This window comes from Antechinus flavipes, chromosome 5 (genome assembly GCF_016432865.1).
Source record: "Antechinus flavipes isolate AdamAnt ecotype Samford, QLD, Australia chromosome 5, AdamAnt_v2, whole genome shotgun sequence".
Classification (NCBI taxonomy): Eukaryota; Metazoa; Chordata; class Mammalia; order Dasyuromorphia; family Dasyuridae; genus Antechinus; species Antechinus flavipes.
This window is the reverse complement of record NC_067402.1, coordinates 5,053,803-5,124,691: the sequence shown is the minus strand read 5'-3', so window position 1 is coordinate 5,124,691 and position 70,889 is coordinate 5,053,803. Positions and strand designations below refer to the sequence as shown.

At 49.9% G+C, this 70,889-nt stretch overlaps 2 protein-coding genes across 2 annotated transcripts in view; one reads left to right on the top strand and one right to left on the bottom strand.

Moving 5' to 3' along the window:
* VWDE (von Willebrand factor D and EGF domains) overlaps positions 1 to 1,748 on the top strand; it is a 32,855-nt gene extending 31,107 nt beyond the window's left edge. The window contains exons 31-34 of the mRNA XM_052001706.1: positions 1 to 52; positions 131 to 263; positions 383 to 569; positions 1,291 to 1,748. The exon at positions 1 to 52 is cut by the window's left edge and continues 44 nt beyond it. Of these exons, the coding sequence (XP_051857666.1) occupies positions 1 to 52; positions 131 to 263; positions 383 to 569; positions 1,291 to 1,599 (681 nt within the window). The 3' untranslated portion in view covers positions 1,600 to 1,748. The remainder of the gene's footprint in view (positions 53 to 130; positions 264 to 382; positions 570 to 1,290) is intronic.
* Positions 1,749 to 24,495: 22,747 nt separating this feature from the next.
* Positions 24,496 to 54,543, bottom strand: TMEM106B (transmembrane protein 106B). The gene is made up of 8 exons (XM_051963237.1): positions 54,158 to 54,543; positions 49,857 to 50,085; positions 39,524 to 39,587; positions 37,239 to 37,398; positions 35,120 to 35,260; positions 34,766 to 34,815; positions 34,154 to 34,207; positions 24,496 to 30,492 (listed from the first exon to the last, which is right to left on the bottom strand). Exons 2-8 carry the CDS (start codon positions 50,074 to 50,076, stop codon positions 30,354 to 30,356), a joined length of 828 nt encoding a protein of 275 aa, XP_051819197.1. The 5' UTR covers positions 50,077 to 50,085; positions 54,158 to 54,543; the 3' UTR covers positions 24,496 to 30,353.
* Positions 54,544 to 70,889: the final 16,346 nt, after the last annotated feature.

The following is a 70,889-nucleotide window of genomic DNA, read 5'->3' as shown; positions in this document are numbered from 1 at the left end:
AAGAACGTGTGCTCCTGCCCCGAGGGGTACACTGGACAGAGATGCCAGAAAAGTAAGCCGGGGTGGGGGAGCCCCCGGGGGGAGGGGCCCGGGCCCTCGGGAGCCATCACGAGCCGCCTCTCGCCTTCAGGCATCTGTGACCCCGCGTGCGTGAATGGCGGCAGGTGCGTGGGGCCCAATGTCTGCTCCTGCGCCTCGGGGTGGCGAGGGAGGAGATGCGGCTCAGGTAAGAGCTTCTGGGGAAACTCCTGGACCAAAGGGGCGTTCCCGCCATCTTAGTGTAGCGGCTTTGCACCAAATCCTTCCGCTTCTTCCGAGGGGGGAGCGAAGCAGCCTGCAGCCTTCACTTCCCATTGCCAGTGAGCCACGCTTCCTCTCCCAGCAGTGAGGCAGCCTCTCCAGGGCGGTGGCTAAAATGGGGGCCGGCCCTGGCCTCCAGGGCTGCTCTTCCCCGGCGGCTGTCCCCCAGCAGCTGGAGGGCTGAGAGTGACCAGCACACTCCGCCCTCCACTCCGGCGTGTTGCCTCCGAGGGATCGCCCCCCTGCTGTACTCGGCCTTGGCGCAGCCGGCACTTTGTCTCCATTAGCGCAGAGATCTTTCTGTGTCTGGCTCCCCAAGCTCGGCCCAGCGGCTGCCATTAAATGCGGAGCTCCTTCAGAGGATTCCCTCCCCTTTCTCCCACGGGCTGGGAACCTTCGTATCTGAGGTCGGGCTCCGGCCGCCTGCCCAGGGGTCAGAATGCACAGGCCCAAGTATAGCTGGGGTCCCCTCGGGGACGAGTCCGTTGTCAGACAGGTGAGGCTCCTCTGTGAGAAGTCCGTGATCCATCGCCAGGTGGGAGTCTCCACCAAGTGCCCAGAGGGCTCCCCGGGGGCGTCATTGAGCCAGGGACCGGGAGTGTTATGGGGGGGGGGTTGTCACTGAGCCAGGGAGGTAACCCTGAGTGCGGAAGGTGCTGGGGATGAGGAGGCTCCAAAGGAGGCCCAAGGACAGACTGGGGCTGCTGTCCAGAGACTAAATCGAGAGAATGACCTCTCTAAGTCTAAAGTCAGAGCCGGAAATCCAGCAGAGGAAAGGGAACAATGGATGCTGACACAGCGAGCCTGGCAGGCCATCCACCCTCTCAGTGCCGCAGGGAGGACTCCAGGGAGGACCTCAGGGAGGACCCCAGGGAAGAATGGCAGGCATACGGGTGGAGCAGTAGAAGGGGTGCCGGATTCCAGGTTGGGGGGGAGCCTGGGTTCAGACCTAGCATTTGCCTCAGTTTCCCCATCTGCCCTCAGATGTAGCTTCCAGACCTAGAGCTAGGAACCATGATTCCCAAAGAGGATGAGGAGGGAGTCTCTATTGGGGCACCGGGTGGGGAGGGCCCGATGCTTCTGCTCCGTGTCCGAGGTCCTAGGTGGGAAGAGTTGGGAGCAGGAAGCCTCTCTGGGCGTCCCCCTCCCACAGGGATGACGCATGTACCCTGTTTTGCAGCCCTTTGTGATCCGGCGTGTCTGCACGGGGGCCGATGCGTCCTCCCCAACGCCTGTGCCTGTCGGCCTGGCTATGCTGGGGCCCTGTGCGAGAAGAGAGGCCCGGCTACCCGCGTGTGAGGCGGCCACGGAGCGGAGGCTCCACCTTAAGGCTACCTCTCGGATCCCCAGGATTTACCGCCCCCAGGAGTTCTCATTTGGAAATGGAGGAAACCCAAGCCCAGGGTCCCAAAGCAGCACAGGGCAGAACTGGGAGCCACACCCGTGCACTACCCACCGCACCACCTTTGGGCCCAGCTGGGACGCCTGCTGGGCCCCTTGGGGACATCCCACCTGGTCAGACACGGGGCGGAAATGGCCACACACATGGTCTACGTGGTCGGAGCAATCTTGTCTGACCTTCAAAGCGGAGGCTCCAGAACTGGGCAGCCCCGTGGGCCACGGGCAGCTGGGTGAGGCGCCAGGTCTGGAGTCACCAGGGCGAGATGGCCGTGTCAGCCTCAGTTTCCTCGTCTGTAAAATGAGGAGGAAATGGTGACGGCCTCCCTCATCTCTGCCAAGAAAACCCCCAGTGGGTCAAGTTGGGCACGGCTGAAATGACTGAAGAACAAGTCATGATCTTGCCGGGGGAACAGCGGGTCCCCCAAGCCGGCACCCTGCTCCCCAGCCTGGATTTCCAGGATCTCACGCTGCCCCAGTTACCCCAAACTGGCCGGCCCCGGCCCCCCAGAGACAGCCCGGGCTTCCTCCCTTGGAGAAAACAGGAGAAGGGGTGGGACTTGTTGGGGGAGGGGAGGAGGAAGATTGAAAGCTAAAACCCCTTTGTCCGGGAGCCCGCCCCCACCCCCGGGCACCAAGGAGGAAATCGGCATTTTTTACATCAAGCATTTTTCAGGCAAAAACCACCTTGAAGGATTCCTGCAGACCTTTACCCAGACACCCCAGCTCAGGAGCCCCGGCCTTTCCCAACCTCCAGTGGTATTCCAGTGGGACAACTCCAGGAGTTTCCCAGACGGTGTCCAGACAAAGCAAAGGGCTCTCCCCATGGCCCATTGGAGTAAAGTCCCCCCAACTCTCCGGGAATCACCGCCTGGCATTTTGCCCCTTTGCAGCTCCCAGGTTCGGAATCTGGAAAGCAAGGAGGGATGCCTACCGAGAGGGGAAGTGACCCAAGCAGAGGCAGGGAGTCCCAGGGAGGCAAGTTCCTAAATTTGAGCCTTGGGGACGTCACCCTGACATTTTACTCGGGCCTCAGTTTTCCCATTAGGACAATCCAGTGATTAGACTGGATGCCCTCTATGTTCTCAATGCCTTGCAGTCCACTTGGATCGGGACAAACCCAGCTCTTCTGAGCCCAAGGCCCAGCCTCCTCGCCCACTACCACAGGACAGGATTTCCAAGAAGGGTTTTGATGAACGTACAAGAACTCTAAATGGTTTCTAAATTCCCAAAGATCCTCCAATTTAATATCCCTTCTCATTCTGGAGAAAACAAGAGCCTTGATAAGCGCCCCCAAAGCAACCACAAAAACCCCTCTAAGAATAAACATTTTCTGTGAACGAAGGTCACGGCTCCGGAGATATTTCTCCGGCTTCCATCTGGGTCTTTGCAGCTTTGATTTCGGAAGCTTGCTTGTTGCCAAGCCCGCGATCTAGCCAGCTCCCTGGCAGGCTTTGGGAACTGCTCTGCGTGCAGCTGGCACTCTTTGCAGTTCAAATGGTCAGAAGTGCTGAAAGCGGGGGATGTATTTTGGGAGACTCGAGCAACTGGGGCAAACTTTCCATAACCTTTTCGAAGATCCACAGCGACCTCCCGATGGGGGCTGAGAAGGTGGCACTTGAGTGGAGCCACAGTACAAGTCAGAAGGTAGTTTGTGTCACAGGTTCTATGGAACTAATGGGGAAAAATAAAATAAAAATCCTTAGAAAAACCCGGGGGTGTGCGGGGGATTGGGGACAACTTTCCAACTGCAAGGAGTATAATTAGATGACTGGTTGACTCAGTGATGTCGTTGCACAGCTTCATCGAACATGAATTATTACCTTGTTAAAAAGAAATTTGTGAACTGTTTAAAGTAGTGATGGCTCATAACAAACACTCTGAGAACGCAAAGCATCAGGGTGAGCGTTTTTATGTCAATAGGATGTTACTGACAATCAACAAAGAAATAAAGGGATGGGGCACGTGGGTCCTTTGGAGAAAGCTCTCCCATGATCCTCCGCCATCCAAGAAGTGGAATAGGCGGCTTCTTCCCTGGAGGGGGAGGGTTCCAGTTCAGGTTCCTTTCAGACATTCTGTGGCTCTGGGCTGGTTGTTAAAAGAATTAAGGTCACGTGGTTGAAAATTGCTAATTCACCATTGGGTGGATTCTCCATATCTTTCTGAAGCCAGAATAATACGTCCCCCAGGGGCCGGAGAAATCTGGTTCTACCCCCTTGAAACTCAGAATGTTGAGTCTAAGTTGTGTATGAGCGAGAGGACTGGGGGTGGGGTGAGGGGGTGGACATCATCAGGGAAGCTCTGTCTCCAGCGTCCAGAACCGACTTCCCAAATTTCCTCCCGATGGGGAAAGCTCCCCGCTGGCACACAGCAGCATGTCATGGGAACACAAGCTGACTCTGTACATAAAAGGGCTCCTCGCCACTTGGACGGGAGCTGTGATGACTTCAGAGCTTTTCATCTGAGACTGTAGATCGGGCGCTTTCACAGTGAGCCCAATTTATCTGATGTTTTCATCTGTTTTAATGCTGTTCATGGTAACATCATAAATCTCCCAAGGGTGTCATGTCATTTTAAAAACCATGGATTTCAAGAATCAAGCTTTGAGGTTTAATCCAATTTTGTATTCTATATTTCCTCTCTTTTAACCAACGTGCTGGAGTTGGGAAGGCCCAAGTTCAAATGTGGCTTCGCTGACTAGCTGTGTGCCTCTTGTGTGATCAAGTCTCTTATTCTATGCCTCAGTATTTTCATCTGTAAAATGGAGATCATAGCAGCACCTCCTTGTGACATGCCATTCTGTGTCATTCCTCTGATGCTATGGCTTTGGGTTGCAGGGGGCCTTGGAGGCTTCCTATCATTTTACAGATGAGGTCACAGACACCAGAGTCACGATTCACATCCAGGACCTGTGAGTCCAAATCTAAATCTCTGTTCACCTTCCTACAGAGTGATGCTGAGTCAAGAAAGGTCAGAAGCATCTGCAAGACCTGATCTTAACTGAAAAGAAATGAGAGAGACTGGGCTTTTTGGGGGACAGCTCTGAGATTCATCCCAGTGTTTCTCCCTAAGCCGCGGCTGGTCTGCTATAATGCCTCCGGTTACCGTGGTTGTAATAGCATTTTATTCTTTCCCCAGATATATGATAATTCTTAGCATTCATTTTTACAAGATTTTGAATTCAAATTTTTCTCCCTCCCTCCCTCCCTCTCCTCTTCTGAAGATGTACGGAGTTTGATCTAGTTTATACACATTCAATCATGTAAAACTTATTTCCATATACATTATACTTGCGAAAGAAATGACAGATCAAAAGAAAAAAAACAAAACAAAAAAAGAATGAAGTGGAAAATTATGCTTCAATCTACATTAAGAGTCCATCAGTTCGAATGGATGCCCATCAGTTGGAGAATGGCTGAACAAATTGTGGTACATGAATGCTATGGAATATTATTGTTCTGTCAGAAATGACCAGCAAAGAAGCCTGGAGAGACTTACATGAACTGATGCTGAGGAAATGAGCAGAACCAGGAGATCATTGTGCGTGGCAACAACAAGATTATACAATGATCATTTCTGATGGACGTGGCTCTCCTCAACTAGGTGATTCAAACCAGTTCCAATTGTTCAATGATGAAGAGAACCATCTGCACCCAGAGAAAGAACCGTGGGAAATGAGTATGGACCACAACAGAGCATTTCCACTCTTTCTGTTACTGTTTGCTTGCATTTTTGTTTTCCCTCTCAGTTTTTTTTTAACTTCTTTCTAGATCTGATTTTTCTTGTGCAGCAAGATAACTATATAAATATGTATACATAGATTGTATTTAACAAATACTTTAACATGTATTGGGCTACCTGCCATCAAGGGGCGGGGGTGGGGGAAAGGAGGGGAAAAGTTGCAACAGAAGGTTTTGCAAGGGTCAATGTTGAAAAATTACCCATGCACATGTTTTATAAATAGCAATCTCTATATAAAAAGAGAGTCCATCAGTTCTTAATCTGGATGTGGATAGCATTTTCTTTTGTGAGTCCTTTGTACTTGTTTTGGATCGTTATGTTGCTGAGAAGAGCTGAGTCAGCCGATCATCACACAGTTTTGCCGATACTGTGTACAGTGTTTTCCTGGTCCTGCTCATTTCACTTTGCATCAGTTTCTACAAGTCTTTCCTGGTTATTCTGAAATCTTCCTGTTTATCATTTCTTATTGCACAATAGTATTCCGCTGCACTCATATCCTACAGCTTGTTCAGCCAGTTGATAGGCATCCCCTCCATATCCAATATTTTGCCACCACAAAAAGGGCTGCTAGAAGTATTTTTGCACATGTAGGTGCTTTCCCCCCTTTTATGATCCCTTTGGAATAAGACCTACTAGTGCTATTGTCCGGATAATTAGTCTGGGCATAGTTCCACATTGCTCTCCAGAATGGTGGGATCAGTTCACAACTCCACTAACAATGCATCAGTTTCTCAAGCCAGGATTTTAGAAAGACTTTAACTCGGATCACCCACATGCTGATCATTTAAGATCAGAAATATAAGCAAGTCACAAAGGACTCCCAAGCTCAGGCTTTGGCCCTTCCTATGTGAGGGCTACAGACCAACTATACCCTTTTCCAGAATATAGTGCCCTCTGCGGGGTCCAGCACATTCTTTGTTTAAAAACAGCTATTGGGTTAGAGTGGGCATCTGGAGAATCAGGCTTTTATCAACTTTTTACTCTCAGAAAATGCGAGTGATTGTCCACAGATGACACAATCTGTGCCCTTAGGCTTTTTCCAGCTAGTGACCCCTCGGGGAAGAAAGCTCATTAGAAATGTACCTAGAACACTCCTTCTCTTTTACAAACAAAACCTAAGTCACAAGGCAAAGGGGGTCCAGAAAGACTCCCTGGAAAGGGAGGTCTGAAAAAAGTCACAGTCACCTGTCCCTGTCATTATTCCCAAGGGCTGCGATCCTGATGGTTTGGGTGGGAGTCAAGGAAGAGCTCTGGGTTCCTCATGTCCCGCAGCCTCCATTCCCCAATCCCGGAGCTTGTCTTAGGAACCCTTCTTTGTCTCTGGGGGACTCTGTGTGCCAGGGAGGCAGCAAGAAAGGCGACTGATCCAGTCCAGTCCCGGAACCAAAGGGCATGGGCGGGGAGGGGTCGAGGAAGGGATTTGGAAAATATCCTAAGACATAAGCAGTTCTTGTATACCCCAAGATCCCCCGGGCACTTTCACAAAGGACATTTGCACCTTCCACCCCCAGGCACTGAGACTGAGCATTAGAGAAGGTGACTTGGAAAATGTGCCGGTGGACCAGACTTCCTGAGATGAAATTGAATGAGACCAGTGTTTGGTGGCCAACAGCTGGATTTTTAAAAAATCACTTCACAAGCACAGCTAGAGTTTAGTCCAATGTAGCCCAGCCATTATTATTTAAATAAATTAGCATTTATAATGATAGCACCTGCTGTGCACCAGGCACTTTGTGATAAGCACTTTACAATTATCTTATTTGATCCTCAAAACACCCTTGGAGGACAGTGCTATGATTATCCCCATTTTATAGTTGAGGAAACTGAGGCAAGCAGGCCCCCGCTTCTGTGCTACGCGGTGTCCTCTGGTTGCCCCAGAGGGCTCTGACCTCTTCCAGGCTCACAGCAGAGGAAGGGAACCCTGAGAAGTTGAGCCAAAAGGCCATTGGCTATGGTGACTCTGCAGATGGTGACAGACCCCCAAGGTCCCATCCCATTTCTATCTCTTGGCAGCCTGGGGGCACATCTCTAGCCTAAGAAACAAATATTGTCTGCTGCCCTTTAATCACAAGGTTATCACAGAAACACTCCTGAGGGCTGGGGATAGGGATGGTATCAGATTGTTCTCCAAAATGGTGGGATCTGTTCATAGTTCCATGAAGAGTGTTTTAGTCAAATTTCCCCTACCCCCTCTGACCTTTCTCATTTCACTTTTCTATCATTTCAGCTACTCTGATAGGTGTGAGATAATGTCTCATGGTTGTTTTAATTTCTCAAATAATGAATTAGAGCATCTTTATTTATATGACTACAGGTAGCTTTCATTTTCTAAAAATTATCTGTTCATATCCTTTTGCCATTTATCAATTGGGAAAATATCTCATATTCTCATAAATTTGACTCTTTTTTGAGTTATTTATCTGAAAATTAAAAATTGTTTTCAATTTTTTAAGTTTTCCGATTCCTCCTAATCTTGGCTACATTGGTTTTATTTGTATCAAACTTTTAAATTTAATGTGATCAAAGCGCCCCTTGTTTAAAGACAGTTTAAAATTAGGCATCAAGTCTGAAAATTAAGAATAGAATTACTCTGTGAAATCGATGAAAACACAAAACCGTGTCTTCCTGCTTGTCCCGTGGCTCATTACAGAGGGAAATGTGTTGTCATCTCCTCCCTGTCCTGTTTAGTAGTCAAGGACTCTGGGATTGAAAGCGGGGACGGGGTGTGGAGGGGCGGCTTTCTGTGCTCCCAAGGGTGTAATCAGGGCATTAACATTCATTCCTCAAAGTCGCCCCTATTCAGCCAAACTGGACAGGTAATCAGTCATGGCTAATGTCATTAACTTGTTCCTCATTAGCGGATAATAGGCTTTTCATGTTACTGGGAGAAAATTCCACCGCTCGGGGAAATGACCCCGCGTCTTGGCCCTCGGCCACACATCCAGAGGTCAGCTCTCCAAAGGGTTGGAAGCATCATCTGAATATTTCCCACAGAAAGCTTTTATTGGCCCCGACTCAAGTGCGCTATTACTTGTGTAACCAGATGTGGTGCGTGCCCGTGTCTCTCAGAAGGACTTTATGGAACGAGCTTTAGGGGACTGAATTAATAGCACCATGCAATGAATTAATGAACCCTTCACCTTGGTGCAAGAGGCAGGCGGGAGGAGGCAAACTTCATTTTACACCTGTGAGCCCCGGTACAGATTCTGAGCAGGCAACTTTCAAGGACACAGAACCAGCGGGTGGCACCGCACCCCTTTCTGCCTCGGCAGAATCTGGTCCCGCAAAGCAGGGGCTGACGATGGAAAGGGACGAGGCTTACGGGAGCTCGGCAGCTGCAATCACTGAGCTACCAAGACATTTTTCTGCTGTATTTTATTGATCCGTCTATTTTTACTGAGGTTGAATTTAAAGTTCAGAATCATCACGGCCAAGTTGACGACCTTCTCTTTGGGACCAAGAGAAATCACAGAGTGAACCTCGTGAGACTGGTTCTGTTTTGTGTTCCCCGAGTGACCCGTAGTAAGTCCTTTCTCCTCATAAGGTCCCATGCTCTCCTTCATAAAAGGAGGGTCCCTTTCAGCTCCCTGTTTCTAGGTTCTGAGGGCACCCCCTTAGATCAGCTCTGACAAATCGGGGTAGTCATCGTACACAAATCCCATGAACGTTAACCCTCAGTACAATTATCCCAAGCTGATCCAGGACCACCTGGTCTGTGTGATTGCCTCCTGACCCCTATTGACAACCTCTTTACAATACATTATCATTATAGCCTTGGTCTAAACAAAGATGGCTTCTTACCTTTCCTCTAGCCTTCCATGCCATTTTCTCCTGTCTGCGAGCAAAATTGGAGCTACTTTGATTCATCCCTTGCCCTTTGCTCCTTTATATTACAATGTGTTAGCAGAGTCTGACATTTCTTCTTTCTTAAATGTCTCCGGCCCATCAGCTTCATCCCCTTGACATCTATTCCTGTCTTTTTCCTGATCTCAATCAGCCAGCGAGCCTTTGTGTAACACTTACTGCCGAGGGACAGCTCTACCGGAGTGCTGAGGATGCACATACAAGCACAACCAGTTCCTACTGTTTCAGGGGGGCAACAACGAGTGAATGACCAGGTCGCTACCGGATACAGTCAGGATAGGGCCAAGGTTAGCGGAGAGGGAGGCCCCAGCAGCAGGGAGGGCTGCTCCACACGATGGGGTTTGAAGGCAAGAGCCAAGGGTGAGGAAAAGGACGGGGAAGAGCGGGGCCAGGGACGCTTGTCTGACCCGGATTTTACTCGTGCCTGCTAGAACATCAGCAGCTCTCCTGCTAGAAGCTGACGTATCCTCCCTTCATCAGAACCTCCGCAGAACTGAATCTGTCCCCATTCCTCACTCTTCCCAGTGTTTGGGAGTGGGAAGGACCATCACCTAACGATGAGGAGTCCGAGGGTAAGGGGGCCACTTCATGGAGGATTATGGATTCTTCCCTCCTTCCCAATCGCATCACCCGATCTCACTCAAGCTGAACAAGAATGTCTTTTACCCAGTGAGCAGCCGCCCAATCTGCCGGATCCGATCCGGACTAGTTTTTACTTCCAAACTGGGAGATGGGACGGCCCGCCAGGCTGACGGCTTTCCCGAGGGATGTGATTTACCAGCACACGGTCATTGGCTGACGGACTCCTGAAGCGAAGGGACACGTGCACAAGCAGCCCTCGCTTCTGTCCCCTCTGGAGCCCCAATGGGAATGAAATGTCCCCTTTGCTGCTGACCCTGCCTCGTGCCGGGAGGGGAGAGGTTCAGCTGTAAATGCCCCAGGGAGCCCCAGGAAAGGGTGACTTAAGTGCCTGACCGCGAGGCTCCTGATCGTGGAGAGGTTTTTATTGTTGAGACTGAAAACATGGTGCACTTTGCCATGACTATTCAAGCACAATCTCTACCCCCTTTTTGGTGACTGAACTACATTGAGGTAAGAGAAGTTACAAGGTGAGTCCCTTAAAAAGAAACTACCCTGAGAGAGCACAGGACCAGGACGCCTTGAGCTCCGATGGGGCTGGGCTGGTCAGATGTTCTGGGAAAGGCTCCGAACTCTCTTTCCCTCTCTTCTGTTTTTCCTTTTCTGTCTCCTTCCCTCTCTTGGTCTCTTCTTTTCCCCATCTCCCTGATCGTTGTTTGTCCCTGTCCCAGCCTTCTGCTGGGCTCTGGCTCTCATTTTTTTTTAATTCTAGTTGTAAATCGATCATTTGAGATTCCATTTGACTTTTTATATTTCAGAATTATTCTGCCCAAATATTCCTGCTCTGAGATTTAAGCGAGGCTGCCTTTGTTCTCTGTCTGCAGCACTTCATTCTGATGAGTTTGTCTTTTTTTGGATGTTCCGTTTCTTTCCTATCAGATCTAACTCACGGAAGGCTGCAAAACCAAGCCTAATATTAGTTCCACGGGGAGACTTGTGCCTCTTAAAAACTGAGAAAGTCTGATCGTCCTGAGCCATCGGATTCAGAGCTAACAAGGACCTCTGAGATCATTTTAGTCCAACATAAGATGAAAATCAAAGATAAATTTTCTGAATGGTAATTTTAAGAAATCTTGTCTTTGATATTCTGTATGTGAAAATGGTGCTTTTTTTTTTTTTTGTAAATAGAATTTCTCCTTGGTGAAAGATTATTCTAATTTGCTCTTACTATTTCTGAAAACATCCAAAAATAAGAAAACCTTTTAGGAGAAGTACCTGTTTAACCTTGCACAGAGTACTTCTGAATCTGCTTTATATAAATTATAAGTAGAGGCTAGCTCCTCTGACAGATTTACTCCTCTGTACACTCCTCTTGAAATATAGCCTTGATTTATAATAAGGGTGGGAAAGAAGAAATAAAAATAGAGGCAGAAAAAGACAGAGACAAATACAGGGAGACAGAGGCAGGCAGACAGACAGACACATACACACACAAACACACACACAAGGAAAGGGCGTCTAAGGCTGACAGCCAAAAGAAACGCTTCAAACAAGTATGAAGTGAACTTTAGAGATTAGGAGAGGTGGGTTTTCTAAGAAAAAGTCAGTTTTCTCCAGTATGATGTTGACATCTGGTCAGATGTTACACCTGATATTTGCATCTTAAACAACCATTAATGACCTGTGGCCCCAAGCCCAGACAGGATCCTCAAACAATGACCTAGAAAAAGGTGAATGACCTAAAAAATGAGAAAAGAGAGGCTGGAGGAAAGCTCATGGGCGAACGGAGAGAATTCCCCCAAGAATTGCTTTTGCTGCAGAATTAAGTCAAGCGATTCCTAATGGACCCTAAAGAGCCATTCAAAGGAAATCTGCTATCTAGCACCTACTACACGCCCAGCACTGTGCTACGTATGTTACAAATATTACTCCTTGGATCCTCGTGACCATCATGAGAGGCAGAAACTCTTATTATACCCATTTAACAGCTGTGGAAACTGCAGCATACCAAGGTGGAATGATGGCCCAGAATCCCATAGTCACTAAGTATCTGAGGCTGGATTTGAACCGAGGTTTTCCTTATTCCAAGCCTGGCACTCTGTCCCCTGAACCACCTAGCTGCCCCTATATGTCCATGTGGATTATGTGGTTTACTAAAAATTATATCTTTGTGCAAATTTTATGCAAATTCTCCAATAAAGAGAAACAATTAAATGGAAAAACTTTTGCAACAAATTTGTCTGAATGTCTCATTTCTGAGATGTTTAAGGATTCAAATTGGTAAAATAAAACAATCAACAACAGCCAATGAACAGAGTCTAATAAAAGAAATGCAAATTGCAGTCATTCTGGGAATTTACATCACACTTAGAAGAGACCCAAAGGTGGTCAAAAAGGAAAATGATCAATGTTGGAGGGACGATGGGAAAATGGTTGCATCCATGTCCCGTTTGTACAGTCTTGGGAACTGGGTACAGCTATTTGGGAAAACAACATAAAAACTTCAGTTCAGGCCTTTCAAGCTGGTTGATACCCAGAATGGACCAAAGAAATAGGAAAGGTCCCATAGACACAAATATATTCATAGCAGCTCTTTTTACAGTGATCAGGGACTAGAAACCCAAGGGCTAAATGCCCGTCCACTGGGGAATGGCTCAACAAGCTGTAGTCCCTCAAGGAGTGGAATGCTACTTTGCTACAGAAGATGAAGAAGATACTTTCCAACATGGGAAGCCCTCTGGGATCTGAGAGAGAGAGTGAATGCACAGAACCCCTCAGCAGAGTCGGGCCAGAGGGCTTGTCCCCTGGGGAGCCGGGTGCTGGCCAGAGGTGGAGAAGGGCCCTGGCCAGAGGGCTTGCCCCTGAGATCGAGCCTCTCATTGCCAGGTCTGCCAAAGAGAACAACCTTCTTGACCAGAATGCATCAGGGAACACGGGCACTAAGCAGGCTCGTCCAGTATGGCCAGGCGTGCTCAGGTTAACCAAATTGAAGTTCTAATTTCTTTAGCTTAATTAACAGAGATGTTCTTCGTGGTCGGCTGGGCCAAAGAGATCCAGATGATAAATATGGCCGCACCCAGCTGTGTGTGAGGTCGGGGCAGGTCTCTCAAGAGCACAGCTGGGAGCAGCGGAGAGGCAAAGAGGAGGCGGGGGTAGGAGGTGGAGGGGCTCATGATCCAAGACCCTTAGAGGAGAGAGGAAACACTTTAAGCTGAGGGAATCAGGGCAGACTTCTCAGAAAAGGGTGGCAAGCGTGCCCATCTCCGAGGAAGCTGCAGTTTCTCTAAGCAGAAGCGAAGGGAGTGGCCAGTGGGGCACGTGGACAGTGAGTGCCAGGACAGGGGCAGCAAGAAGGCCCCAGGGGATGCAATGGCTGCTTGGAAAGCAAGGCTAAGGTGGGATTGCCAGGGGCTGTACATGCCCCACTGCAGGCCTGTGCTATCCACAGGGAACCACGGATGGTCCAGGGGCACCAAAGCGGTAGGAGGAACCTGGGCTTCCCTTGGATGGCTGTGTGGCTGAACACTGCTCCTGTCACAAGGGGAGGATTGAGAAGTTGCCCATCATTTTTCCTTCTTCAGCAAATTTAACTATCGGCAAAGCAGACAAAACAGAACCTTTTTGCTCACGTACTTATTGAAAGAAAAAGTGGAAAAAGAGTTTAACTAATGAAAAAAATGTTAATATTCCCAGAGAAGAGGGAATGAAGCGAACCTCCCCTTCTATGGCACAGAAATGTCAAACGGCTAAAGCAGACTATTTTATGTGCAGCCCCCTCTTCCCCTCCCTCCCCCCCGATTTTGTGTCAGAGGTTTCTGTTTAGTAATTTTAATTTGTCCCAGGGGATTATTCAGCATGGGTCAGTGTGGGTTGTGGGTGATTTAACATAAAAGGTATCAAAGCAACAAATACAAATACACTGGAAATGTGAGCTCCAGTTTGGAGAGAGGCCCGGTGAATGAGGATCAGGGGCAAGCTGGGAGTGAGGAAGTCAAGGCTTCCAGCCTCATTTCGGATGCCTCCTGACTTAGTTTCCCCTAACGGCCACAGCCCACACCGTTCTCCAAGGCCAGAGGCTGCGTTGCTGGGGTGGCTCTGTCGGTGGATCGCGTTTCCACACCAGGAGCCCTCTTCACTCAGGAAATGCCCATGTCCCGAACCTTCCAGGAATCCCCTGCTCCAGAGGCCCCTTCCCCACCTCTCCAAGCCCACTCTCAAGTCCCAGCATTCCATGGCCACAGGGAAGGGCGGCCGCCTGCGGGGCTTGTTGACGTGGGAAGATTTTTCCAAAATATTGAGCTCACCCCCTCAGGACCCCTCGCATCTGCTGCTCCTGCACACTCTGGCTTGAAATAAAACCCTCCCGTGATGAGGACCTTCGGCCTTCCTCCTCACAACTGTTCTCGTTGACAATGGATTCTATTTATGAAAAAGAAAGCACGTCCTGCTCCAGGGAGGCTGGTGACAAGCTGACCAACTCGGAGAACCCACCTTCTGGGGCGAGACACAGGCCCCCCAAGCAAGTTTGCTCCCTGCAGCCTGGCCCTTCCACTGGCTCCAATTAGGGTTCTCTCAGATTTAAGTACACACACACTCACACATACACACACACACTCACACATACTTATACTCACACACACACTCATATTCACACACTCACACTCACACACACTCACACACACACTTACACTCACACTCACACACACACTCTTACATTCACACACTCACACACACATACTCACACACTCACATACACTCACACTCACACACACATACACACACTCACACACATACACACAGTCACACACACAAACACACACTTACACTCACACTCACACTCACACACTCACACTCACTCACTCACATTCACACACACACAAAATCCCATTTCAGACATTTTCATGAAGAATAGAATTCATTGTGTGTGTGTGTTTTACAGGTGACACTACACTGAGCCACGGGTCTGGGAGCTTCATCACAAGAGGGAGAGGAGGAGGCCTGGGAGCGGCTCCCAGACACCACAGCCAGCCCTCCCTCGGATTTAGGGAAGCAGGGGGAGGGAGCCAGGCCGGGTCCTTGATCATTAGCGCTCATCTGTGAGCCCCCCCAAGCTTTGCTCAGGTACAGAGAGGTTCCGTGACATGCCTTGAACTCGAGTCCGGGCGCCTCTGAGAGCAGTCTACCATGCCAGTTTTTTTTTAAATCATTGAAATGCTTAATAAATTCATAAAGTGACTGGATTGAAATGTCCTGGTTCTAATAGGATTTCCATGAAACAAAAACTTGCACAAGACTATGGGCAAGAAGAGGTTAAATCGTCCCCTTTCTCCCCTTTCCGCGTGGGAAGGTGCCCCTGTGAAAGGCGTGTGCCCCCATACGCCGTGACCCGGCACCAGGATGAAGAGCGGAGCCGGATCACCCGGGCCTGCTTTTGGATGCCCCGGCACATCGCGTTTGGTGCATTTAGCACATTATCCAGCTTCTCACTTAGTACCAGAAAGATGACTTTATACACATTAGCCATTAATAATGAATATATTAATATAGGGTCACCAAATTGAAATATGGCTTGAAGCTTTTTCAAAGAGAGTTTAAAAAGTCATGGCGTCAGCACAATGTGATTGAATATCAAATTGGAGCTGTGTGAGCAGGCGGCTGCGGATCACCAAGGATGCCAGAGCAGAATGTGGGGGGCAGGTGAGTAGGCTCCCATGATGCTCTGCCTCAGCAGGTGGGCAGCCCCAGGGGACAAGCCGATGGGAGAAGACATAGAACCTCCGGCCTGGCCGATGTGGACGAGGTGGGACCTGCCCCGTGGGAGGAAGCCCCCAATTCAATGAGACCACAGGGTTATATATATATATACACTCATATGCATATATACAGAATTTAAAATTAAAAGGATTAGGCTTTATTTTCGAGGCATTATCATAATGAAACATGCTTCCTTGCTATTTGCAAAAAGAATTATAGGGAAAATACCATCAATGCAATGCTTGAGTCAGAAGATTTTCAGGGAAACAAACTCCCCCAGCCCCTAACTCTAGATCTGCAAACGCCGCTCCCTGAGGCTGAGGACGGGGCCTCGCAGAGTGTGCTGACTCCTGGCTCTGGTTTCCAAGGCCATAAATGGCACAACAGGATCAGTGGGGAGTCTCCAAGCTCCGCTTTCCTGCGGGCTCCCAGTGCCTACTTCATGTCTCCCCCCCCCCCCCTTCTACTTTTGTCTGGTCTTCCTCCTGCGTCCCCCACTCTGAGCGCCTGTTGAGCAGAATGGACGGAGAAAGAACAGGTGTGGCGGAGGGTCCCGAGAGCTGCGTGGGGGAGGAAGCCGCTGTGCTCGGGCCCACACCCTCTCCCAAGAGACCTAGAAAATCACCAGGGAGTTCGGATTGAGACAGAAGAAAAGCCTCCCAGGGAGTCACGTTTCCAACCGCAGAGCCACAGCGAAGCCTGGGAGCCTCGGACATGCCGTCTGCCCAAGAACGTGGGGGCGGAGGAAAGGCTAGGGCCGGTGGACCAGAGGGGGCCCCAGTCCAGCCCAGAGGGGCCTCCTACCAGCCCTGGGCTCACAGATCGGGGCAGACTGAGGAGGGTGGGTGGTCACGAGCCCCAGGCTGGGGCCTGAACCAATTCAGACATCACAAGGGCCCGGGGGCAGAGCTTCCAGGCCCTCCGGAGCCTGCAAGAACCTATCAAGGAGAGCCTCAATTTCGCCTCCTCAAAGCCAAGGAGGCTCTGGGGGAGCTGCCTGGACGGCAATCGGGCAAGCCCCCGGCCCAGAACGCAGAACCCGGGGAGGTTTCGTTCAGAGCCCGCGGGCCCCCTCTCCTCCTTGCTTCTCTCTCCGTGCAGTCGGGTCCCGCTGACTTTGGGGCAGGGGCTTCCCTCCCCCTCCCAAGCCAAGCTGCAAAAGCCTATCCCTTTGCCGCCCCACACGGCTGGCAGATGTCTCCTTCCCCCTCCTCCCGGGTCGCTGCCCAGCTCCAGTTCTCATCATCTCTCCCAGAGTGCACAACGAGAGGTTCCCCCCTGGAGTCTGGGCCCTCCTTCCCCCTCGTCTCAGGGGTGGCTCCTCTCACTCGGGGCTCAGCTCGGGAGCCCCAACCCCTGCCCCAGACCAATGGGTTCTGTTCATTTATAAAAACACTCTCCTCCCTTCAGTGGGTGGCAACCTCCTGGAGGGCAGGGACGTCTTGGGGCGATCGCTCTATTTCCAAAGAGCTCCAGAAACGCTCCCAAGCCCAGAGAGAGGGACAGGGAAGCCGGAGTCTGCTTCAGACCCCACCGCGCCACCTAATGTCCCGTGTCCTGCCGCCGGTGAGTTGGGGGGATCTCCCCGGCAGGCGGGGTCCGAGGCAGCCCCCGGAGAAGAAAGGGCCGGTGGTGACTCAGAGGAAAGACCGCCAGTCCCAGCAATCAGGGGACCTGGCTCTGAGACCCTTACTGTGTCTGCCTCAGTTTCCTCATCTGTAAAACAAGCTGGAGAAGGAAAGGTCTTTGCCCAGAAAAGCCCCGAGTGGGATGACGAGGAGATGGCTGTAGCTGAAAAAAGACTCCATAACAAAAATGGAGATGCAAAGGAAAGTGCCATCGAGCAAATCAGTCTTAACCGAGTCGGGTTCTTTCTTTCAAGTTTGATGCAGCATAAAGGGCCCATTCTCGGGGGGAGCCGCCCCACAACAGCATCCCAGAGCCCACGCCCGGACTTCCCTCGTCCGTTGTTCACCGGCAGCCTCGTAAGGAAGTGAATGCGGGAAGCCGCTAGGCAGTCACACGGTGGGGGGCTTGGTCCCCCCCCTCCTGGGAGTGCGCACGGGCTAGGGACGCTCGGCCAATGTATTATAAATACATTATATGTAAAATACATGCTTACATGATAGGGGAATATATACGAATGCCCTTTGTATAGATATGTCTTGTATCATAAATATTATGTAATAGGTTTTTTTGTGAAAAAAAATTAATACTGAGATAGTATAGAAATTACATTTTGCGAATTAAAAAGAAAAAAAATTTTCGAGATGCAGGAAGTAGTTTAAGGAGCCCTTCGATCTGTGGGTGTCCTCGCAGCCCTCAGAGCTGCTGCAGAAGCCAAGGACTTTAGACGCCTTTCCTCCACAGAAAGCTGCTCATCTTTAAGTGGGGGGGGAGGAGGGGGGGCCTTGAACTGGGGCTTCTGGCTTTGACATTCATTTCAGGAGCTGCGACCCAGTCCCCCAGAGTGGGTGGGCGCCCCCTGCGTGTAGCCAGCTCACTGGCCATTGTCTCCCCTCCCCCCCACTGAAACACAACGAGCACCACAACAGAGCGGCCCCACCAGGGTTTGGTTCCCAGTGCACAGAAAAGTTATGTTCATACTGGGCAGTGGCCCACTGTGTGCCATGGTATGGTGCCTAAAAGCCTGCTGGGCCCGCCCTCGCTAAACAGGCTTTATCGCTAAAAATGCTCCCCATGGCTGAGGCTTCAGGGAGCTATTTTATATATATATATATATATACAAATATATATATATATATATGTATATTTCTTTTTTTTGCTGAGGCAATGGGGGTTAAGTGACTTGCCCAGGTCACACAGCCAGGAAGTGTTAAGTGTCTGAGGCCAGATTTGAACCCAGGTCCTCCTGACTTCAGGGCTGATGCTCTATCCCCTGCACCCCCTAGCTGCTCCTAAACTATTATATTTTTGTGGTGGAGGGTCTCAGTGCCGGCGGCTGCTCAAGGTGGTGGCGACTGTGGCAACGTCTGAAAATAAGGCAACGCTGAAGTCTGGGGTATCTACTGACTTTTCCTTTTGCTTAGAAGCCATTATAAGGTTATTAAATGGGCCTAATATCAACATTGTTGTGTTTCAGGCAATAGGGAGGCCCTAGGAGAGAGAGAGACAGACAGACAGATAGAGACAGAGAGAGACAGAGAGACAGTGACAGAGAGACAGAGAGAGAGAAAGAGACAGAGACAGACAGAGAGAGAGAGACAGACAGAGAGAGAGACAGAGAAACAGATAGAGACAGAGACAGAGAGAGAGAGAGAAAGAGACAGAGAGAGACAGAGACAGAGAGACAGTGACAGAGAGACAGAGACAGAGATAGAGAGAGAGAGACAGAGAGAGAGAGACAGAGATGAGAGAAAGAGACAGAGAGAGACAGAGAGAGACAGAGAGACAGTGACAGAGAGACAGAGAGAGAGAAAGAGACAGAGACAGAGAGAGAGAGACAGAGAGAGAGACAGAGAGAGACAGAGATGAGAGAACCACCAGTAGGTGGAGCAGTCAGAACATACACGGCATTAATCTTTGTGCTTTGTGGCCCCCAAACAACTATAAGAGTAACATCAAAGATCACGAAACAACTACACTATGTAACATAAACAGTCACAAAACAACCCTAGTAATAACAAAGATCACCAAACAACTGCAACACCAGAGAGCTGGTCATAGTGGACCAGAACAGACACAACAATAAAAAAGCAAGAAACCCCCAGAACGCTCAGAGACACACTGTGAGGACACACGTTGGGGAAATGTGCCCAGAACTTTGCTCAATGCAGGGTGGCTAAAAATGAAGTCTGACAGATAAAGCAAGTTCTGCTTCCAGCTCCTTGGCGAAGAAAAATGAGCCCTGGGGTGCGATTTTGACACAGGAGAGGGAAGGAACATTGGGAAATACAGGTGATGTTGAAACAGACAGTTTTACAGTTTTCCTCTGATGAAGTCGGAGATAAAGAGCCCCTGGGCCCGCTGAGCAGGGGTTTAGTGAATGACACTTGTGTTGGGAAAGCGTTAATTCGAGATTAGGACCCGAAGGATTAAAGTTGGCCGCAGGGGCCATCTCAGAAGTTGGGGGTCACTCAGGCACTGCCAAGGACACGGCTGCAAGAAGGGGGAACCGACACGGTGGGGGGGGGCGGGAGGGGGCTGGATCTGTTAGGCTGCCGGGTCCCATTCCTGGCCCTCTCACTGTCCCCGAGCCTCACTTCTCCTCCCCGGGCCCGGGTTTCCTTGCTTGGCAAATGGGGGAGCAGCGAGGGGCTGACCCCTCTGGAAGGGACCCCGTCCCGGAACACGGCAAACCTGTGGGTCTCTGAGCGCGCCGGGCTGCCCCCGCCTTCCTGGCTCCTTCTGTCTCCTCGGGACGCCCTCTGGATCCTTCCTGGCCCTCCGCCTCCTCCCGGACCGGGCTCCTCGGGCTCCTTTGAGGCTCTTCCCCTTCCCATCGGGGTCCCCCAGGGCTTCCCTTTGCGCTCTCCCCGTGGCTGAGCACTGGCTTCATAAGCTGAGCTACCGGCATGCATTTCTGGCGTCCTCCGGGACGTCCATCCAGCACGAGGCAGCAGGAAGGGACCGGCCCAGAGCTCCGGGCTCCTCACCCTGCCCGAGCACAGCTTCTCCCCGGCTGCCCGGGGACTGTGAAGGGCACCCACGCGGCCTCCCGGGAGCCCAGAGCCACCGCCCGCCGCCGTCCTGGGCTCCCCACTCGCCCTCCTCCGCGACTTCCCCCTCGGACTCGGCCAGCCACGTGCAGCCCCAGCTCCCGCCCTTCCTCTCTGTGCTCGCCGTCAGCAGCCCTCTTGCCCAGATTATCGCGACAGCTTCTTTCTTTTTTGGAGGCAAGGGGGCTTAAGTGCCTCGCCAGGGTCTCCCAGCTCGGAGGTGCCGGAGGCTGGACTCGAACTGGACGCGCCTCCAGGACTGGCGCGCTCTCTCGGAGGTTTTCTGCACCGTCTCCGGGTCATCTTCCTGCACGCTCCCGGGATCAAACCCCAAGTCCCCTGCTCGGCTAGCCCACCCCTTGCAGCCCTGCCGGGCTCTGTCCGGCCTCAGCAACACCATCCCCCCCCCACACACACTCAGCGCCCCCCTTCTTCCTCTCCCCCGCCGCACTCAGCACCCCCATCGCACTCAGTATCCTCCCCACTCAGCGCCCCCCCAGCGCTCCCCTTCTTCCTCTCCCCCGCTGCACTCAGCACCCCCATCGCACTCAGTATCGCCCCCCCCCTCAGCGCCCCCCTTCTTCCTCTCCCCCGCCCCGCTCCGGGTTCCTCCCACACCAGCTCGGGCCCACTGTGCCCTCGGGCTGGCCGGCTCGGTTCCCGGGGATGCTCAGATCGAGCCTCCCTCCACGCTCTCCCAGGGACCCACACGCCGCCCCCCTCGGCTTCTGCATTTCCTGGGGCAGGGTCTCTTTCCCCCTTTATCCATTTCCAGGGCAGAAGCACCGGATCAATAGCTAATAGCCCCATGAAGGCCCTGGGTTAGACAGGTTGACTGGAAGCTCGCTGAGGAGAGCCCCGCCCTCCGCCTAGGGTTAGCTCTCTCGTGTGAGTTTTCAGCCGGGAGCCGGGGGCCGGGGCAGATGCGGTCTTGGGAGGCCAAAGTCCCGAAGTACTTGCTGGATCTACATGGCAAGGGACCGAGGACAATCGAGAAGGAGCGAGGGCGGCTCCTTCCTCAGCCAGGAGGTTTTCTAAAATGAAATGGGTGGAGTGGATGCGGCCCAGCAGGTGCTTTTCAGGCTGAATCCACTCTCCAGAGACCCTGAGGCGGTATCTGCACACAGTAGGCACTTACTGTATACTGATTAAAAAGCAGAGCATGACCCTTCCTCTTCACCAGTACCCTCCCCCATTCCCACCCCCAGTGTTGGGGAGAAGGCTTGGTCAGTTCTTGCTCAGTAAATACCCCTCTTAAAGGGCTGATTGACGTTATCCGGGAAACACTACTGAGCCATTAACCACAGGATGTAAGCGGTGAGTGACACTGAGGGAGGACACACTGGCCACAGCGCTAGAAAGTGACCTCAATACCCCGGGGAATAGCCCGAGAACGCTGAGCTGCGGGGGAGACGTGGGCATCTCTGGGGACTTTGCTCAGCAGGAGGAGTTAGAGAAGGGTCCCGCTTCTGGACAGCTCCAGCCCTGGCAGGTCCAGCCACAAGCCGGAAGGCTGGTCACCAGACAGATGATTTATTTGGGGCATCACGTGTTACTGAACTGTTGCAAGGAGCATGAATTCACAGATCCTTAAAGAAGACATTGACTAAATAATTCCTCTTTGGTCGTTTGCTTGGTTTTTATTTCTTTCCCCTGTTTTTCCCCCTTTGATCTGATTTTTCTTGCTCAGTAGGACAAATATGGAAACATATTTATAAGAATTGCAGGTTTAACCTCTCTCAGATGACTTGCTGATTTGGGGAAGAGGGAGGGAGGGAGAGAAGGAGAAAAATTCGGAAAACAAGGTTTTGCAAAAGTAAATGTTGAAAGCTATCTTTGCATGCATTTCTAAAAACATAAAATACCAGTAAAGAAAAAAATTGAGGAAAAAGATTTATTGGCTAAAAAATTGAGAACCATTGGAACGGCCAGTCTTGGAACAGTCACGAGAGGATGGGTGTTGTATTAGGAGAGACGTCCCATGAAGTGCCCCATACTCTGCCCTCTGTGAGGGGCTCTTTGAGATTTTTGTCAGTTAAGCTGGCAAGGGCAGAGGTAATGGGTTTATCAGATTTAAGGATGATGAAAAGCTGAGGGGCTGCTACTGTTAGGGAGGAGAGCAGACATGGTTGATGGCAGTCAGGGTCCAACTATATCTTAGGATACTAGACTGAGACTAAGATGAAATTAAAGACAGATTTACAGTCTCTTCCAGTCCCCAGAAGACTATTAGAAACCCCAAAAGACTATTAGGAAAAGCAGGGCCCTTGCCATCACAGCTCACCAGAAGGGGAATGGGCTGGAGACTTTTTCTGTTACGAATTGGACTAAATACTGAGATTTAGAACCACTGAGGGCTTTGGAGTTGACTGCTCTAAGTCATGCCAGATTTCTGATCGATTAGACCTAAGACTGGTACAGCCATCTTCCCTTCCCCTCCCCTCTTCTCCTTTCCCTTCCTCCCAATTCCCATGCCAGGAACCAACATGCCTCTTACAGAAATGCTTGATGGTGCCCCTTATTCTGGTGCTTTTTCTCTCCCCTATTCTTTCTCCTGCATTTTTAATTCTGATGACCCACAGATAAAATAAGCAGAGCCATTCAGCTCTCCGAATTCTATTGTCCCCTTACAAGGGAAGGCCATGTCTCTCCCCCTCAGTATTTAGGACCTGACGGGGCATTGTGGGGAGACTGGCTCAGAGCCAGGGAAGACCCAGGGGGATCATCTTGGCCAAGTCTACTGTGGTGGGTAATTCTCCAGGATGTTATACATGCGAGGTGAGGCTAGGTGTTGGGGTACAGAGGCAGCTACTAGACCGCCCCTGATTTCTAGGAGCTTGAAGCCCAACAAGGAAGACCTAAGACAAATACCTCTGGGGCATTTTGGCTCAGAGCCCCAAATTTTGGGAAGCTCTTTTCATCCACAGATGATCTCTCCTTTCTTGGCCTCAACTCAGCCCTGTTGACTTCTCCCTCCATTCTCTTGCTCACGCCTCCCGAGCTGCCAGTTTTTTCCTGCTGTTTGGGGGGCTACGGGCTAGGGTTGGGGAAGGTGATCCCCTAGTTAGTGCTCCTCCTTCCTCTCAGTCTGTGACTAAGAACTCCAGGAACTGACTTGACTCCATTTTCTGGATCAACCACCATAGCAAGAGCTGCTGCAGAAGCTAATTTTACCTTCTCTAAGGCATTCCAGGACTTGGAGATGACATAAATTCTCTTAATTTATAGGAATACTGGAAAATATAGGAAAACAGTCTGAATACAAGATGTTCAGGCTACCTGAGCACAGGGATCGCGCCTTGCCCATAAGTGATTAATAAGTAAAGTGAACTCCAATCAACAACCAATTTGTAAACCCAGAAGCTGCATGGAGTCAGAACGCATTTCTCCCAGAAGTCAACCCACTGATGAGATGCATGATGGCAATGAAAGGGATACAGAGAACTCGGAACACATGGATTCTTTGCCTGGATCCAGGGACTGGCCCTGGGACACAGGGAGGTCAAAGGAACCCTTGAACTAGAATCCCACCAGAGAAGGTGGATGGAGAAGGTAACCTGTTGGGAAGCAATATTTCTAATCAAGATGAAGCAGGACAATCACATCACACATGTGACCTCTGATATCATTTTGTAAGGACACACGTAAGGCAACAGAGAATTCATAACTGCGTACAGAACAATGAAAATTTATGGCTTCTATTTTTCCTTTTGGTAATCCAAAGTTTTATTTCATAATCATTCTAATCAATAATAATCTAATAATTATATAGAGCTATTTGATTGACAGAAGTGATTTTCAAACAATTAAAATTGGTAACGGAAGGTTAAATAGAAACACACAGCACGGGAAGTTATTAATGAACTTTAAGAAGGCTGTTTATAAACACAGATTGCCTGATACCATAGAATTTTGATCATTTCTATAGCCAATAGTGATGACTAATTCTAGGTTGCCAAAGACATAAAATATATTTTAAGTAAAAACCAGTAGTCTCCCCCAGCAGAATCCAGATATCTTTGAATATTATTATTGTTTTTATAATTCATTTTAGTGACTAAGGAACCACATAAAAATGTTTTCATGTAAAGTCCTGGCTAAGAATTTTAAGGCTGGGAGATCCACATAGCCGTAGGTTATTTGATTCTAATGAACTCAAAAGGCATATTCGAACACACTCTGACAGGAAGAAATTTTATTTTTCATGCTCAGTTAACAAATTTATTACAGATTTTAGTTCGACACACATGGTTACAAGAGCAACGGTTACAACTTTTAATTACAAAAATAGTTATACTTTTCTCATTTTTATTAAGTGCCATCTGCATATTTGATTAGATGAATTGCAACATTAGTTAAGCTCACACACAAATGCTCCTCTTGAAAAGCTTAGTGTGCCAATAATATTCTCTATGAATGTTAATAAAAACAAAAAGTGCCCAACACACACCCAAGTTCTAGAGTTTGTTTTTCACCCGCCATGAAAGACTAGAACCTGACTAGCATTGTTCTAACTAGAGAAGTTACTGAGCAGGTTGAGTCCAGCATAGAGGGTGCATTGTTTGTTAGTTGTATTAAATAAATAATAATTGTATTAAATAAATAATTAAAGAATCTTAAGTCTACCTCTGAAAAGTCGTACATAAGGTATAATTCCATAATTTATAAGATTTTATAATCCAAATGGGTCACAAAAAACCAAATTGCCATATCCAAAAAAAATCCATCATTTAGAATCCACTGTGTTCAACGACTTAAGCAATAACGAAAGTTTGATATCACCCTAAGGATCTCCCAGTGATAGGAGAGAGACAATTATCTCCCAGACTTGGAGATTTTTCACAGTTCTGGGAAAGAGTTTTGGACTCAGATCATCTACATGGTAGTAAATCGTATTGTCTCGAGGCCATTGGCCCAATTCGCATCCTTTTTTTGTTCTTTTACTAAAATATGCTGGAAATTTATTTCTTAAACACATTTCAATTAATGTAATATAAAGAAGGTCACAATTTCCCTTCTTAGAAGTTATATTTTACTATGAAAAACTTACCAGATACTTTCTGCATTCATTTATATACAGTCCTGAAACGAATGAGCTCTATCAAGGTCTCCTAGAGAAAGAGACCGAGTCATTGTCTTGAAGGCTTGAGTTAAACACAAAACACAGAAGTACAAAGCGGGATGCTGCCGGCCAACCTCCAGAAGTATAAATCACTTAGCAAAGGGCCCAGGAAGGGGCTTCTGCCTTTTCTACTAAAAAACTGTTATCACTAACACAAATGTCATCTAAGAGAAGAACGCTAAAGTTTCAATAATCAACCATGAGGGTAAAGGCTGAAAAAATCGTTTTGAGCTTTGTGCTCTTGGTGCACACACACAATGGGAACCGACTCAGTCTCTACAAAATGAATTTTATAACTTTATGAATTTTGACTAAAAGGAAAACAAGAAACTTATAAAGTCTAATGTTCGTCTGGGACGCAGAATGTCAATTTTTAAAATTTGCAAATATATTTGAAATGCTAAAAACACGGAAGGGTCTTGAAATAATTTTAAACAATCCTTCCGATAATTTAGAAACATTTTTCTTCAAATTCAAACTTGCTTCAAGAATAATAACATTTTAAATTCCGTAACAGTATTTAGGAAAAGGAAGTGAAAATAACAAATGATTTACTGAATTTCTCTAGATAAAAGAAATCTAAGTAAAGAACGTGTGGCCTCTGTGAAGCTAAGTATGCAATAGTACAAAGAAATATACGTTAACTTAATAGTCTGGGGATAACCTAGTTGCTCACAATCTAAAATCCTAATATTTAATTCATTTTACATATAAAAGACTAAATATTTTAATATTCAATAAATATTATAAAGATGACTACTACGAATATATTTTAAAGTTTTCCTTCCAAAAACACTTATTTTAAACAGGAAAAAGGCAAAACAAAAACATTTATTTGACATTGACAGATTTTGAATTTTTTTTTTTTTTTTAATCAAGTTACAATGTTTTCAAAATACGAAAAGCTCTACTGGATCATGAAACTTCCAAGGAACTTGAAATGCACATTTAAAGTACCTCAGACTTCCCCCAATCTATTTATTGAGACTATGTAAGGATGGACAAGTCCCTCTCAAAGCCAAACTTTCAGACTAGAAAAGTTTCACAAATGTTGCTCACCGTACTCTGAGATTTTAATGTAATTTCACAAACTAAAAGGGCCACTGTTTACCTGAGACTTAATCTCAGTGTGAAATTCATGTTGATTTCCAGAACTAAGTTTTCTGAAGAAGAAAAGAACCTGTAATTTTATCATTTCTCATCAAAATGACAAAATCTTTGCCCGTGGGGATCCCGCTGCTCTGAAATAGCGGGGTGTGCGTCTGGGAGGGGGGGAGGGAGGGAAGTTAGGTGAGAAACCCACTCTCGTGGGGGTGTGTCCTATGGGCAGCCAGCCGAAGCCCAACGTAAGTGGGTCCCGGCCTTTGTTACCCTCATTCCCTTCTGGTTAATCCTGCCGGCCTCCTCTAGCTACCTAAGCTCTTTGCCCAGCCTGCCTTGGTGAGGGGTCTGCGCCCTCTCTCTGCTCCTCGCTCTTCCGGCCCATCTGGCCCACGAAGCATCTTTCCTTGGCCTGAAGGGGCTGCTTAGGTAGCCAGCAGCCTCACTTACGGTCAGTAAAGGGAGCTTCACCTGCCATTTTCCACCGTAACGCCGCTGAGAAACTAACAAACACGGGGCCTTCTTTTACATCACTTCGTCTCCCCCTTTTAGGTCAGTTTTGAAGGTCCTTAGAGACGCTGGAAACCTCACTCAGGAGCGGGAATGATTAGAAAATGCCAAACGGTAAATAAGCACAAACTTGCACCAGACACCACTAATTTCAAGGAATCGCAGATTTCTAAGTCAGGTTACAGATCGATAATTCCCAACTTTTTTCCCACCAAAGGTTCTAAAAGCCATTATTAAGCACTGGATGTTTCAAGGTTCCCGTCAGCTGCCAGCCAGGAGGCCACCGCACTCACCCCTTTTGGAGGATGAGGAAACTGAGCTTGAGAGAGGCTCACAAATACCGAGGAGGACCCAGACCTCCCAGGCCTGTTGGGCCCCGCAAGGGCCCAGGAGCTTGACCAGAGCCTGGGCCCCGTCCTGACTTGGGTAGTTTCAACAAGGAGGGCCTCGGGTGGCTACTAGGGAGAGATGGTGGGGACAGCGTGAGGGGCCAGTCTGGGGGGGAGGGAGCGCCCACCGGCTACCCAAAGTTCCACCGGAGGATTTTCATCCCCAGGGCGGGACAGGGAATGTGATTGGCTCAGGTCTGACACGCCCCCCGGGCCGCGGCTCAACATCCCGGGAGCTTGGGGACTGTTCTAGAGGGATCAGCCTCAGACCTTTTGGGAATGACGCCTGTGCGCAAACTGCCCGATTACGGGAGCGCGAGGGCGGGCGTTAGCAACGGGCAAAGGTGAGGTCGCGGCGAGCTCAGGAGCCACGAGATCTCCGAGACCGCAGTGCCCACAGCATACGGGCGCACACCCACGGGCACCAACTACAACCACGCACCCCAAAGGTGGACTAGCAAGCGAGCAAACGAAACCTGGGCTCGGGGAGCCCCCCAGGCTGGGCCACGTGCGACCTCCAGGTGGGCCGAAGGGGAAGGGGTCAGAAGGGGCGGGGAAAATGCAAAGAAGGCCAACCGGGCTGGGCCGGGGTCGAGGTTCTGAAGCCCGAGGATCCGAGGCGCTCTGTGCGCGGGCCTCAGAGAATCCCGGCACGAGCCGAGAAAGGCCGAGGTCCCAAGGCCTCCAGGAGTCTAAATGGCGAGGACTCGCGGGGGAGAGACGCAAAGGGCTTCCAGGCTAAGGAGGGTGTTGTGGGAGGGGGAGACTGAGCCGAAGGTTTCCGAACAAGGGCGAGGGCCACGAAAGCAAGACTAGAGCTGGCCCAGCCGCAAGGAGCTGCCGAGGGGGGAGAGGAAACCCCGGACGTCCCCAGCAGGCGGGGGAAGTGGCGCGGGCGCTTCTGCTGCCATTTTTCACAAAGGGAACTAGCAAGAGGCACAGAAAGCAGGCAAAGGAAGGGACGAAAGCACCTTCACGCTTCCGGTCATTCGATCGGAGTCTCAAAGGCAAGACTCGACATGATGGCGGGGAAAGGGCACTGAATGCCGAGTCCCGTGGCCTCGATTCAAATTCTACTCCCTTCCTCTCTCTGAGCCCCTCTTAAGCTCAGTTTCCTCATCCTTCAAAGGGGGTGCAGTGCCCCAGGGAGTGCCCATTGTAGGGTTATCATGAGGTCCAACTATGGAAGTAAATGGCTTTGCAAAATGCAAAGTTATCAAAACATCAATGACTGTGACTCTCCATAACGAGGCCGGGAACCTCCCTGAATTCTTTGGGGGCTGAGAATCCTGAAAAATAAAAGCCAAAGAATCAATCAATTGAACAAAGCACGACAGTGTCTATTTATGGTACCTCCCCACCCCAAGGCTCGGCACGGCAGTCCGGAACCCCTGGTCAGTGCGAAGGAAGGGTCTCCTTTGGGGAGAAGTCTGAAAACGGGTGATAGGATTCCTATAAATCTATGTGTGCTTCTGGGAGCAAGAGAAGAGGGATGGAGATGGGTTCAGATTAGGAAGCAGAAAAGGAAAGAGATCCAACAGCCACATTAGCTAAAACACAATTTGATTTGTAATTATTTTTAAAACACAAAAGACTGATTCCAATTATTTAATAATACCCAGAATCCCTTAATGTGTCTTGGCCACAGTGAGCTTTTTTTCTAATACACAACAGATCCCAGGTGCCCTTGAGGTCAACACGTAAGGAGAAGTGAGGGTTTTTCTAAAGCCTTCCCATGAATCGGACTGATGTACATGGAAAAGAGCAGAGCGCCTCTCTTTCCCCCCATGTTATCCCCATTTCACAGGTGTCCAATGACAGCGTAACAATAGATGTCTTGGATTTGTATCACAAGTGACGACAGGATTAGCTAATTCAGTTCTTCACTGAGAATCAAATTGTACTTCCAATAAAACTATAGCTCCATTATTTACAGCCTAGATCAGGTAACTATTGATTATATCAATGGGTGAAGATCACACAAATCCTGCAAAATCTCAACTAAAAATGGGAAAAGACACTGATGAACCTGATTATTCATCCCAGGGACCACAGAGAACTTTAGATTAAGAATTTTGCAAAATTCATTTTGTTTTTTTTTTACAAATCTGTTAGAGCATCAACCAGCTTGACATAATATATATAATATATGAAAAGCTAAAAAATGAATGTTTTCACACTTCCCAGTTCAGGAGTGAAAAGAATGGGGGCCCGGGGGCCAGAGAATCTGGGTCCGGATCCTGTCTAGGTGAGGGGGTTGGGCTAGACTGTGTGCACTGTCCCTTTCTGACCCCCTTCCAGGGTCTTCGGACTTCCTTCCATGTGACAACAGAGGTAAAACCCCCAGTCCTCTGATGAGAATGTTTTAAATGGCAGACTTGTGTTTTTTCATTGATTTGGGATGAGATACTTGAATTTAAAATATTCAGAAACACCGGTCTCTGTGATACCGCTCCCAAGCTGCCAGCTTGACTGTCCTAGCGCCAAAGTCTCAAGCTTTACGACTGAGCCCTTCTGGGGAAGTTTCAGGTAGAGCCAAGCGGGGTCTCAGAGGAGCGTGACCCGGAATCAGCAGGGGCCCAGCCTAAACACCAACTCCCCTCCTTACGGCCACGACCGGGCCAAAGATGTCTCCGAGACTCAGCCGGCTCCTCTGCGAGATGGGGACGAAGACTCCTGCGCAATGACTGTGCAGGGCGGTCGGGACGACCAACGGACACAAACAATATCTATGGGAAGTGCCTGGTGAGCCCTAGAGCACTACGTTAATGTCGGCTATGAGTATAAATACACCACAATAGAGGAGAAGTTTCAGCAAGAGCGCTCCTACATGTTTTTAACTGTACCCCTAAGACAGGTCTGCCCGTGGCGGGTGACGCGGGCTGAGCGTGGCCGCGAGCGTCCCTCCCGCAGCGTCTACTGGGGCGGCTGCAGCACGTTCAGGTACTCCGACTGGCCCAGGTGATAGGTAGTGTTTCTTCCACAGTCGACATACTGGTAGCGCTCTTGGGAGATCTGCTCAGAGTGCCCGAAGTAGGTGGTTGTCACAGTCACCCTTTCAAAAGAAAAGCAAGTATGAGGCAGGAAAGCACACGGCCCACGTCGGGCACTTACCCAGAGAGGAAACCGGGAACCATCCCGCTCCAAGCCCTGGGGCTGGTGGCCAGCAAGGCATGCTTTCCACAAAAAGGGATCAGCGGAGCGGCCACTGAGCCAAAACGGCCTCCTGAACCAACATGGTCCACAGAACCAACATGGCCTGCTAAGCCAACATGGCCCCCGAACCAACACGGCCCCCTGCACCAACATGGCCCATTTAGCCAACATGGCCTGCTTAGCCAACATGGCCCCCGAACCAACACAGCCCCCGAACCAACACGGCCCCCTGCACCAACATGGCCCGCTTAGCCAACATGGCCCGCTTAGCCAACACAGCCCCCTGAACCAACACGGCCTGAAGAACCAACATGGTCCCCTGAATCAACATGGCCTGCTAAGCCAACATGGCCCGCTAAGCCAACATGGCCCGCTAAGCCAACATGGCCTGCTGAACCAACACAGCCCGCAGAACTAACATGGCCTCCTAAACCAATATGGCCCGCTGTTCCAACATGTGCCCGCAGAACCAATACAACCCGATGAGCCAACATGGCCCACAGAACCAACACAGCCCAATGAGCCAACACGGCCTGCTAAGCCAACATGGCCCCCGAACCAACACGGCCCCCTGCACCAACATGGCCCGCTTAGCCAACATGGTCTGCAGAACCAACATGGTCTCCTGAACTAATATGGCCTGCTGAACCAACATGGCCTGCTTAGCCAACATGGCCTGCTAAGCCAACATGGCCCCCGAACCAACACGGCCCCCTGCACCAACATGGCCCACTTAGCCAACATGGCCTGCTTAGCCAACACAGCCCCCTGAACCAACACGGCCTGAAGAACCAACATGGTCCCCTGAATCAACATGGCCTGCTAAGCCAACATGGCCCACTAAGCCAACATGGCCCGCTAAGCCAACATGGCCTGCTGAACCAACACAGCCCGCAGAACTAACATGGCCTCCTAAACCAATATGGCCCGCTGTTCCAACATGGCCCGCAGAACCAATACAACCCGATGAGCCAACATGGCCCACAGAACCAACACAGCCCAATGAGCCAACACGGCCTGCTAAGCCAACATGGCCCCCGAACCAACACGGCCCCCGAACCAACACGGCCCCCTGCACCAACATGGCCCGCTTAGCCAACATGGCCCGCTTAGCCAACATGGTCTGCAGAACCAACATGGTCTCCTGAACTAATATGGCCTGCTGAACCAACATGGCCTGCTTAGCCAACATGGCCTGCTAAGCCAACATGGCCCCCGAACCAACACGGCCCCCTGCACCAACACGGCCCACCTAGCCAACATGGTCTGCAGAACCAACATGGTCTCCTGAACCAAAATGGCCCGCTTAGCCAACATGGCCCCCTGAACCAACACGGCCTGAAGAACCAACATGGTCCCCTGAATCAACATGGCCCGCTAAGCCAACATGGCCCGCTAAGCCAACATGGCCTGCTGAACCAACACGGCCTGCAGAACTAATATGGCCTCCTAAATCAATATGGCCTGCTGTTCCAACATGGCCCGCAGAACCAATACAGCCTGATGAGCCAACATGGCCCACAGAACCAACATGGCCCGATGAGCCAACACGGCCTGCAGAACCAATACGGCCCTCTGAACCAACATGGCCTGATGAGCCAACACGCAGAACCAATACAGCCTGCTGAGCCAACATGGCCCCCTAAACCAACATGGCCCGCTGAACCCACATGGCCCACAGAACCAACATGGCATCCTAAACCAACCCGGCGCACAGAACCAACACGGCCTGATGAACCAACATGGCCCATAGAACCAACACGGCCCTCTGAGCCAACACGGCCCGCAGAACCAACATGGCCTGATGAAACAACATGGCCCACAGAATCAATATGGCCTGCAGAACCAACATGGCATCCTAAACCAACCCGGCGCACAGAACCAACACGGCCTGACGAACCAACATGGCCCACAGAACCAACATGGCCCTCAGAGCCAACACGGCCCGCAGAACCAACACGGCCTGATGAACCAACATGGCCCACAGAACCAACATGGCCCCCTGAACCAACATGGCCGATGAGCCATCAGGGTCCAATGAGCCAACACGCACCCCTGAGCCAATATGGTTTTAACCTCGCATATTGATGTGGATTTTTGGCAATTCTTCCCAAACCTATTTTTAAATGTATTTAATGACTAATACTTATTTATTTTGTAATTTAAGGTTCACTCCAATTTCAAAGACCAAAAGCCTGGGGGAAAAATCAGAAATATCAAATAAAGGTCAACATCCTGAATCCCAAAAAAGATGTTAAGGTCTACAGAGGTATTCCCCAGCTTACAAGTGGGATATCACAATAGAAGTGCAGAGTAGAGAGGTGGGAGGGACCCCAGTGGCTTCCAGTACAGCCTTCCTACAGCATCCCCAGCAAATGGTCAACAAGCCAAGGAGAGAAATCCTTACACTTTGGGGCAATTCTTAACTACTGGGAAGTTTTTGCCAGAGTCTGAAATTAGCAAATATATATAACAATTAGATAACAAATTCTATCTACAGACCAATTCCCAGAGAAACAAAGTTCTAAGTGGAGGGAAGGTCCCGAGGTTCAGGCACAGAAAGCTCACTTAACTACAGAATGGAGATAGAATGTTTCACATTTGCAACTCCCAAATCCCAGAACAAACCATCCTGTTACTACATTTCCTACATGAAAAAAAGGCAGGTTGTGCTCTCCCTGCCATTTGCTGCCTTGTGTCCTTGGCCTACAAAGCCCTCTCAGAAATCCCACCCCTCTATTACTGCTCACAGTTCAGCTATCTGGACTCTTGCTGCCTTCTGGCAATTCCATTTCCTGCTGCTTTAAGACTCCATAGACAGAGAACTCCACCACTCTCTTACCAGATTCCCAACACAGAAAATGATAAGCTTGTTTTTATCAATTCAATTCTTCTCTTACTTACTATTCCATCTCTTTGAGCTCCTGTCAAAAAAGGGAAGGGAGACAGTGAATTCAGCTCCCTAAAGCTGGGAGATTACTAACTTGTTTCTTTCCCTGCGCTTTGGCTGCAGCTTATTCTTCTTGTCCTTTTCTATGGTAAAGGCAGAAGCCTCAGAGACACAACAGCCATTCTGGCCACATCCCACACAATGCGGTGTGTCCTTATCCCCATCATTGACCTTGATGATATTCTACTGTCATTTCTCTGATCCCTTCTTTAACTCGATTTGGGCTCAGGAGATTATTTCCCGTTTCCACAGAATACAACTCTCTTTCACAAGCCCTCTCTGAGAGATCTGGGTCTCTCCTTGTGGCTCAGGAAGGGTTAATGAGCCGGATGGCCCCCAAAGCACAAGGCCTTGGGCCGCACGGGGGCCCGCATTGCTCCGTGTTATGGAAGTCCCACAACAAAGTGGGGCCCAGCCCCCAGGACCGTGGCCTGTCTGAGTCAAGCGAGGAGGGTCATCCTAGCTGCTCCCTGACCAGGTCAGGCTGCACAGGGAGGGTCCTAAAACCCTAAGGAAGACCCAGGGGAGGCATACAGGATCAAAAGGACTAGCCAGTGACGGAGGGAACAGGAAGGATCTGCAAGCCATCGCCTCCAGCCAAGATACTTACTGCATCATGACCACGATGTTGTGGACCTTGATGGAGGGCAGCGTGCAGAAGTCACTGTGGAAGAAGAGCACATGGAGGAAGAAGTGTCAGTGAAAGGAGCTCCTGTGGGCCTCTCCCTCTGAGGCCCTCCCACCCTAGGGGGGGTGCACGTGGCAGGGGCCGTCACCAAGTCGCCCTCCTACAGGGCCTTTGCCATCTGAACGCTTCGACGGGTCAGTCCTCCAAAGGAACTGGATACACACGGACATCTCAAACCGTCCCTGGGAATGGCTTTTATCTTCTTAAAAAAATCCGAGCTGGGAAGTCACCATCGGGGGACTTTCTGGTCTGGAAACCCCCACACCCATGGAGATGGGCTCGCCCAGCATGGAGGACTCTGGACTCCAAGCAGGGCCCCCTCTCTCGGATGGGCTAAACTACTCGGGGCTTTCCCACCACCCTGCGTCACCGAGCAATCTGGTGGGCAGTTAACAAAAAGCAAATTCAAGCTCATAATGCGACACATGAGAACTCTAAAATAAAATTCTGAAGGCAAAAATATCGTACAGGAATGAGATCAAGGTTAGTTTAAAGTATGTTCATATTATTGACTTTAAAAAAATCCACACTTACTACATATAGCTCATTTCGTCTACTATAATGGTAGGGACTGTGTAATCAATCTGAAAGATAAAAAAGAAATTTAAAAAAGTATTAAAATGAGGGTGAGTATAAAAAGGATAATCCCCCAAATTCTTAGAGCCAAAACACCCCATCTCTATGTGTTCAATTCCATGATACCCATTCCCCTTCTTTTTAAAATATATATGATACATATTTGTTTGTAATTAAGAATTATTAAAAGAAGCTATTAGAGAAATTTAAAACTAAGTCTTTTAAAGAGTCTGATACACTGTGATATAGCAAAAAACATCAAATTAGGAATTACTTATATTACATATAAATTTAACAAAGTTTCATTCTCACCTGTTTCATATCCAGTGGTCCAATATTGGTAATATTATTTAATCGTGCTTTTCCAATAACAGTTTTTGAAAACTGGACTTGTGCTGTGATGTTTGTAACTTCCACAGAATAATAGTTGTTGTTTGTTATATTTAGTGTGTTCTGCAAAGACAAGGAAGAAAATTTAATCATCTCAAACTAGCTTCTAAAATTCATTCATTAATGAGTAGAACCAAGAGAATATCGTACACAGTAATAGCAAGATTATGTGATGATCAAGTCTGATGGACGTGGCTCTTTTCAACAATGAGGTGATTCAGGCACATTCCCATAGACTTATGATGGAGAAAACCATCTGCACACAGAGAGAGGACTGTGGGGACTGAGTGTGAATCACAACAGAGTATTTTCACCTTTTTGCTATTGTTTGCTTGCTTGTTTTTTTCTTTCCCATTTGTTTTTCCTTTTTGATCTGATTTTTCTTGTGTAGCATGATAAATGTGGAAATATGTTTAGAAGGACTGTATGTGTTTGACATATATTGGATTAACTTGCTATCTAAGGGAAGGTGTGGAGGGCAGGAGGGAGAAAAGTTTGTAAGGATAAATGTTGAAAACTCTCTGTATATATTTTGAAAATAAAGAGCTAGTATTAAAAAAATTAAAAAATAAAATTCATTCACTGATCAAGTGCCTTTGTAAAATACTCTATTCCAGGAGAGGTCGGGAAAGATCACCCATGGATGCTGCCATCCAGAAGCTGATGATCTAGGTTTCCAGTTACAAGGAAAATGGAGAGCAAGAATCCCCAAGAGGCTAAATAAGATTATTCGTGATGGCACCATTTGTATGAAGCAACAAGATATATCTATAAATGGTGCCCAACAATATGCTCTGGCTCCATACATAGAGAGGAATCCACATAAAAGGTGATCATCAAGATGGCTGGCAGGCAGCATGGAGCAATAACACAAGAGGGAAATCTGGGAGTCACATGAACAAGAGCCCAGGCTCTTCAACTTAATACCTATGAGAGCTTGGGCAACTGGCAGCCTCTCCAGCCTGGTGAAACCCTCCTCCACAAAAGGGGCTGGCAGTCCTGAGTGGCTTTCCACAAGTCTCCTCTGATCCATTTCCCAAACAACCATCAAACCACCTGACCAGGTCATCCCACTCCTTATGAAGCTACCTTGGCTCCCAGTGGGTAAATGCAAAGTTCTGTGAAAGCCTTCACGTGCTGTCTGCAACTTATCTTTTCAGACTGATCAGTTGATCAGGGGAATGTGATGACAACTAGGAAGAATTTTATTGAGAATGGAAGGCGGACAGGGCCCAAAGGGTCAAAACCACATTCGTAAGGGCTAGACTTTTCTAGGTATAAATAGAGTTGTGGTAATCAGAAGGCGATGAGAACTACGATTGTTGCTAAAGCAGAACTGATTAGAAAGGTTAGGATTAGGTTAATTATTTTTCTCTTTTATTAAGAGCCACCATATATTTATGCCAAGTGCTAAGGATTTAATCAGAGAGAATGTTATATTTAACAGGGCAGACAGCAAGGATAGAAACAAATTTAAGTGTATACCTATAGATATAAATAATCACTTACTCCAAAAACATTTATTAAGCACCTGCTGTGTGCCAGGCACTGCCCTACACACTGAGGTCACGGAAAGGGGCAGAAAACAGTTCCTTCCCTTAAGGGGATCACTATCTAAAGGTGAATTACAAGCAAACAGCTATATAAATACAAGATATACAGTAAGGATAAGTAAAAAGTAACTGAGAGAGAAGGCACTAAATTAAGAGACTAAGAGGCTTCCTGGACAAGGGGAGATATTAGAAAGCCAGGATGTCGGTGGTCAGTTCAGGAAGGAGAGCGTTCCTGGCGAGGGGGCAGCCAAGGGGGAGGTTGGGAGGGGAGGGACCCCGTGTCTGTCAGGAGCACGGTGTGACAAAAGAGCAGAGGATCCCCTTTCACATCCAAGGCTTGGGGGGCTCTCGGAGGGGACTGGATGGGAACGGCAGCCACCCTGCCCTAACCCGATGAGACTCCTGGGGAAACCCGTGGGAACACACACCCATCGAAGCAAATGTTTTTTAAGCAAAGTGAAGGATTCAGCGCGAGGGGCTGCGCTCACCGTGATGTTCAAGTAGATGACGCGCTTGGTGTCGTCGTAGCTGACGTACGCGGACTTCACCCCGATGTATTTCACATCGATGGATCGGGGAAACAAGAAGAAAACGGCCAGCCCAGAAAGCAGCAGACACAAGAACACAGACGCCATCACGTAGAGCTTTCTGGAATCACAAAGAAAGGGCAAGTTAGACCCGAGGCCTGCCCGAAGCACTCACGGACCCACATCCATTTTTCTCCAGTTCTATTCTTTTTAACCCAATCTGTGATTTCACTGAAACAACAAAATTCCAATTAGAACTGGACTCTCCAGGACAGGTGGGTGGGGGCCGAGCCCCCGAGGCTCTTGGGATCACAGAGCTAGGCTCTCCCTTCTCCTTGATGCTCGGCTCCTCCCATCTCCTCTGCCCGCTGCTAAATAGACTCGGGCCATTTTCCGCTTATCTAAATATTCATAATCAATTTGATCCCGAGTTTAGCATGGGATAAAATTAAATGTTCAACTCGTAAGAGATTTCAATTTTTTAAATGGCTTCTTCATTAGTGTACAAATGTACAGTAAATATTTTAAGAGTTAAAAAAAGAATGCTCAAGTACATTTTATTAAAGCATTTAAGGGAAATATAATTTATGCCTAGTGAATAAATATTGCTATGCCTAGTTATCTCCCAAATAACCTTTCCCACTGAAATGAGATTATCCTTTTCTAGCATCTTAAACAGATTAAAATTTAATATTATACATTGCATGTGACCTTAGGGAGGACGAGTGACTTGTCACTAGCTAAGAGTATGAATGACCCAGGATCTAGCCATCTGAATTAGTGGCACACTAAATTACAAATCTGGACCCCAACCTCTCTGAAACTCCTCCTCCCCCCATTAAATGCAGCATCCTCTGCTGTAGTATCCAACACAGGCTGTCGTTCAGTTTTATGCTCTGATCTTTGAAGAGCTATCGTCGAGCGGTTTGCTTTTCTTTAAACTGGACTGGAGGAGCAGCCGTCTCACAGCTTCAAGACAGTGAACACCACCCTTTGGTAATCACGCACCCCCTAGTAGAACTTGGAAGGCCGCTACTAACGACCATTAATGTTCATGCATTCATAAATCTGACATATGAGTATAGGTATTAACAATTACAGAAAGTAATAAGTGTCAAATAAAAGCAGAAACGAAAAAGGATGAGAAAAGGGTGAAAGAGGATTTCGGCATCACTACGGAGCAGCCCCTCGAGCTCCCTGATCAGGACGTGCGCCAGACAGCTCAGGTGGCCTGCCGGGGGGGAGGCCGGGAGGCCAGGCGGAGGCCAGTGCAGCAGTGCGGGTGAGAGGTGGTGGGGTCTGATCTCTGCAGCCACAGGAAGGGAGGGAAGCCCAAGGGGAGAGGCTGACAGATATGCTGGATGACCGGATGTGTGAGGTGGGGGGAGCAGATGGCACCTAGGCCAGAACCTTGGCCCACCAGAGAGGGGGACATTAGGGAAGTTCAGGAGAGGGCCGGTTTGGGGAGAAAGATGGTGACATGGGAACAGAGACAAGGATCACAACTGCTCCAGAGCAGCTACAGCCCAGGGGCTCAGGGCGGGGGCAGTGATGGAGATAACTAAACCCCGGACAAGGCAGCCCCCTCCCATCCCCAGCCTCGCTGCCCTCCACCTGTTTGGGACCCACAAGGTCACTCACAGCTAATGAGAATCTATACCCGCATTTACAGAGGAGTGAGAAGGGAAGGGGGCGGAGACTGTCCTTAGGATTTCCACTTGTCTGGTTAAAGTTCAACGCGTGGGGAGACCGCCCAGCCATGAAAGACAGCTGGGGTTCAGGGCAGAGAGGAAAGCCCCTGAGCATCTGTCACAAGGGCAGAGCCGCAGGGGGGCCGTAGGGCCTTGTACAATGTGTTTGCTCCTCAGGAATCCCCAGGGACTCCATTTTCACAGGTGCTATGAGGTTTTACTTGATGGGTGTTCAATAAATGTAACCAGAATTATTAACATAGAGACCTGGGGCAGTTTTTTGGTGTTTTTCCCACACACTCGTGGGGGTCCTGAGCCCCCAGCCCCTACCAACATCAAGAGATTACTGAACATATGTGCACAAATCCCGGCAGGGCCAGAAATTCGTACAATATGTGTACCTTAAGGTAATTCCCTCCAGTGCTTCCTACCAAGCTCTACACACCCTAATAATAGGAACCATCATACTTTTCTGGGACACAATTTCAGCCAGAGCAATTTTTCCTGAAAACACAGAACGCTTGCAAATATTTCTTTTCTTCCGGAACTACTTACGTTCTTCTTGGCCTTAGTCGCTGATCACTATACGGAATCAATGCCACGAGCTGATTTTCCTGGCCTATAAATAAAGATAAGGAACACTTTAAAAATAAGCTTAAATGACTAAACAGAAACATAGTAAAACACCATTGCAATGCTGGGTTGGAACGGACCCAGGAAATCCTATTTTAACAGGCTAACAGCCTGCTACATGTTACAAGTTACAAGTTACATGAAGACACGTCACCGTAAGTTAAGTAAGGGTTTCTGCAATGGGGTCTTACTTTAAAATATAAAAAATTATAAAGAACTCAAATTTGTGCCATCAAGAAGATATTTTCCCGAATAAATAAATGAAATGGAAAGTATCCAATTTTCTATTAAGCATGTGAAAATATAATATGAAACTTAGAATTTTTAGATTCTCAAAAGACGCTCAAACAATAAGCCAAGAAGGAATCGGCCTTCTACGTCAGGGATACCTTAGGCAGGGAGGGGGAGCTCCTGGAATCTGTCTCACGACAATATTTTAAATGCACACAATATAATGGAGGACTGCGGAAGACAACAGGTATACCGAAATATGGTTTCTGCCTAGAAAGCCTTGTTTTACACCATCTCCCTGGCCAGGATCCTCCTCTGCTTCTCTCTAAGGCCCACGTTGGCCACCTCCAGTTCCCTCAATGTGCCAATGATCCGATTTATCTTTGTGGATTGCCATTTGTATAATCAGCAGCAGCTTTCATGGCTTATGTCATAGAGAGAAAACTGTTGTGATCTATTTCTTCTCGAAACACTGCCAGGTGATGAAAGTTCAGATCTTTTATTATCTCCAATATAGCCCGGTTAGCTTAGAGGCCTAGCTCTCTGCTTGGTTCCAAGAGCTCTCTCCAAATGTCTTTAAATCCAAAGGTCTGGTCCTTCAGCCTCTGCCTCTGCTTTCTTCAGCCTCCAGCCAGCTCCAGTCTTCATGTCATTCCGGTGAAATCTCGACTTGTAGCGTCTTCCTCTCCCCAACTCTCCGACTGGCCCATTGGCCTATTTATGCTCCTTCCAGAGAGAGGGATTATGGGTAGTTCTACTTAGTACCTTGTTTCAGGTTCTGCCCAAAACATCTTCTTGTAAGATTAGATCAACTCTAATTACTTAGCAGTTAGTAAGGATTCCAACAGAAAACATGTTTACAATCTATCTCCCATCTCATGACTTATTTCCTACAGAATCTTCTCCTTTGGCCCAACTGATGGAGACGGACATCCCTGGCTTTCTGCACTTATCACCTGGAATTCCCGCCCCTGAAACAGCTGACCAGATGATAAACATCTCACAGACTCAGGAGTCAGGTCCTCTGTTAGCTCTTCCCTCACTGGCCCCGAGGTCACCGTGTAAAGTCTGCCTGGTCCCCCTTCTGAACTGATCACTGCTCAGTGAGACCTTTTAGCAACTTTGTGTTTTTTACCTGATTCCATCTTATTTCCCATTAATGAACTATAAGTTCCCTGAAGCTCACCTGCTTACATCTTATAGACATCTCTCCCAATAAGAGGGTCCACAACCAGACGTATTTTCTGTTCCTCCAATGCTCCTCCTTCGGAATTACCTTCTTATTTTCAGGGTGTCACTTATTCCCAGCCCCAATGTCCTGCCCGACCCCTCACTCTCTCACCCCTATGTCCAATCCGGTGCCATTCTGCCAATTCTATCTTCAGAGCCTCTTCGAGTCCATCCCCGAAGCCCCCGGTGGAGTTTCCTGCCCTAAATACCCTCTCCCCTCCCCGGGCCATCATGATGCAAGTTGTGTCCCCCTTGACTTTGAGGAGTGAACTCTGAAACTCTCCTCCGACAGAGACCTGCCCTTCAGGGCGGTTAAATGGTTTCATTCAGTTGGAAATCTGGGGACTAGCTACACCCCCTCAATAGGGGGTGTTGAGGATTAGCCAGGGACCACTCCAAGTAGCTGGAACTTATGGGGTCCCATTCACTTGGAGATCTGGGCCTGATATTCCTACTGAGTGGCTTGAAACTCCAGGATAAGACCTCTCTTTTCAAAGGGAAATCTGGGCCTGGGGCATTGACAACATCGAGGGATTCTCATTCAATTTTGAATGGAAGGCCGAGCCTCAGACTGCTGTAAAGGACAATTCTGAACCCCAAATCTCTGCAGAAGTCCAAAGCAGGATTATGCCTTGCCAAGGAACCCCTTGGCCCAGCTGCCTGCCAGGACTCTTGCCGCTGTGAAGAGACCCTCTTCTCAGGGAAAACCTTTGGTTATTTCTCTGACAGGACCTTGCCACTGAGGAGTCTGTCTCCCTGGCAAGCTGGCTTCTCAGAGCCAAGAAAAATCCCCTTTCTTGCCACATTCAGATTTCGGGTTTGTGCATTCTTTCACGTTGGACCTGCGCCAACCAGAGGGGATTCTCACAATAACTCTGTATTACTAGAACGGCATCAATCAGGCTCTGCCCCCTTGCCCTCCCCTACCTCGGTCCCTGGGCCCGGCAGGGGCTCCCCGAACCCTGCTGGCCTGGGCCTGCCTCCGCCACAAGCCCGGGCCTTTACCCACCATCACACTCTCATTTTTCCTGACCTTTACTCCTTCAGAAAACCAGTGCTGGGAAAGTGGACGTGGGACCCCCAAGCCTGCCACAGGCCGGACTTGGTTCTGCTTTTTACTGGATTCGGAATAAAAGGTCAGGCCTGGGAGGATGAGTAATGAGCATGTGGGTGTGCAATGGCCATATGTAAATCAAGGCCCCTGGGAGTGAAAGCAGGAAGTGACCAAGGCCTGAGAAATCAGGCCCAGGAGGTTCAACAGTCCCCTCCCAAGTCACCCCGAGTTCTTTAGACAAACCTGGGGGGGGCACAAACAAGGTCCTCTACCCCCCCACCCAGGGCCAGCCCTCACCCTGGCCGTCCCCTCCTCCCACTCCACAGGGGCCCTCTGTCCCCCTGCTTGTGCTTGGTGGGGGGCCAAGGGAGGCCGGAGGAGGGATACATCCAAAACTCCCCCTTCTGAACGCCCTTCTTATTTTCAGGGTGTCATTGCTTCCCAGCCCCAGTGTCCTGCCTGACCCCTCACTCTCTCACCCCTGTGTTCAATCCAGTGCCATTCTGCCAATTCTGCCTTCAGAGCCCATTCAAGTCCATCCCTGGAGCCTTTTGGAGCGGCCCTTTCTATCTGAGACCATTTCCAAGGAGAACTCAGCAGTCCTTCCTGGGGCAGAGGGGGGCAGCCCTCGGAATTGGGCACTTCCAGCCGATTTGTGGCGGAGAGAGCCATCGACATCCAGGGAGAGAACTGTGGAGGCTGAGTGAGAATCAGAGCCCGGGACTTTTTCACCTTGTTGTTGTTTGATTTTCCCCTTTTGATCTGATTTTTCTTGGGTAGCATGGTGAATATGGAAATGTTTACAAGAGTCCCAGGTGTTTCACCTACATTGGATGTAAACTGTGCCATCTTTGGGGGAAGGGTGGTTTTGAGGCTCTGGGAGGGGCCCCACCCTCCTAGGGGAAACTCCCTACAGTTCAATTGGAGATCTCGGCCGGGGCGTAATCACCGCCCTCTGTTGAATCTCCCCTTAATCTCCCGTCTCCAACCTCAGCCTCCCGCCTCAGAAGGCTAATAAAAGACAAGTCTGAACCCCGAATCTTGGCTAATGCCCTTCTGGACTTAGCCCGCTGGGCCTTCTCAGTGTAAACCCATCTTAGCAAATGACCCTAACAGGATTTCACCCACTAAGCATCGGATTGCTTGGGGAGGAGGGGAAGGAAGGGAGAAAAATTTGGAACATAAGGTTTTGCAAAGGTCAATGGAGAAAACTCGTTTTGCCTGTATTTGGAAAACTAAAATACTCTGTGAAAAAAATCTCCTGTTTGCCAGGCTAGGGGATGGCGGGCTACGTCCCAGCAGTGGTGCCCTGGCCATTGCCCGGAGATGCACTTGGCCAAGGAGGAGGAGGCAAACAGCTTCTCTCTGAAGAGGGATGGGATGGTGGCTTCCTCTGGGCCGCCCACCTTCCAGCCTCCGGAGACAAAATCCAGGGGGACGCTGAGGTCTGGGGGCAACTACTCCGTCTCGGAGCTTGGCAGCATAGAAAGGAGGGAAAGCCAGATGTGGTTGGACACATGTCCCAGAGGGATGGGAAGCTTCCAGAATGAAGTGAAAAAGCACAAATTATGTTAATGAGGAAGAAAGGAAAACTGCTTAAATGCAGCCACAGGGAACTCAAATCGGGTTTTCTGGTCTAGGGCACACTGCTGTACTGAGTTAAAAGCCGGCAGAGATTTCTTCAGGACAGTCACGTGGATCCACATTAAAGAAGTGCCTACAATATCCACAACCCAGAGACAAGGCCTAAAGGGAGACTGTCCCAAGGAAATCCAAGTCAACCAATCATCGTGGCTTTAGCAAGCTCGCAGAAGGGGCTGGACAGGAAAAGGCAAACATAAAACAGGCTCCACACTCATGATTGAGCAATCAGTTTTCAACTCCACAATCAGGGCCAGGATACAAAGGGCTTTAAATGGCAAACAGAGGAGAGAAGTTGGAAAAGGTCCTGGATTTGCCAATATATTTGTAGCAGGAATTTTACGAGTTAGAAATTAAGCACTTTATATTCTGGGGAATGGTTAAAACCCACTGGAGTACAGAAGTGGGACAGAACAATGCAGAACAACCCAGGAGTGCTCTCTTCCCAAAAGCTCCTATTTCTGTTAAGGGAATCATCCTTTGGGTATTCCTGGTATTAGGGAGACCCTCAATGTGCCCCCACTCTCCACAGTGGCTTAGTCAGCAAATGCGGCATTTCTGTACCCGAGCACCTGCACCTCCATCTTTCTGTTCTCACACTCACACATACACACTGTCACACACGTTTATACTTCACTCACACACATTCATACTTATATAAACACACACACTCACACATACACACTCACACACACACTGTCACACACGCTTATACTTCACTCACACACACTCACTTATATAAACACACAAACACATTTCACACTCATGCTCACTCTTGCTCCTGCCACTGAGGCCCACATTCTCTTTGCCCTTACCTGGAGCCTAAGGTCCTCTCCTCAGGTTACAGAGCTCAGAGCCATTGGGAACCCCCTTTCCCCCTGCCGCTTTTGGGGATTTGTGACTGAGCACCCCACAATCAGCCACCCTTGTTAGGACCTGTGGCTCTCCCTTCCCACAGGAACACCAGGTCTCACAAACCTTTCTGCTCCCCAGAACAAGATCTGTGACCCAGAACCCCCAGACTCCCTGATGATTTTACATTCTTGCAGGAAGGGGAGCCTGGGTGAGCAGACTTCCCTCTGAAACGCCAAAGGCAGCGTTTTATTTCCTGTCCTGAAGTCTCTGAATCTCCATTAAATGGATGTTCCAGAAGTTCCAGAAGTTGGCCAGTCCCTGCCCCAAGGAGTTTCCTTTCTACAAAGGGGAAAGCTAGCAGAGGAAGGCTAAGGGCAAAGAACAAAAGATTCTTTTCAAATCTCAGGCCCCCCACCCCTGATGACAAAAGTCAGGTCCCTGCCCAAGGAGCTTACATTCTTTTGGGGGAAGATCAACTCCACCCTTGATTATTCTTTGATGTCCCCGTGGGTTTCAGTTTTCAAATTTCAGTTTCATTTTCATGAATGGAAGCCCATCCATTTCTCACAATTCCTTCTCTTCTTTTTTTTTTTTAAATAATTTTCACATCTTTTCTAACCTCTCGACTTTGGCTAATTTTCTTTACATCCCACTTCATAAAAGTTTACTAGCCTCTCCACAGCTCTCCTTACACAGGATGGATAATTAATATCCAAGTTCTCTGCTAATTCTTCTGACAGGGCTATACTAGGAGTGACTTACTTCCAGTTGTAACATGTTCTTCCTTCCGAGTCATTCTGAGGAGGTTAGTGGTAGTGAAATGAAGAGGTGTGAGAATTGGGCCCAATGAGAAAGAATTCCCAAACCCCAAAAGTCTGGCACTGAGAAGCCAGCTTTGCTAGGAAGACAGACTTCTTAGTGGCAAGGTCCTGTTAGGAAAATGGCAAAGGTTAACACTGAGAAGAAAATATCTTCACAGTGGGCAAAGGTCCTGGCAGGCAGCCTGGCCAAGAAGAGAGCTTCCTCAGCAAGCATAATCCTGTTTCGGACTTCTGCAGAGATTTGGGGTTCAGAGTTGTCTTTTCCTGGCCCCCTGAAGCTTGGGCTTCAAGTCCCCAGGCCTAGATTTCCAGTTGAAAAGAGATTTCCAGCCACTCAATAGGACAATCAGGCCAAGATGTCCAACTGAATGAGACCACTTAACTTGGGGAGGCGTTGTCTGGGAAGGTATGCTTTTCCCAGGGAGAGCCTGAGACCCCGACTCTCCCTTCTTTATCATATTAAAGGGGACACAGTTTCAGACTCACCCCCATCAATTCCATTTTCCTGTGCCATTCTGCCATTCCCTTCACTGCCTGTCTGGTGTAACTTATCCAATAATATTTACTCATCAGAGTAGGAAGGACCCAAATCCAGAACTAGAGTTCTAGTCCTGAATCCATCAGCTGCCTCCTGGACTTAATTCTTCCTGATTCAGTCTTACTTTCCGCATTGAGTCAGACCCCTGAAGCGGCTCAGTCCAACTGTCTGCTTCCGGTCCTTTGGTGGTGAATTGCTCAAAGCCCAGAGGAAAATAGACCTGAGGGAACTGGGGGGTCCCTCGGAGCAGAGCCCTCCTTCTGGGGAGGTGCTTGTCCCTTCCCTGACACAGCTTCTTCTGTACACAGCTAGTCAGGTGCCATCTCTCTCAATAGAGACTACGGGATACCCCAAGAACAATATTCAGAAAGGGGGGATCCCATCAGAATAACAAAGCCTTCCTTAACAGGCCTCGCTACCTGTCGAAAGCAGGATACTGAGATGGGAAGAACCCAGACTTCTGCATGAGGCCTATGGGTAAAGCCTCTCTGCAGGTTTATTTCCCTAGATAAATAAACCCTCTTCTGCCAGGATCTGTTGTAGGACGGCCTGGGAGAGACCAATAGAGATCGGCCAGTAGCTTTTCATATAAATTATTCAAAAGAAAACATGTTTGTGCCACAGGACCCATTATACAAACAAATGTTTTTCCCACATTAGCAACAAACAAATAAAGTTGACTTTCCCATTGATTTAACAAAATATTCCCTAAGTTACATCCTTCCAAGAAAACTTGAATACACTAAAATCCTCTTCTCTAAACCCTATTAAAGATGTTTCCGCTTTAGTTTCAATGATCAAGAACAGAAGTTAGGTCCCATAGACAGTTGTATCCATTATCTGAAACCTTTGAGGACCTTGTTTCATACAGACACATACATCTAACAACAGATAGATGGCTAGATCAAATACTCGTTTAGCCAATTACAAGATAGAACGACTATATATGTTCAGACTGAAAACAGCAAGTTATTATATGCCTGGACTGTGCGTCTGGCTTCCATTGGCCACTTATTCTAATCATAGAAATTTGCTATAAGAGGAGAAAGCAATGGCCTGATTACAACAGCCGACAATCCCACCTTCGGCCTGCTCGGGAACCCGTTCGAGCAACTTCTCGGTGTTTCTCCCAAACGGTGGGTTACTAACTTCATTCAGATAATCATTCCCAAAGTTGAAACTCAAAATACATCAGTGATGCTCCCAAGAGATTTCGCCTGGAACAAGTTTCACTAATCCAAGGTTTTAGACCCTAAAGTGCCACGTGCCTGCGGAGCAGAGCCAGAACCAGACGCAGGACTGTCGGGCGGAGGTTCTGCTCCGAAAAGCTAAGATCACACTGGCTATCACCTTCGTTCAACACTGAGACCGTGGGGCGCCTGATAAATATCACACAACCTGCTGAATGGGTTCTAAATAAGCATTTTCAGTTCATCAGAAATCTAAGAAACTTTGCTTAGAAGGTCCTTGCACTTGCTAAGCTGGAACCTTTGGTCCCAAAGGACTTTGCCTTATAACAACCACAGGTTTGAAAAATAAAGAACACACCTTCAGTTATTAATGCCATAAACACAAGCAATTAATCCAAATGCTAGAAGCAATTAATGTTAATGGAATTTCATGGGGGGGGGGCAGAGATTGGGGGGAGCTCCAGTAAATGGGTTTGTTTTCTCACTTCTGGGAGCAGCCAGGCCCAGTGGGGAAGGGCAGACTAAATTTTCACCTTCCCAGGCCTGGGATCACACACATAATTCATAGATAGTTTTCAATCCTTAATTTCAGACCAATGACCAAAAATCCCAATCAAAAACCTCCAGAAACCTAGAGGGGGAGAGACTGGAACTCTACACCCAGAACCCAGCTTGGTCTAAATCGGCCAAGCCCACAAAGCAGGGGATGAGCCCCCTCCTCGGCCTGTCCGGTTCCACCTCAGAGTCCCGAGGCAGGCGGGGAGAAGGCCCAGAGATGGCTCAGCTCTACGGTCCCCACTCTGGGGAGTGGATCCAGTCTGAGAGCCAGGTTCTGCCAGACTCCTGAGACCCTCCTCAGCAGAGGTCTCAACGGCCTCGGCCGGTCATGGCCTGTCAGGAATCCCAGTCATGGCCCTCAGGCTGAAATCTCCCTAAAAATCCTCTTATATATTGCCTCCCAGTGCCGCCCTCCTTTGGGTCAGCCCCCCCCCCCATGACACTGCTTCTTGGGGTCTTCTCCCCTTCCCCAACTTCCAACCCCCTTCTCCCCTCACAGCTAACGAACTCTTTGGGGCACCGAGTCCCTCAGGATTGAGCTGCTGGCTATGGGTGCTCCCCACCCTCACAGGGGGCTCTTTGTCTCCTGGCACAGGGTATGTTCCACTTGGAGTGCGCCCTTTCCATCACTAGCTAGGAAAGCCCCTTTCTGGGCTCTTCACTCTATCCCATATTTGCCATTTCTGGTGTCTCGCTCCGCTTTGTCTTTAATCCTCCCTAAATAAGTCCACCTTTTGTCAAAGACAATGGCCACATGACTGAACCCCAACTTGTGGTGTCCGCCACCATCTGGTGTCCACGTCAGCTATGTCATTTTGGGCCCTTAGACCACATCATTTGGTGCCAGCCCAGCATCCCGCCCTCTCTGTGCCCATCCTGCCCTCTGTGTCCAGAGCTGACATTTTAAAGCGTAGCTCGTAATTGTTATAAATTGCTCAAAATTCAGTATGATGAACTCTAAAAACACCATTTTTCATCTCATGAGGAGATGAGTGACTTTAGGTAAGTTACCAGAGAACTTTGCTTTAATGACCAGCCTTCCGGCATCCCCTCTCCTCCAGGGCTACAGGACAGGTGCGGCGCAGGAGTTCTTGGTGCCCTTAAACCCCCCATCTCGCTGACCTGTCGGACCCCTCAGACCCGTGTGATGGTTCCAGCCACCAAAGGCAGTCCCGGGTAGTCCTCCTTACTCTGCTCTGGGCCCAGAGCTGCCTGGCTGCTGCAGAACCTGCACTAGTTCCCTTGCTGATCCTGGATCCATCAGTGGATCCATTACAACATGGTCCTGGGACCTCGGACGGCCTGTGCGGGGGGAAGCCCAGCCACGAGGCCCTGAAAATCAGCCGCCGCGTCCCCTCTCAGTGTCTCACCCATTTGTAAGGAACCAGGTCTCTGACCAAGATTTCCGGACTTACGGGTGAAGGCAGCAAAGGTCGGCTTTAGTTCTGGCAGGAAGGGGCACCGGGGGAGCAGACACCCCTTTGGAGCACAAGGGCAGCCTCTGCTTTCCTCCCCTGATTCCCCGTTAATTGGATGTTCCAGAACTTACACAACATCAATCTCCAGCCTTCATTACACAGCCAGTCCCTGCCCCGAGGAGCTTCCATCCCAGAAGGGGGAAGCGAGCAGAGCACGGCACGGGGTGGAGAACCGAGGATGTCTCAAATCTCAGGCCCCCGGCCCTGCTGACAAAAGTCAGCCCCTGCCCTTCTGGGGGAAGGAACTCCCCCGTCAATGACTCCTTGATGTCTGGTGGATTCCAGTTTTCTAGTTTAGGTTTCATTTTCCCGATTAAATGTTCCTAACTGTGAGAACCAAGTAAGCGCCCATCATGGAAGTGCTCCCTCCCCAAGTGACCCCCTCCGACTATCGAGGAGAGCAGGAGTTCGCCTCCTTCTGGCTGGGTGGGCCCGGCACCCCGACTGCCAGCGGCCACATCCCAACAGCACTCGGGAGACGGGCCTGGGCCAGCACGCCCCGTCACCTTGGCCTGGCCCATGGCCAGCCGTGACCACCTGGAAAGCTCAGGGGCCTTTCTCGCCAGCCTGGGGCGGACGGGGAGCTCAGGCTTCCCCGGAAAGTCCGCGTGGGCGGTCCGTTCTGGGGCAGGGCAGATAAAAACCAGGCAACGACTTACCCCGGGGAATCCTTCCTGTCCCCTGACAAGTGGGGCAAGTGACACTGTCTCTGCCGGTGAATTCCACATACGGGAACTGGGAGACGTCCCCATTCCTCGCGTCTTCATTGTGGCTTTCGGAATGAATCAGGCCATTTCTCATGTTATCGGAGGATGTCATTCCGTCATAACCATCGTCTTTACACGAAGGCAAAGGCAGGTGAGAAAAGGATTTCCCCATGGCCGACACCTGCAAAACACGAGCACTGTCAGTTTGGGGGGAAGTCACGCTCTCCCGAGGAAATGTTGCTGCACTTGTAACAAATTAATACACAGGGACCTACATCCCCCTTTAAAGATGTCAGCCAATTATTTTAATATTCAAGCTCCGGCATGCCAAAATACTATAAAAATATGGCTTTTGGGGAAGGGGGTGGAGGAAGGGGGGGAAACTGGAACACAAGGTTTTGCAATGATTAATGTTGGAAAGTTATCCATGTATATATATGTATATATCTTTATTTGTTTATTTATTTTTTGTGGAAGCAATTGGGGTTAAGAGACTTGCCCAGGGTCCCACAGCTAGGGAGTGTTAAGTGTCTGAGGCTGGATATGCACTCAGGTCCTCCTGACTTCAGGGCTGGTGTTCTCTCCACTGCACCACCCAGCTGCCCCATGTATATGTTTTGAAAATAAAAAGCTTTAATAAAAACATATGGCTTTTCACCATGTTTACGGTTTTCAGCAGAGAGAGGCAGGACAGCTCCGTGGGTCGAGCTCTGAATCAGGACGACCCGGGGGTTCAGATCTGCCCTCTGCCACCCACCGACTGGCCTTCCGCTCTCCTGTCTGTGCCCTAGGAAGTGCTAAGGCTGTGACCCGAAGCGTGTCTACACCATCGAGAGGGAGATGGCGCTTCCTCGCTGCGCATTCTCCCGCCTGCAGAATCGGAGGCTTAGACAACCCCCACTTCCTCCCCTGCTCTCCTCCGAGCCCAAGGGTCACGTCCTGTCCCAGGAGGGAGCACCAGGGCTCCCTGGGACGGTGGCCAAACTCTCGGCTCTTCCCAGGCTCCGCTTGGTCGGTCTGTGAGTGGGGATCAATAACCTGGCTCCCCCCAGCCCCAGAGAACTGTCCAAACACGAGCTGGCGCCGGGCTAAGCAAATGGCAGACAGACTCTCGTGGGATCCCCCCAAAGCCCGGGGGAAGCTCCTTTCACATGTGGGGGAACTGAGGCCCGCGGAGGCTTGGAGACTTAATCATGGCTAGCAAGTGTCTCAGCTGGATCTTTTCTGGCTAGATACAGTAACTTTTTTATACACATTTCTTTATGAATCGTGTTGGAAGAGGAAAATCAGAACAAAGGGAAAAACTAAAAAAGGAAAACAACAAGAATAAAAGAAAGAAGGGAGCGTAGCACGTGCTGATTTAGGTGCGGTCTCCTCGGTTCTTTCTGTGGAAGCGGACGGCGCTTTGGGCCTCCTGGGACCGGCCCTGAGGAGACAGAGCCTTTCACGGGCCGCACAATTTGCTGTCACTGGGACGTGCTCCTGGTTCTGCCGGTTCGGCTCAGATCAGTTCATGTAAATCTTTCCAGGCCTTTCCAGAACCAGCTTATGGAACATCCGGGACCTGTTCAGCATTCCCCAATCGCCGGCCTCTCCCCAGGTCCTTGCCACCCCAAGGGGGCTGTCTCAAACATCTCTGCGCCCCCTCCGGGTCTCTAGGACCGGGCCGCAATGGCTGCGGTGAGAGGGTGTGCCCAGTGCGAGGGCCCCTGGGCGGGCGGCTCACACCTCCCCGCGATGCCCAGTGCCCGCCCCCCCAGCAGTGTCACTCTTTTCCTGGACTGCGGCTGAGGGGGGTCCTCCCGATGCCAGGCCCAGGGCCCGAGGCAGCAGTTGGGGCCGCGACTTGGGAGCTCTTCCAGGAGAAGCCGCTTCCTTCTTCTGATACCAAGTCGCAGCCTCTCTGGGGTGGATTTCTCTGCTAGAAGGGACTTCCTGCCCTGGGACTCCCTGATCCGCCCTTGGGTCTGTAGGTGGGAGCGCCGGGTCCAAGCCTCGGTCAGAGGGGGCTGAGCAGAGAGCGCCCGGTCACCCAGGGAGCCCGTCTCCGAGAGCCGCGGGCACCCACAAGGGGCCAAGGGGCCGGTGCTGCCGCTCCCAGAGAGGTCGGGGACCCAGGGAGGCCCGGAGAGCCCTGCACAGGGGGCACGGAGGGGAGCGCTGGGGCCCGCAGCAGGCCGGCCTGGCTCCGGGCAGGGGGGAGGTCCTGGGTCCCCTCCCCCAAGCAGCCCTGCGCACCCTCGTCCCCGGGCAGGGGGGAGGTCCTGGGCCCCCTCCCCCAAGCAGCCCTGAGCACACTCATCCCCGGGCAGGGGGGAGGTCCTGGGCCCCCTCCCCCAAGCAGCCCTGCACACCCTCGTCCCCGGGGAAGGGGGGAGGTCCTGGGCCCCCTCCCCCAAGCAGCCCTGCACACCCTCGTCCCTGGCCAGGGGGGAGGTCCTGGGCCCCTCCCTCCCCCAAGCAGCCCTGTGCACACTCGTCCCCGGGCAGGGGGGAGGTCCTGGGCCCCTCCCTCCCCCAAGCAGCCCTGTGCACACTCGTCCCGGCCAGGGGGGAGGTCCTGGGGCCCCCCCTCCCCCAAGCTGCCCTGTGCACACTCGTCCCCGGGCAGGGGGGAGGTCCTGGGCCCCTCCCTCCCCCAAGCAGCCCTGTGCACACTCGTCCCCGGCAGGGGGGAGGTCCTGGGCCCCCCCTCCCCCAAGCTGCCCTGTGCACACTCGTCCCTGGGCAGGGGGGAGGTCCTGGGCCCCTCCCCCAAGCAGCCCTGCACACACTCATCCCCGGGCAGGGGGGAGGTCCTGGGCCCCTCCCTCCCCCAAGCTGCCCTGTGCACACTCGTCCCCGGCCTCGGGCTCCCCGGGGCCACAGCCCCAGCTCCCCTCGGAGGAACCCGCCTCTCACATTTCTTCCCCGCTGCCAGGGGGTGCACCCCAAGAACCATGGGTAATCCGCTCCCAGCAGCCCTCAGGCACCCCGTCCTTCCCTGCCCCAAGAGACCCCAGCCGCTGCCATGCTTCTGGGGGTGTGGGGAGGACGGGGAATGGGAGAGGCCCCGAAGAGGGGCCCCAGCAGGCGGACGCCCACCCCCTTGGACTCCTTCCTGGCCCTGGAGGCCCCCACAGGAGCCCGACCCCACCTGGCCCTGAGGCCCAAAGAGAAGTGAGAGACTGGGTCTGGGCGCTCGCTGACCCCCGGGGACCTCCAGCAGGTCCTTCTCAGCCCCCCCAGCCCCCGACTACACCAGGCGTCTACACTTTCCACAGCACTAACTGCGCTCTCTGGCCAAAGGGCTTTTCCCCTCCGTCCCCTGGGTGGCCACTGTCCCGACTGACAGCTCCTTCTCGGGGCCCAGCTCCCCCCACACCCCGACTCTCCTCACGGGCCCCGACCCTCCACTTCTCTCCTTTCTGGCAAAGCCCCGCTCTGCGGACTCGGGGGAGCCCCACGCCCTGGTGCCCCTCACACAGCCCGGATCGGGGGCTCCGCGGACTCGGGGGGCCCCACGCCCTGGTGCCCCTCACACAGCCCGGACCGGGGCTCCGCGGACTCGGGGGGCCCCACGCCCTGGTGCCCCTCACACAGCCCGGATCGGGGGCTCCGCGGACTCGGGGGGCCCCACGCCCTGGTGCCCCTCACACAGCCCGGATCGGGGGCTCCGCGGACTCGGGGGGCCCCACGCCCTGGTGCCCCTCACACAGCCCGGATCGGGGGCTCCGCGGACTCGGGGGGCCCCACGCCCTGGTGCCCCTCACACAGCCCGGATCGGGGGCTCCGCGGACTCGGGGGAGCCCCACGCCCTGGTGCCCCCCACACAGCCCGGATCGGGGGCTCCGCGGACTCGGGGGGCCCCACGCCCTGGTGCCCCTCACACAGCCCGGATCGGGGGCTCCGCGGACTCTGGGAGCCCCACGCCCTGGTGCCCCTCACACAGCCCGGATCGGGGGCTCCGCGGACTCGGGGGGCCCCACGCCCTGGTGCCCCTCACACAGCCCGGATCGGGGGCTCCGCGGACTCTGGGAGCCCCACGCCCTGGTGCCCCTCACACAGCCCGGATCGGGGGCTCCGCGGACTCGGGGGCCCAGCCCCGGGGGCTCGCAGTCTCGCCCAGCGGCCCTCCGGTGCAGAGGTGCAGGTGCTCGCGTCCCTCCGCCCACCCGGGAGCCCCCCTCCCCGAGGGGGCGACACCCGCCGTCGCGCTCCCGAGGGGCCCAGGAGCCGCTCGGCCGCCCCCCCTCTCCCGGCGTCTCCCTCACCTGGATGGGCCCCTGTGGGCTCCGCGGCCCCGACCCGGATCCTTCTCGGCCCCGGCGCTCGCAGGCTCCCAGCTGGCTCGGCTGTCAAGCGCTCCCCGCACTGCGCCTGCGCGGGTGGGAGGTGGTTCTGGAGAGGGCGGGGGAAGACGCGAGCTAGCGAAGGGCCCGAGCGCGCGGCCCGCCCGGAGGCCGCTGTTTACATCGGGAGAGGCAGCGCGCAGGCACCTGCGACATCGTTCCTCCCCGCCTGGGCTTCCTTTAGAGCCAGCATCAGTTATGGATATGCGCATGCGTTTGAACCCTCCGTCCCGGATTCCTGGACCAATTTCCTTAGGTCATCCTTGTTCCCGCATGTACGCATGCGCACATGCCGACTCCTTCCCCCTTCCCCCCGCTTTCTGGTTTGTCGTCGGTTCTGGGGGGCAGCCCCGCGATACGCTGGGCTTGGCTGTCGGTCCCTGACTTTTTGACCTGATTGGAGGGGGGAAAACTACCGGAGGGAGTGCGCGAGAACTACTGGCCCTTTGCACCTCGTTCCTGTGAGGCGGGGGCGGGCCTGTTGCCCGAAGGCTCCCGGGATGGCGCCATTGTTCCCGGGCGGGCGCTTGCTTTGGGCATTAGCTTTATGCTCGCGCGCTGGGCCGCTGACTCCCTTCCGAGTGTGCGTTTCCTGGTTCAGCCGGCATCAGTCAGCTGACGCGCCTCCCGTCCTCCCCGACTTGGCCAGCCTTGCTCTGGGCACTCGGGCGCCTGGGCCCGCGCCGTCCCTCCCCCTCCCCCTCCTTTGGCTTCCTCCCGGTCCCTCGGCGCGGGCGTGGATGCCGCGTGACTCCCTCTCGGTCCCTGCCTCCTCCCTCTCATTTCCATTGCTTCCCAGACCTGGAGCCCTGAGACTGTCCCCGAGGAGCCTTCTTGGAATAAGAACGGGGTCCATCTCTGCCTTCCCCCCATGTTGTACGCATGCGTGGGCTCCGGGCTTCCCCAGGGGAAGCCCGTGCTCGGACAGGTTAGGGAGTCCTGGACGGAAATCAGAAGGCTCCCGAAGCCCCGTCCTACCTCCGCCAAAAAGACCCCAGTGATGGGCTTCTTTCTCTGCCTACAAGGATGAAGAATAGCTTATTCAGTCCTCCCACAAATGGGAAGGGGCCTGGAGGGAATCGAGCCTAACCAGGACCCTCACAAGCACTCCCTGCCCCCCACCCTTTGCCACTTGGGTAACTTTTATTTTCTCCATTTGCCCTGACATCAGCCCGAAGTTCCATCTCTACCCTCTGGAGTCAAGGAGAAAAAGTGAACCCCCTTTCCTAAGCTCTTCAAGCCCCCTTGGTTACAGCCCCGTTTCACACAGCAGCCCCTTCTGCCTGCCCTGAGGTGGCCTGGGGGCAGCTGGACTTGGAGTCGGGTTGTAGACACAGCCCCCGACACCAGGGAACAAGTCGCTTCTGGAGACTCAGTTTTCTCTCAGTCAAATGAGGCTCATTCTAAAATTCGTCCCTGTTTCACCGAGTCATTGTGAGGAAAGAGCTGAAAGTTCTTCCATCACTGCTGTGCTCCTCAGTAAGCCCTATGGAAGTTGTAGTCATCTCATGGATCCAAGATCTCGTCCTGTTTGGTTACCTTCTCCCTGCCTCGTGATGTGGGCTCTGGGCAGGCTGAGTAAGGGCCCCACACAGGTTCCCTCGCAGACAAAGACTAGCCCCAACCCGGGACCACATTAGTTTCCTCGGTTGCTTTATCTGAACCTTGAGCGCCTATTTCTCCTTTCCTTAACAATTCACTTTTCTGCATCTCATTCTAGTAGAGAAAGTGGCCTGGACTGTCCAGGGACACTGAGATTGAGCAGAAAGAGCGTCTATGTGCCTGAAGCGTGGGCGTGGGCAGGGACAGAACTGGAGGTTCTCATTCTAGAGACTTCATCTCCTGGACCAGGCAACCAAAAAAATAATAAATAAAATAAAAGATAACGGATCCTTGTGCAAAATAAAACAAAGAAAATAATTTTGGAACAGGGAGATCTTTTATAGGAAGGGAGAGATCCATGGAGGAGCACGTCATGTGCAAGAAACTGCAGGTAAGGCAGGAATACCGCAGGAAGGAAGAAAGCCATTCTGGAATGAGAGGCTGGGACAAAGTGACAAAGGCTGGTCACCGGCAGAGAAGCAAGCATGTCCCGGGCGGTTTGTGGCTGAGCTTTGCCTGCCTGGGTTGTCCTCCGTGGCTAATCGGCTTTCACAATGTGAACTAGAGCATCCCCAGGGACTACATCTCCTGTCCCTAAAGGCTAGTCTCGCTGAGATTCAGGCCTGAGCTGTTGCTCCTGGACTTGCTGGAATCGAGCTGCGCTCTCGCTTCGACCCTGGCATGGCCGAGGCTTCCATCCTGGTTTGTTCCTAAGCCCTGGTTCTGGAAGAGAGGAGGTGGTGAGTCAGGAAGGCCCGTTGGCCCATTAATGATGTGATTTTAGCTTCCATGGCCTATCTCCAGCAAAAATCAAAGCAGAATAATGTCAGATACAGGGCAGAGGCTGGAGCCTAAAACCATCTCCCAAGCGTAGATTCCATCTTTCAGTTTATCTCCCGGGCTTTCCCATGACTCCAAGGAATTTCTGAGGAGCCCAAGGGAAGCCTAACTGCAAACAAATCTTCTTGCCAAAATTAAATCAGTTATCGGACTTAAAAGTAGCCAAGAAATGAAAAACATCCCCGTAGAACAGCCTGTTAATTACCATGCCATATGTAGTCAGGAGCTGTTGCATAAACACTGTTTAAACTTTGCACTAGATCATTTGGGGACTTTTAGTGAAAAAATAGGAAGGAGGGCATGACCTTGATGAGACTCATTGGGAAATAGTATTCAGTTAATTACTCACATTAGAACTATTAGACTAGTTAATGATTGTTCTTTTACAAAAGAAAATATCGTCTCTGGAAATGCTCAGCGCCGGTGTGTTCATAGATGGAAGGGGACGGCAGTTATCCATTGCTATGGAGACAGTAAGAGACAACTGAAGGGCAAATTCTTGTGACTAATGTACCTTGCTCTGGCTGGCACTGAACGGCCGGCAAAATCCCCTTCTCACAATGACGATGTGAGGTAAGCAGTGAACAGAGCATTAGCCCCTTTTTACAGATGACAGAACTGAAGTACAGAGTTCTTGCACACTTACTAATAAATAGGCAGGAGGATTCAAATCCAGGTCTCTTCCCTTTAAATCCAGGACTCCTTCTACAATGCCACAAATCTCAAAAATTTGATCCCCCCTCCCTCCTTTCCTCCTTCCTTCTTTCCCTCCTTCCCTTCCTTGTAGGAAGTCTCTCTGACTTATTTTCCCCACTACTAGCTCCTACCCCCACTACAATTCCTCATATTTTTCTGGAAATCAGTCTGTGCTCAACATTTCCCATCCAGACCAAGGGTGTTAGTAATGGATACAAAGTAATAGCAGAACTGGCAGTGCCTCTGGTAGAGGAAGCTCAGATCCCCTGCCATGCAGCCTTGACCCAGACCATGTGGTTCTCCTCCCCTGGCAAGCCCTCAGCTTGCTCCCTGGCATGACCTCAGTCTCTGGGACACAGACTTAGCCCAGGACTGGCCACTAGCTTCCTCCCCTCCCCAGTTCAGATGATGTCACCCCCACCCTCCAAGGTGTCTCCTCTCTAGGATCTAGTTCTCCTAGGCCCAAAGAGCCGGAACCACTGCCGCCCTTTCTGGCCTGTGCCCCTGTACCCAAGGGCAGATTCCTCCTTCCCAGTCCCCGGGGCCAAGACTAATGAAGGGCCTACCCATAGAAGGGTGACCAGAGAGGACAGGTTATTTTGGGACATTCCCAGGACAGGCAGAGGAGCCACGGGAGACAGGATGACCTTTTCTTTCAGCAGTAGCCAGATCGATTTGAGGGTATTCTTAGAGGAAGTGGTGGGCAAGGGCGGGAAGTATGGGCAAAGAGCCAGACCGAAGAAGACAGGAAGATAGCAGGGCCAGCTAGGGATGGAGCTTACACTCACGCCCTTCCTCATCCCAACTGCAGGGGCCCCTGCGGGGGAACCCCAAACCCCCTACGGGGGATTTTCAGAGATCCTGATGGCTGGGGTGCAGACTCAGTCACATTAGTTCTCTTGGCTGCCTTCCCAGGAGAATTGTGGCCCACTCAGACACCTAAAAGTGGTTCCGATGGACTGCCGTCTACCCACAATTCCCCGTCTTGGCTTTGTGAAGTTGACTTTTTGAACCCAAGCATGCGTCTTTAGAGAATCCAGTTTAAATTTTAGATTATCTTAGCTCAGTTCTAGCCAGTTAATATCTTTTTTGTTGTTGTTGCTGACTCTTTTGCAGTGTGTTTGCTTTTCTTTCCAGCTCTGCGTCATCTGTGTATTTTATAAACCTCCCATCAATGTAAGTCACTGATGACAGTGTTTGAAAATGGAACAGCAAGTCCACAGGGCCGGCCACTAATTCTTGGGGGCACCTCTCCCAGGTGACCTTGACCCCGAATGGCCGACCTTTGGGTGCAGCCGTCACAGATTTGTACACTTGCTGCAAGAATATAGTAGTTATTTGATCCCATGCTTTGCTCAATTTTAGTCCAGCCACACCCTCAGCCTTCTCCTGACTTTCAGGTATTACACAGGTAATGGAGCTGGTCCAGAATGACCTGTTCTGGATAGAGCTGTGCTATCACAGCTTCCTTTTCTCAAACCCGCCCATCTAATAATACATTATGGAATCTTACCACCTTTGGAGACTCACTAACTGGACACTCGCCAACTTCATGCCTGTTTTGAACAATTAGTCATTGGCCTTTTCCTTTCTCGGGGCCTCTTTCCCATTTGTGATCTTTGAAAGATCACAGATAGACATTCAATCTAAATATTTATTATTTTAAAATACAAGCAACTACTATGTGCCAGGAACTGCCCTGGGAATACAAAAAGAGGTGAAAGATAGTCTCCCCCTTCCCCCCCCCAGGGAGCTTACAATCTAATGGGAATAGCGCTATCAAATTTCTTTCTTACTTGGCATTTCTTCTCTCTTGATTTTTTTCCTATTTCTGTATTTTCTCTTCTCCCAAGAAAACGTCTCACACCAAACCTGGACCTGGATTGGCTTCAGGGCTCAGTTTAGTGACCTCAAGCTATTTCCCTGGGTAGAAAAGAAAGTCCTGGGCGACATTGTTTTTGTTGGATTACTTTACCTTGCCTGCTTGAAGTTTATTCTTTGTTTCCCCCATCCCACAGTCCTGTTGCAGCAGTAAGCCCTGAGATTGTCTTTCCAGTCACTGCTTTGGTAAACACACCTAATTAAATCTCAGAAAAGTAGGCAAGCTGCCGCCCAGTTCGTTGACGGTATGCTCCTTGAAACGCATATCTAATGTTCCCCATCTCTAAGACTCGGGATTTCTTGTTAGATTGTTTTAGGGCATGATAGATGCTGTGCCATGATGCTTTAATTCTCTTCTGCAGAGATTCCCAGCATTAGCAGTGTTTTCACTAATGACTCTATCTGTGTGGCGAGGATCCTGCGTGCAGAAAGCCATCCACATCTCTTTCCCATTACAGGAGTCCACTCACAATTGGGATTCCCTGGTTATTTATATCCCTAGTAACACTTGTATTCGGGCTGCCTTCGATGTTCTACTCAGACCCTGACTTCTCCAACAGTTGATCTGAGTAGAGAATCACAGAATCTCAGAGTGAGAAGGGATCCCAGAAATTATTGAAGCTTTACATGACCTTCAGCAGGCCTGTATGTAAAAACAGCGGGTCCTCCGGCCTTGTTTGATTGTCTGGGGGTCGTCGGGCAGGGTGCCATTAACACAACATTCCCACACAGCCTATTCCACTTTGAAAAGCTCTCCATGGTCACAGATATTTCCCTCCATGAAGATTAAATTTCCCTACTACTCTGAACTGACTGTCTGGACCTCTGATGGCAAATATCAAATCTTTGCCACGTCACAAACCTTCTACTATTTAAAAATAGCCTTGCCCAAGACTCTTTTCCCCAACACACACCTCGTTGCTTCCTCCCAGATGCTGTTCAGCTCAACAACGTCCTTCCTAAAATGTAGCCCTAAAGTTGTATCCAGCACTTCCATCAAGCACCTACTATGTGCCAGGGACTGCAGTAAGTGTTACCTATTGGCAGCTCCATGCAGAAAAACAGGTGCCGGGTCTTCCGTGAGAGGAGCCCTGGCTCTGCCCACAAGACCCATGGGAAGCTGTCCTCCCCTTCTGGGAGCCCCCGTTTCCTGATTGTAAAATGAGAGGGTTCCTTCTCTGTGTGGAAGATTTGGGGATCCTGCAGTTAGAGACGGGAACGGTTCCTGATGTTCCTTCCAGTCCTAAATCTACGATTTTTTTGCACTGTACATGGCTGAGAACAGAAACAGGCCTTTTAGAGAATAGTTCTTTATGCTGTTCTTTTGCACTTTTGAAATGAATATTTTGAAGGCAAGTTTAGGGCTAAGACCTCTTAATCGTGTGACTTTATGCTTTATTAGGTCCTCTCTAATGTTCTAACCTGCCGAAACATTTTGTTTCTGTTAGCTTGAGGCCATTTGCACACTTCCCAAACGTGCCCTTTGTATCTTTAGCAAAGAAATTTATAAGAATGTCAGAGAGCACGGGGCCACGCACAAATCTCATGGCATTTCCCAGGAGACCGCGTTCCAAGGGAATATTCATGCATGAATGATCATTTTGGGGGTCTGGCCATTCAACCAGGACCTAATGCACATTACTTTATAATGGTCTGGGCTGCCTCTCCTCACCTTGTCCACATTAAAATGTGAGGGCAGATTACTTGGCCCAAGAACACCATAGACTTTGTGAAAAGCTTTGCTAAAATCTAGGTCAGTTCTAGCTACTTCCCTCCCCCCAACTGCCAGTCTTGTTTCATTTACCTCTCACAGCAATGGTACAAGAACTCTCATTCATAAAGGCAAATAGATGTACAGTGGTTCTGTGGTTGCTGGTCTGAGAGAGAATAATGGGGCATTGTGATTAACTGACTGGCCCACAGTCACTCACAGCCAGGATATTTCAGAAGCAAGACCTAAAGAAGAAATCGGTATTTCTGAGGCCATCTCTCTACCCAGTGCACCACACTATCTCTTTCGGGGTGGTAGCCAAAAGGCCAGAAGATTCATCTCTTATGACCCTTTCTGGAGTAGCTATGTGATCATCTCTCTGTAGTCTATTTTAGAATTTTGTGAGTGATGAATCAGGATCACAGGGATCTTATTTTCAATCTTGGCTCGTTTTATTTTTTTGAAAATCCAGATAATGGGAAAAGACCTTCCCTTGTCCTCCAGGATCTCTCCCATTCTTCAGACTCTTTCAAAGGTCCCTGAAAATGATCACATACTACACAGAAATATGGGGGATAAGGACCAATGGCCTTGAAAACTGCAAGGAAGGGGCAGTGGCGAGGGGAAAGCAATAAGCTTTTATTAGATACTTACTATATGCTCAGCTTGGGGTCCACCTGCCACCCACCTCTCACCTGTGGCTCCAAGAAGCTGCAGCAGCCACAGCCCAGTAAAACCATCTCAGCAGACACGCTACTGCAGGTTGAGAGTAACCGACAGGCCTCCGGTCCATCAATGAGTTGGGGGTCTCTACCCCAAACACGTGAAAACTTTCCACAGGGGGTGGTGGGTGAGAGCTGGAGCACATAAAACTTGGTCGGACGTGGAGGACGCCGAGGGCGCCACTGCATCTTGAGCCATTGTCATTGGGCCAGACTTGGGTCCTCCCCTGGACTTCAGGGACTGGAGGAGAGAGTGAGACTGAGACTTCATGCAGCTCTGCCTTCACAAACAAGTCCAGACCAGTCTGCCACTGGTCCTTGTTGAAAGGAGGGCTGAACAGCGACTGTGTGCCAGTCACCAGCTGAGAACTTTTCAAATATTATCTCATTTTATTCTCACAACATCCTTGGGAGGTAGATTTCGTTCCCTATTTTACAGATCAAGAAACTGAGGCAACTTGTCCCGGGTCCTATAACTAATAAATGTCTGTGGGTGGACTCGGGTCCTCCTGACTCTTGGAGTCAGCTGCGGCCAATAGTTGTCTTGATTGTATTTCCATTTTCTCTCCAGTTTTAAACACTCCTGAGCATCAGTGCTCTGGGAGCTGATCTTCAGTCTCATCTCCAGGAGGCTTCACCTGCTGTGGCCAGCTGGATCCCCTCTTCAAAAATCCAAAGGGGGGTCAATCAGAGCCCTGTGTCTGCCTAGTGGGCTCTTTGGGACAGTTCTGCACCTTGGGATGCCCTTCGCCTCCTCGGCTGGCTTGCATGTGTTGGCACTTAGCCTCTGGCCTTTCCCTGAAAATTTTAAATCTGTTCTGCCCAAATCTGTCTGGAAGAGCTGCCTTAGGTCCGGATCTGCTCTCCTCTGTCATAAGCTGGACGAGGAGGGGCCCCTTCCCACCTTGGCTCCATTCTTTCTCCTCTGACTGTCTCTTCTTTCTTGCGAGGGAGAACCACATCCGAAGGGTCAGTCCCCCTTCATCATTTCCTTTACCTATTGACAGGTGAGCTGTCATTCAGGCAAACCAAGCAAATGTGTGTGTGTGTGTGTGTGTGTGTGTGTGTGTGTGTGTGTGTGTGTATGAGACACACACACACACAGAGACACACACACACACACACAGACAGAGTCCCAGCGGTAGTTTCAGGTAGCAGTATCCAGGTTGCCCTTTAGAGTTTGCAGAGCACTTTGCCTAAGATGTCTCATTTCATTCCGACAGCAAGCCTATGAATTAGGTTCTAATACTGTTCCTATTGCATAGATGATGAAACAGAGGCTGGAGATGGTCCAGGACCACTCGGCCAGGAAGTCTTCCCGATTCTAAGCCTCGGCTTCCCCCTCTCCTCAGAGACCAGGAGAATGAGGCCCTGTGCCCAAAGGTGGCCGGCCCATGGTCACGGAGGAACCCAGCTCTTCCTGCTTCTATGATCCGTGCTCTGTCTCCTGTACAATCATCTGTTTCTTCATCTTTCTGTCAGATTCAGATACAGACTGTAACAAGGTTATCGTTCCCTTTGTGGTTCTTCGATGAAATGTTCTCTCTTCTCCTCTTAGATTTCCTACAACTCAGTTTTAAAAACAGAAAAACTCAGCCATCTCTTCTCTTTAAAGGCCACAGAAATTTAAAAGCGATCTTCTGGGAAGTCACTCCTAGCATGCTTTGCATGGACTCTGACACGTGGCTACATTTCTTTAAGGCTGAAGGATCCTACAGCCACCGCTTCTGGTCCGAGCTTCAAGCTTTTGCCCTTTTGAAATCACTTCTCGCTCCTCCTTTCTTCTCCCGAGGCCCATGACTGCATCCACTTTGGCCATGTCCAATACACGTTTTTCATTGTCGACTTTTTTCTTTTAAGCCCGACCTGTATCCAGAAAGAGAAGTACAGGCCAGGTCCCTCTCTGTGTGTCATTAAATGGATGATGTCGGGGGATAAGAAGGGAGGACATGTCTCCCTCCCCACACAGCTCCCCCGGATCCTGGCAGGGTCTCCCACCCCCCCCCCCCCGGCTTCTCTCCCCACCTTGTAAGTCTGGGACATTCACTAGATGACATGAAACAAGGTGTGGTTGCCGGCTCCTGGGGCAGGTACAACCATCCCAGGCACCGATGTCATTTCCAGGTCGGACAGAACAGACTGAACTCGCCCCCACCCCAATCTGGCCAGAGGTGTGCGGGAGCAGCCCCACAAGCCAGCCTAGGGGGACACCCGCGGGTCTGGCCTTGCATGTTCTCCTGTAATTCTCTGTGACTCCCAGGAGAAGACGTCAGTCAGTCATTTAAGAAGCATTTGTACGTGCTTTATGTTCCAGACAGTGCCGAGTTTCCAGAGAGAAAAGGGAAATGGGTCCCGCCCTCCCCAAGTCTGCACTCTGGTTTGGGACACTCCAAGATAAATGGAGAATGGATAGGAGTGTGTGTGTGTGTGTGTGTGTGTGTGTGTGTGTGTGTGTAGGGGGGGCTCTAGCTGCCACAGGGATGAGGAAAGGCTTCTTGCAGAAGAAGGTACTGGAGCAGAGTCTTCAGAAGTCAGGGAGTCCATGTCCAGCCTTCCTCCTTCCTCTTCCTCCAGAAGAGCAGCTTCCAGCTGGGGTCCGCGCCCCTCCCACTGTCACTGCCTCCTGCGGACCCCAGGACATGGCACCCCATGCAGGAGCTGCTGGGGGGACCTCCACTTTGTCCGTTCGCAGGAGGCACAGGCGTCTTCGGCCACATCCCGAGCCTGGGACCACAGCAGGAAGTTTCTGTCTCCCTTGGCCTACGAGTCCTGCTGGCCTCCAGCTTCTGCGAAGTCAGACCCATCCCCTCGTAACTCATGTCTCTTCTCACTGAGATGTCCACACAACAAGGAATCTAGTGATCTCGGCTTCCCTTAGGACCGGCCTGATAATCTTCCCCATTCCCTGATTGTTTGGACAGAGGGGAGGGCGACTAAGACAAGGTCTAGTAGTAACTTGAAGCCCCGAATGCTCTTCCTGTTAGGATTTGTGAGTCCGAGTTCTCCTGCTGTCCGCATGCTTCAGGGCTGAGTTTTACTGTGTCTCCCCACCTCAAGAAGACGGAGAGTCATTTCCATGAGTGAGGAAGGAGTTGCCCGTCCACCTGGTGACCTAGCACTATACAGAAGGTGTTGAGACAAGATGCTCTAGAATAATCAGAGCATCAGGAAACCCTTTCCCACCTCAAAGTATCTCCCCCCAAAATCCACCCTTCAGAGCTTGATTTGGACCAAGAAGCTTTACTTTTAAAATGTAAATACCCTCTAGTTAGCTAATCCTAGGCCTAAAGAATAGAATATAGTTAATTTGAATCATTTACAGACTGAAAATGATGGAGAAGGTTGATGACACAAAAAAAGATGTGGAAAACTCTTATAAAAGGCAATAGGATTCATTAACAAAAATTCTATTTAAGGCTAATTTGGGGTAAGTAGGGCATCCTGTTTTATGCTCTTCTTGACATAGAAGGTCATTGAAATGATTATCTCTGTTCTAGTTTTCAAGGACTTTTGCCTGGTTTTTACACACACGGGAAACATTTTGGTACTTAGAGTAGTATTTTGCACTGCCAATTGGAAGGCTTTTTACGGGCTCTTATATCCCCTATACCTTGAACATCATCTGAAGGGGAAGCAGCAGGCTCAGACCCGTTACAACTAATCACTGTGTGAGAATTGGTCTAGGGATATCGTTAGATTGGGATGGGACCAGATGAAAAGAGGGATTATGTAGCAGGAGAACAGAGTAACTGATGAATAGCCCATCTGTGCCATTGCTATTCTTCAAGTTAAGCATCTGAAGGAAGGGTCCAGCACCTTGGGAACTCCCGGTGAGGGCGATTTCAGGGACACATGAACAGCAGCCACTTAGGTCTTGCTTCAGCAAGTGAATAGGTTGTGATGAGGACCACTGAGGGGAGTCCATAGTTCAGGAAAGCATCTTTAGAGATCGGCTGGGAATTAGATCTTTAGTCAAAGCTTTTGTCTGTCATTGCTGCCCCTACAGGACAAAAATTGCATGGCAAGGTCACTTCAGGTATGTTGTCACCTACCTAGAATTACCAGCCACCACAATCACCTTGGACAGGAACCTATTGGGATGCTGGGCGTCCTTGACTTTGAGGTTAGTCAGGGAGTAGGTGGTGGGAAGGAGGATGGAGACCAGTGTCTACAACGGGTCACAACACAGCATTTGCTTCCAGAAGGTCCATGGAAGGAGAGAGAAGAAGGAAATTGTCCCTCAACCTCAACAAAAAAGCAGTTTAACAGGCACTCTGTGTTTCTTGAATTGCTTTGAATCTATGTCGAAAGGCAAGGAATAATTCTAGGAAAAGAAGACAAAGAAGTGAGCCGCAAGCAAGTGCCATTGTTCCAAAGAGAGAAGGATTCAAGGACAGGCAGATCAAGAGAACATAACAGAATGGAACTGCTGCGGCCTTGCCTTCGAGAGGAAAAGCTAGAGCACTTTTCTGTGGGGGTGCTTCTTCCCCTGCCCTCTCCATTTCTACCACTAGAGACCATCAGTGCTCTTCATTCTTCTGATCCCACGACCAGTTTCATTCTCTTCCTCTCTCCCCTTCCTTTGCCCCCAGTAGCCATGCTGCCCTATGGCCCCCAAAGATTAATCATGCAGGGTCTCAGTTGGTGAGAAACTAGAGAGCCAATTTCTTCCCACTCTAAAGCCTGTGACCCCACCTCGAACTGAATCCCAAACACGAACTCCATCCACAATTCTCTTTTGGAAGGTCTGGAAGGAGAGGGAACTCGCACCTCTGAATTTTGGGGGAAGTCCAACCTCCACCCGGCTTTCACCCATTGCTCCCAATTCTTGAGGGGGACAACAAAACAACCTCATCCTGATTTAACCAGAAATCTTCCAGATCTTTGAAGACAGAAGCCATATCCTTGGCAAGGGAGGGAGGAGCAAGGAGCCACCAGAACCTGATGGAAATGGACTGGACCCGGGATTGGACCTGTATGGGAAATCCTACCAAGGCAGGTGGACACCGTCTCTGCAATGGATAATCGTAGAGCAGGGGCTCTTACTGGGATAGGCAAGTGTGGATAAGTGCTTGTGTGTGCAAGTGATGGATCCCTTTGGCAGTAAGTCTGCGAGCCTAGGGACCCTTTCTCAGAATGATGTTTACTAATGCGTAGAATGAAATACACAATATTACAAATGAAACCAATTGTGGGAAAAATTAAGAACCCCTCAGAGCTAATTGATGCATCCTGGGTCCCACAGCCAAGGCGTCTTAGAGTCACAGCTTAAGCCTCCAGAGAGGAGCCTGATTCTCTATTAGTTTTCATTATTATCCAGAGAGATATGAAAACCAGGCTCCAGGAGTCCGGAGTCAGGCCCTGTGCCTAGTGGTATCAGGCCAAAAGGATTAGGACCAGGGCACAGGGCTTCAGAAAACTGTCTGAGGAATGTGGGCCAGCAACTCCAGCACCAAGAGGCAGAGCCTTGCTCAATGGTCGGAAGAACAATCAAGAAGATCTGGCAGCAAGAGCAGTTTGGCCTTGAGCCAGGCACTCCTGAAGGTCTGATAGCCACTCTTTCTGGCAAAGACCTTGAGCCAGTTTGGCCTGTGGCTCACCAGGGAAGGAAGTGGGGAGTAGAGCATTGAACAAGGCAGTTGTGGAGGGGAAGGGGCTTTCTTGGCAGTGTTCTTCAAAGTTTGGATCCAGTGATAGAGAGAGAACATTCTGCATCAGGCCCAGAGGGCTGACGGGAAAGGGACTTGGAGGAGCTGATGGACTTGATGGGTTGGTTTGTGGGCAGGATCAGGGTGCCCAGAGTTGGAGGAGGGGAGTTTGAGAAAGACCTTGGCTTCTATGTGGTATTCAGTGCCTTAGAGTGCTGCAGGGCTACTGATGGCCAGGCTGGCGATGAGGCTGGGCTGGCAGGGCAAGCTCTGCCTTCTAGTTCCTTCCAGCTCCTCCATTTCTGCAATCCAGTTTTGCCAGTCTGGACAAATGGCTTCTCATGTCTTCCCTGCTATTCTCCTACTGGAGAGGATGAAATGCAGAGAGATGAGGAAGAGGTTCTGCTGGCCCACTAGTCTCTGGATTATGGAAACCCAAGATGTGCCAGGCCTGCCCACTTCATGGGGTCAAATCTGCCGGGAACCCCTGTTTCCTCCACCTCTGCCTTGGGCCTGGAAGAATGAGGGGTACCTAGATGCCGAAAGAGATGGGACTAAAGGACAAACACATGACACAGGGAGCAGGGAAGCTGCTGCTGACCAGCACATGCTCTCAGGAAGGCTCCATTGTTAATCCTAGAGGTGGCCAGAGTTACTGATGTGAATAAACAGCTGAGAAGGCGGGGATAAAACAGCAGCTACAAGAGAGCATTACCCAGCAGCTTATTTCATTTTAAGAAACACTTATTAAGTGCCTACTGCCTGCATACCCCGTGCTAGGGGCTGGGTCCAAAGACAACATGGAAACCAGAAGTTCCTGTTCTGGGAGTTGTATCTCTTGGGCCACTTCCTTCATCTAAATCACTGTGGGTAATTCCTGGCAACCTCCTGCCAGCCACCTTTGCCTGGCACACTTCTCCGAGGACCGTGCCCATATCGGACCCCTCTGTGATCTGTAGCTTTTTTTAAATCTCTAGGACCTTGGACAGCGCTTCCTGCATTTGGGGGCCTCTGAATCAGATTCTTGGAGACCATCCTGTTCCAGGAGCCAACATCATAGAGCATCATGGGGGACTTGTGTGTACTCAGAAGGCAGGTGTGGAACTGTCAGAATCGCTGCATAATCTTCAAAGGGAATTGCAATCTCTCTCTTCCTCCTCTTCTGTGCCCCGGCACAGAATTACTGGGATAGGCAAGTGTGGATAAGTGCTTGTGTGTGCAAGTGATGGATCCCTTTGGCAGTAAGTCTGCGAGCCTAGGGACCCTTTCTCAGAATGATGTTTACTAATGCATAGAATGAAATACACAATATTACAAATGAAACCAATTGTGGGAAAAATTAAGAAACCCTGGCAATTTGGTTGAGGAGATAGAATGCTGTGTCTGGAGGCAGGAAAACTGTAGATGAGTCTCCCCTCAGATACTTTGACCACGGCAAATTTTTTAACTGCTCAAAGTCTCAGTTCTGTCTTCTAAGAAATGGGGTTAGCAATACCTGTACTAGCAATAGGAAAATGCTGTGTAAGCTTTTAACCATTGAAGATAGTTAATATCTGCAGGGTCTGTTCATATACAGTGATGTATGGCTATACAGATAATTGTACAAATTGTTCAGTCAAAATCTTTTTCAAGACTGGATCTCATTGAAGGAAACCCCTGGATAGGCCGGGCTCAATCGTGATGGCACCATCCACAGCAGAAATATTCAGAGGACCTCACTGTCTATCTAGTTCTTTCTCTTTCTCTTGGATTCCATTCAGGATATTTTCTGTGACAGGAGGTGAACCCTCTTCTGGGACTTCGAGCTAGCTGTTTTGTTCCTCATGCAACACAGATGATTTGAGGCTACTTGAACAAGATTGTCTCAGTGGCTACCTCTATCTCACAATCCTGTAGGATCTCAAGATGTATGTGGGAATCAGCTTGGTTTAAATCCTCTTTTGTTATCAACTAACAGTTTCCTCTTACCCATTCTACTTTCCAACAGTTGTGAGTCTGTAAAGGAAGATGGGAGCTGCTATAGAATAGCATCTCCAGAATCTTGGCTGTTCGTCTTATCTTCACCAAACATCCTGTCAACATTGGTCCTTATGGACCATTGTATTTGGTATTTGAGAGAGAAGAGCACATGATAAGGGCTGTTTGTAAATTTGACATTCCTTATTTTTGTTGGTTTATTAATAAATTGCCCATGACCATTTTTATTATCTTGCTTTCTCTCCATCTTGTAAAATATATCCCTTGGTGCTTTTAGAATTATGGTGCCTCTAATAGAGATTTCCTTGTTATTTAATATTTTGTTCAGCTACACATTCTACCCGACTTTATCTTCCTAAGTTTCATTTCTCCTTGCTCCTTTGCACATTGCATCTGTTGTAATCAATGGTGAAATTAGATCACCTAAGGAATCCTGGAAAATCTGTTCCACTTTGCCCTTATTTATTTTCTTCTTTCATTTTTATTTTTTAATGTTTTGGGGGTGACCAGTCTTAGGTGAGTTTACCAGATTGTGGTAAAGAAGAATTTGTCATTGTATCATCATTGCTGTTGTCTTGTTTTAAAAAAAATATTTCATTTTTATTTATTAATGTTTTGGGGGTGACCAGTCTTAGGTGAGTTTACCAGATTATGGTAAAGAAGAATTTGTCATTGTATTATCATTACTGTTGTCTCATTTTAAAAATACAGGTGTCTGTTTAGCAAATAACAGTAATAATAGATTATTGAATGCTGACAATCTGATAATGATGAAGAGAATATTTATGATGATAGGAGATTGGTAAATGAATAATTATCCCTATTTGTCCTCAGACTTCATTTATAAACAAAAGCATTTTAAAAGTGCTCATTTGGAGATGAATAGGCAAGTCAGTTAGAAACATATTTAGTTCTACTATGTACTCCAGCTTTTATTTTCATTAACATTATTAAAAATTAATGAATTACACAGATGCTCTTATTTAATTTGCTGGTAGATTAACTTGACATATCCATTATTATCAGCCTCAAGATAACAATTCTCACTCTCTTCTCACTAATGGTTGAGGATATGTCACAGAAAACTTGACAAGCAATGCTCTAAGTCACAAACACACTAAGGGAAAAAAAGGCTAAGGGAACCTTGGGATGAACTCTGGCACAGATTAAATAAATCAGTGGAAAGGTTGACTTGAATCACACAAGTCTGTTGAGCTTCTGTGGCTCATGGAGAGCAGAATGGCTCACCTCCAACCTGGAGAGCCCCCCAAAAGCCACTAGTTCTTAAGAGATCTGGTGCTGATTTTTTCCTACACCATTTTGCCTACATTTACAAAACTTATTGTTTTCCCCCAAACCTTCCTGTCACAGCCAAGTATTTGATTGAAATGCAGCCTTCAGTGCTGGCTTAGATGTGTCCTGACTTATACGTGCTAAAGTGTGCGACAGAAGCTGACACATTCGGCAATAAACTTCTGCGTGATTAATTCCATAAATGGCACAGTGCAGCACGCCATCTTGACACCCAGGTTGAATGGGCGCCAGCATCAGGAATCAGGGAAAGCAGAAGATGGCAC

Excerpts from the sequence above, each read along its gene's own strand:
- TMEM106B (XM_051963237.1), bottom strand. The coding sequence starts at position 50,076 with ATGGGGAAATCCTTTTCTCACCTGCCTTTGCCTTCGTGTAAAGACGAT. Across the intron at positions 37,399-39,523 it reads CGACTAAGGCCAAGAAGAAC|AAAGCTCTACGTGATGGCGT; the intron begins GTAAGTAGTTCC and ends TTGTGATTCCAG. Across the intron at positions 34,816-35,119 it reads GACCACTGGATATGAAACAG|ATTGATTACACAGTCCCTAC; the intron begins GTGAGAATGAAA and ends TTTATCTTTCAG.